Source organism: Phoenix dactylifera, chromosome 15 (genome assembly GCF_051530095.1).
Source record: "Phoenix dactylifera cultivar Ajwa chromosome 15, Ajwa_hap1_PhDact_Kaust_v1.1, whole genome shotgun sequence".
Classification (NCBI taxonomy): Eukaryota; Viridiplantae; Streptophyta; class Magnoliopsida; order Arecales; family Arecaceae; genus Phoenix; species Phoenix dactylifera.
In genome coordinates, this window is record NC_143204.1 from 12,120,872 (window position 1) to 12,192,960 (window position 72,089).

General features: G+C 39.8%; 2 protein-coding genes across 2 annotated transcripts; both read left to right on the plus strand.

Moving 5' to 3' along the window:
* The first annotated feature begins 6,287 nt into the window (after positions 1 to 6,287).
* Positions 6,288 to 7,289, plus strand: LOC103698238 (uncharacterized). Its single transcript, XM_008780228.3, has one exon. It carries the CDS (start codon positions 6,288 to 6,290, stop codon positions 7,287 to 7,289), a length of 1,002 nt encoding a protein of 333 aa, XP_008778450.3.
* Positions 7,290 to 18,690: 11,401 nt separating this feature from the next.
* On the plus strand, positions 18,691 to 50,978 carry LOC103713631 (alpha-1,6-mannosyl-glycoprotein 2-beta-N-acetylglucosaminyltransferase). The gene is made up of 16 exons (XM_008800632.5): positions 18,691 to 18,845; positions 23,298 to 23,512; positions 29,139 to 29,275; positions 29,494 to 29,604; positions 29,720 to 29,821; positions 29,991 to 30,099; positions 30,177 to 30,377; positions 31,301 to 31,469; positions 31,629 to 31,710; positions 31,802 to 31,895; positions 32,120 to 32,216; positions 38,557 to 38,650; positions 43,430 to 43,502; positions 48,767 to 48,940; positions 49,244 to 49,366; positions 50,553 to 50,978. The coding sequence occupies exons 1-16, from the start codon at positions 18,770 to 18,772 to the stop codon at positions 50,712 to 50,714; spliced, it is 2,019 nt and encodes a 672-aa protein (XP_008798854.1). The 5' UTR covers positions 18,691 to 18,769; the 3' UTR covers positions 50,715 to 50,978.
* Positions 50,979 to 72,089: the final 21,111 nt, after the last annotated feature.

Here is a 72,089-nt window from a genome sequence, read left to right on the forward strand (position 1 = left end):
TTTTTATCGACCGCCTTCTTTTTAATTTGCCTTGGGATTGAAAGTCACATTCTTGTATTTTTGCTTTAAATCCTATAGAGGCTTTAGAACAAATAAAGATAAAAGAATGACATCCAACTTGGTAAATACCACTAAGAACAGGAAAGAGGATCGCCACCATTACCATCATTAGGTGTCATCACCACGGACTGTCTGGAGGACACGGTCGTCCAACTCTTTCTCTTGCAGTCACAGCTCGGCCACTACCATCCCCAAATGTATCTCTGCTCCAACAGCCAAAATATCATAAGATATATTTAGAGGAGTGGCAGAAAATTCCTTAAACAAAACACTTGCATACATAAACAAATAAATAATAGCTTATGTAGTAGGCATAGGTAGGGTTAGAGAATAGTATTCTTAGAAGCTAAAACCTCATTCATCATTTTTCTTAGTGAAAGCCATGACAACCCACCATCCATTGCCTCTTTTGCTGCCTCAACCATTTCCTTCGCCTCTATGTTGCCTCTTGTCCCTTCTCCTTCGATAAAATTCTCTCACCTTCCTCTCTATATCCTCCGACATCACACGTCCATAATGCATGCTATCACTCGCTCAAATTCTTAGTCCAATCTTAAACTCGTTGGCTACCAACTTTGCATTGAGTATCTACTCAACCATCATCAACCATGCAAGGATTGGCACACCTGTGGACATTGCTTCCCATCATAGAGTCCATTCGTAGTGGATATAAATCCTTTCGAGACTCCCATGGTGAAGAATCACCATTTGGATGCCCACCCCCAAGAATCCACTCCCTTTGCTCGAACCAGTAAACCACTCATAAAAAAAGATTGCGAGGAAGCTAAGGAAGCACGAGAAGCTAGGGAACATGGGAGATTGGAGAAGAGGACATTTGAAAGGAAGAAGAAGAAAAAAATTGCTTTACTTAGGCCTTGGGTTTTCCATTTCATCAAAAAAAATATCAAACTAGACCATACCGGCCGATCTATCTGGTCCATCTAGTTCTTCCAAGTTTGACCAAGTTTTGAACATTTCTAAATATTCCTTTGAACCGAACCAGACAGGTGACCAGTTTCTAGTTCAACCAATCGAACCCGTCAGTTCTAGTCCAATTTTACAAATATTGTTCCTATGTCACATGGTGGCCCATAATTTCATGAGCCCTTTCCTGATTCCTAGACAAAGTCTCATGTAACGCAGAAAGTTCCATGCAATTATGGGCCACTACATGATACATGCATGTCTATGATTATAAGATTGGACCTCTCTAATCTACTCGCAAGTTAGAGAGGATTCCAAAACTTCTAATTTGGGGCTAGATTCTCACCCTAAGTGTGCAAACAATTTGAGTCAGCCGAACTGTTAGGATGTTCAAATTCTCTTCCTAGTTTGGATCTTGAGCTTAAGTGGAGTCTAATATTACTTGCTCAAGCTCGCCTCAGTTAAGTTTTAAGCTAAGTCTTGGTCTAGCTGAACCAATCTTTTACAATATTTGAGCACAACATAAACGTTCAAGGTTAACTTATCTGTGTGACAAGCTATGTAATATGTTTGAGCTTGGTTCACTCCTAGCTAGCTGAGTTCAAACGAGCCAAGCTATGCTCAAATGAGCTTTTAGCAAGTTAAGGCCAAGTTGCTCATGAGTAGCTCATTTTTTCTGCAAACCTCCTCTCCAATCTATGACTAGACTAGAGTGGTCTAGTCCCACATGAGCATTTTGTATCATGGGATAGTTTATGATTGTGTTGGCCCTACATTAATTGCCGAGCATAGTCCCAACTATAGTGACAACACCCACATGATTATAGCATTGAGTGATACATAAATACTCATAGTTGCAACATCATACCTCTCTAATCTACGTTATATGAAGGTAGCCTTGTAATATATTAATAAACTTCTTAGCGAGAACTTCCTTCCCTAGAAGAAGGGTTCTTCAATCCAGTTTGTTTTCCTTTGTGTGTTGATTTTAATTGTAACCCCAATAATCAAATCACCCTTCACCCTTCTCACTACATCAATGTCCAGTTCATCTTCTCTTGGCTCACTAAAGATAATAGAGGTATCACTTTCACTATCCATGATGCCGTTGCAGCTACCTTATATTTATTATTTTCAGATTTAGCAGGTCCCTTCCCTTTATTAGTGTTTGAATCTCCTTCAAAGGGTCTCTTTCCTTCAGCTGCAACCATTTTCTCAATAGTTTTCTTCCATTTCCTTTGCTTAATAACCCTAATGTCACTTCCTTCTCCAACCCCCTTATCAGTAGACAAATCAACTCTAATATTTACTAATATTAACTCTAGCTAGTTTGTATTGCATCCTTGAACACTAACATTAGTTGCCTTTTTTTTCTAGAGGTACATAATCATCACTAGTATTCTTGGTACCAATAGAAGTAGCTTCTTGTGAGAACTCAGTGTCATAACTCCTCTCCTCGGCATCAATGATTGTTGGCTAGGAAGATGATAGTAGAGTTACAATCTTCTGGCTCAAATTTGCTTCATCTATCTTATGTTCAATAGAAACTTCCCTAGGACCCTTTCCTTTGACTCTGTCCAATATTTCTAATACATCCTTGTCACAATTGAATGGTTTTAAGACGATCTCAAAGCTCTCCCCAGATACTTGGTAGTAGAATTGGGCACAATTCTTGTACTCTATTTGCTCCATCATGTCCTCCATCTTTGCAATATTTATCTTGGGGTTACACTTATTATAGCGGCTCACCGATCCTTCACTGTAGTGCATGTAAGAAAGAAACTTTATGGACCTACCATGGTGGAGCTTTATGGTGAAGAGATCATTATTCATCCTTGCAAGCAGTGACAAGGCAAACTAGATAAATGTCTTCAGCGCACAAGGTCCAAGACAATATTATAATATACGACCATACATATTTTAGACAAAATGTCTTGATCATGTTATAGGGACTGCAAAACAGATTAACATAGAAGAGGGACTACAATATCATTCCATTGCATGAAAGACATTATGCTAAAAAACAACTCTCAATTATTAGTTGTTTGTAGTCAAACTACAGGAATTAATCAACTAAAAGATTTGAATAAAGAATAACATAATGTTAAACTAGTGTGGCAATATCCTAGTACTTATAAACCACCTAGAGCTATTGTTTATTGCTTACAAAGATTTCCGTACTAAATTTATTTTATAGGCAAGGATAGTTTGGAAATCTCTAGTAAGGTCAAAGTGTTGATAATGGAGTTATCAAGACACCCATCATATAATACCTTTCCATAGGGTTGTGCACGGGTCAAGTTGGGTTGGCTCAAGGGTATTTTTGAAACCGAACCAACTTAAATCAGTTTTCTAAAACCAAAATAAAAACCGAACTGACAACATAGGAAAACCAATTTGAACCGACTTAAATTGATTTCCTAAAACTAAAATTGGAAATGAACCGACATGAAAAATTTGGTTTGGCTCAATTTTGGTGATTAGGTTGAACAACAGGCAACTACAACTTCAATACCTCAGTGAAGAGTTCTAGCAAGAATTCTTACAAATACTTGGAGATTAGTAGAAAATAAAACATAGAGGAAAAAAGTTTATGAAACAAATTCATAACATTCATACCCGCTTCATTCTGAGATAGACAAAGGCAGTCACCAAATCTTCATCAAAAAAAGACAAAGATAGTCACCAAAGTGTTCAATTTATGTATTAATTTCTTTGTTGAAAGTCAATAACTATTTCGAACAACTTAAAAGCCTTCACTTCCAACCATCTAAAGGGAACTAAAGTATCCCAACAACCAACAAATTTAGATTTATTGCTTACCAAAAGGAGAGATGCTGAGAGTCGAGCAACGAGGCCATCACCCAATGGTGGAGCTTTTCTTGTTGGCACTCTGGTCGAAGTGCACATTAAGTGAAGAGCCTTCCTTGTTTTAATATGTTGTCAAAGTGATGATGCAAGAACATGGGTGCTTGATTGGAAACAATACCATCAACTTATGGGGTTTTAAGTTTTGCTTAGAAAACAAGGATAAGGAGGGAGGGGAAGGAAAGAGATTTGTGATTGTGCACGCTAGTTGAGGAGTGGCGAAGAGTGGAGGGAAACCATTATGCATGAGAATCTGAGTACAGAGAGTGGGGGAGAGACAAGAGCATGGCATGAAGGGGGCAGCTAGGGTTGTTGAGGGTGACTAGTGTTGAAATGGGAACCACATCTTATATAATATATATTGAGTATAGTGATTGTTGGTTGTTGATATTCAATCAGAGAGACAAATGTAGAAGGATTGGAGGGCGTTGGTTCCATTTAGTCCCACATCAACTATTTATGTGAGACTTACTCACTTTTGCAGGAACTTCTTACTAAAGAGAGCAAGCCAAGTGGGTGCATGCACTTGCTCATGCTATTAGTTTAAGTTGGGTCAGTTTGTTAGTTTGGATGCGATTGGTGTATAGGTTTGGCTCATATTATTGGGTTGGGTAGTATACATGTAGTTCGGTTTAAGCCGAATTTTTAAAAACTTGAACCAAAGCCAACTCAACTTTTTCGGTTTCAAAAAATTTCAAACCAAAATTAGACCAAATGTGGAGAAACCAATCCAAACTGAACTGAAGAGACTAGTTTAGGTCCGGTTCACGGTTTGACTGGTTTTTTGCACATCTCTACCTTTCCATTTCTATATATCAAATTTTTCATGATTATCAGAGGACACAACTCTATAACTAGTATATTTTTATGGCGATTAGAAGATAGTATCCTGCTAATTGTCAAGGAGAAAAGTAGATCTCCATCATATGGTGTGGTAAAATTGAGGCATTGTTGGGAAGCCTAAGAGGTTTTATACTGATTTCTGTGAGCCTACTATCAGGGATGGTGGTTGACCATCTTTGCTCAAGTCTGCAAGGCTTGTCTATTTCATACTCTTTTGGCTTTTGATTATTAGTTAGGATGAATAATTATAACACAGTCTACTGGCCTTTTATCTCTTAGGTTGTAATAAAAAACTAGAATACTTCCTTGGGTACCCAAAAGTCCTAATGCTTTTCAACTACATTATACTAAAATAAAAAAAAGAGGAACCATAGAACCCTAACTATTAATTAACACTACATAAAAAAATATCTAAAAGCATTTACAACAGAGCAAAAGCATAGTGAAAACACTCACTTCTCGAATAGCATTACACGAGAGATTTTCAACTATATTATACCCAAATATTAGAAGAGGGATCACATAACTCAAAATCCTAGTGAACCATGCATAGAAAAGTATGTCAAAACATTAATAAAGGAGCACATATAAAAGTAGAGAAGAACATGCATATTAACTGAAAATCCTACACTATAGTTCACATTGGCCGATTGAGCTCGAAAAAATTTTAATACAATAACAAAGCATTGAATATACTCTAAAATTAGGATTTTAAGGAGAAAATTAGAGATAGAAAGCTTATCTTTTGAAGCAAGAGATGTTTTCTTTATGGCTCGAATAAGAAGATTAAATGGCCTCTCATGGTGGTTGGATGACTTGCTGAAAGACCGTTAGCAATGGCTGAATGTCTGGCTAGATGATTGCAAGTAAATACCAGATAATCACTAGAGAAGGGAAGATGTGAGCGGAAGATTGATTTAGAACGATGTAATTAAGAAGAAAAGGGAAGGACTTTGAAGAATGCTTGAGGAAGAGGCTATTTTTATCTTTTATGACAACAAACTGATACCATTAGATGTTGGATGAGCTGTCATGATGGTCCGTTTAGTAACTTGAAGGAACTAGTAAAAAATTTTCAACACCACAAGGTGTAAACGATATTGGTCAAAGTAGAAAGGTGTTTCTATAATTTCTTCTTATTTTTTTTCCATTTAAATCGTAGTTAATTATTCCATTTTATTGTAAATATTATTAGATCATAAAAATAATTTTCCTGCACAAGTAGTATGTGGTTGAGATTTCTTTAGACCGAAAATGGACGACTCATGTTTTCCTTTCTAAGGAGTCTGGATGCGGAAACCCCGATCAAGGAGTAGCCGAATACCACAATTGAGAGAGAAGAAAGCGAGAGAGGGAGGGGAGGAGCGAGAGAGAGGGGAGGAGCGAGAGAGAGAGTGACTCGGGATGTGCGCCTAGGAGCGCCAATTCTCCTGTGGTGGGTGGGGACTTCTCTCAAACGCATGGTGTGAGGGAAGGGGGGAGTCCACGTGGTCCAAGTTGGTGCTTTAGAAATTGTGCTACCGGTGGAGCATTTCACCAAACACGAGGTACTGTGGAGGATGGCAATGATGGGCCCTGCATAGCCGGAGAAGATGGAGGCGAGCTTGGGTGACAAAGGGAAGCGAAACCATCTGAAGGCGCCCGAGAAGGGTCGGACGTGGGCAAATGTGGTTAAGGGCTTGTCGAGGATGCCGACCTGGACCAATCACCAAATCACAACGGCGGAGCTGGAAGCTCCGAAATGGCGCTTCACGGATGTGGTGGAGATCTCGCCGGAGAAGATGGAGGTGGCCAGGGCGGCGTGGCGTGATACCGCGGTGATCATGCGAAGCCTGGGTCATCGCGTGCCAGTGGAATGGATTAACCGGGAGTTGCGGGTGGCCAGGAAACTCGACTACGACGTCGAGGAGTTCATGATGGCGGACGAGACCTCTACGTTTCGATTTCGGTGTGAGAAGGATCGGGAGGCTGCCATGGAAGGTGGGCCTTGGCTGGTGGCTGGTCAGCTCCTGACTATGGAGCGCTGGCGGCCAAACTTTGTTACGGAGACCAACCAGTTGTGTCGGACGGTAGTTTGGCTCCGGCTGCCAAGTTTGCCGATGGAGTACTGGACGAAGGAGCTGATCTGGGGTATCACAACGAAGGCCGGACGACCTTTGGCACTGGACAAGGTCACCGACCAGGGACGGAAACTTGGTTTCGCCCGTGTCAAGGTTGAGGTGGATGCGGGTGTGCCGATCCGGCCAGGGACTTTCATCCAGGTAGGATCCGACCTACATTGGCAGGCTTTCTGCTACGAAAACCTACTTGGTTTCTGCTACAAGTGTGCCCGGCTGGGGCACGGAGAGGGAGCTTGCCCTTTTCCTTCCACGGCTCCGGCGATGCCCGAAGATCTAGGAGATCAGTGCTCCCAGCAGATTGAGACGAAGGAGCCCCCCCAGGAGCCATCATCTGAGTTGAAGAAGGGGGATGGTATGGGGAGTCGGCTTCCCTTTAGCCCGTGGCTGACAACAACCAAGGTATGGCAGCCGAAGGCGAACAAGCCGAAGAAGAAGGCCACCGTGACGAAGGTCGTCCAAACAACGCCAGTGTAGGATCATTAATGAGAGCACGAAAGTGCAATCGTCAGACCATCTTAATTAATATTTTAGCTAATCATTAATAATAAAATTAACTAATTAATATTTTATTTGTGCAAGTAGCCCAATCAGCTCGTTCCCCGCACTTCAAACGATCAGCCCCCATCGTATCACCTAATCAAGCCATCGCATCCATGCATGCAAAGCCCACGTCCGGGTCAATCCAAGCCAACTCTTCCCAGCATCCCAGCTTGTTCCGCGATGCGCCCAGCCGCTTCAGCGCATCCACATCGACAACCGGTGCCAGCAACGCCCAAGTCCCAGACTTCCCATGAATCAAGATCCACCGCATCCGTGATCAAGCCACTTCCTTCCGTGATCCACCCAACCATCAACAGCCACCGTGCTAGGCCGTCCATCTTCCAGATCAAATCCCAGCCTGTGCGGAAACAAGGGAGAAGAGAGGATCACGCGTCCGTTTCTCCTCCAGCCGCATCCAAACCATGATCTTCAGCCGCTCCAGCCCGTGATTCCAGTGATCAAGCTCCAAGCCGTGATCTGCTCCTTCCAGCGCTCAGATCCACGTTCTCCTCCTCTTCCAAAGCTTTCGGATTAGCACCCCATTCCAACCGTAGCTAGCTCCATCGATCCAGCCGGCATTCTTGTTTCCGGATCAGCGCCTGCATCCCGTGATCCAGCCACATCCGCACCAGATTTCTTCCATGAACGGCTCCTCCCAGCGATCCCACGGCGTCCTCCCATTGATCCCGCGGCCAGCCCCTCTTCCCAGCCTTCCATTTCTTCTTCAGCCAGCGAATCCAATCTGCAGCGTCGCTTCCGCCCGTGATCTTCATCTTCTGCACATCCCAGCGCATTCTCAGCAGCAAGATCAGCGGCCTCTTCTTCCGTATGCATTCACAATGCGAGCCATTCTGGACATCCCGCCACTAGCTCTAGTGATCCCGCAGCCATAGCAGCCGAAGCCATTGATCACGCATCCGGCGACCCCTCCTCCTTCCCGAATGAGCGTCCGTAACCCCTCCATCAGGGGATCCATCACCGGCTTCAAGAAGAATGGAGAGATCTATATAAAGAGAGGAGAAGCTCTCGGCTGAAAGGGGAGTGCTTGGTGGAGACCAAGAAACGGGGAGGACGGAGCTCGGTTGGGGCAAGAACAGGGGATGCTCTATTCTTGGAAAGGGAAAAAAATATTATTTTATGTTGTTGTTCCACTGTGGGAGAGAAAGGGAGAAGTTTTCTTTTTGATTTTTGTTATTTCTTTCCTTTATTTTATTTGCAGAAGAAAGGTAGCATCAAGCTACCAATCTTCATTTCTACCTTTGTAATTAATTTATTATTATCAAATTTATCATTTCTTTTTCATGCAATCCTTGTTCTGGGTTCAAGTTAATTTTTTTTTTATACAATCTTTTAATTCTTCTTTGATGCAATACATTAAATTTTCTTTTATGCAATTTATGTTTTAGGCTTTTGATCTTCTTAGCACTATTTTTCATCCATTTTAATTTATGCCAAAGCTTTTCTTTTCTATTAAATATATAAATGCTTTTCGAATTTAAGTAACTGTCTTTCCGTTAATTTCAAATAGAAAATATTCTCTAATAGACTAGAGGATCATTCCACATCCCCAACGTAATGTTTTTCTTTTATCATTCAAAAATCGATTTCAAATCTGAGTGAACGTTTTAATTTTTATCCAACTCCAATCGCCTCCCTGTGGATCGATCTCTTACAACCGCTATTCTTCGAGTAGAAAATGTAAGAGTACAATTAAATTAAACTTTGTTTGTCGGTTCTAACAACGATCTGTTTAGCATATTTTTTGGTAAACAGGAATCGGACAACAATCATCCCCCTAAGTCAGGGTCGAGGTCTCCTATTGCTGCGCCGAACCTATCTGTGTTGCCCACAGACACAGACGGATGGCAAAAGCCTACTAAGCTGGAAGGAGGAGGTCGCCGGAGACGAAGGAGATGGGAGCATCGGTGTTGGACACCGAGACGACTCAACTCGGTGCGGTGTGGGGGTCTGACCCGGAACTCGTCAAAGGGTCGGGCTTGACCACATGTTTGGGCCAGCAGGGCGGAAGCGAGTCGGGATGGGCCAAGCCAATCTCGGGCTTGCCTCTCTCTGACGGGCCGGGCCACGGGGTAAAGGGCCAAGTGGTTGATACTGGGCTGGCCCATGGACAGGGCCCAAGCCCATTGAAATGGGCCAGAAGCCCAGCTAAATTGGGAGCGGGTAGGACCGAGTTGGCTCAGCTGGCCCGATCGGCATCATCGTCTTCCCTCGAAGACCCACGCCTACGCCAGGAGGGAGGAAGGTCGGAGGCACTTCCGGAGTGCCTCCTTGCCGCCGGCGAGAGCCCCCAGCCGACCGTCGACGGGTGGCGGCCCTCCTATTGACGGAGCTGCTGGGACCCTGCGAGTGGAGGACGGAACACCTGTGGTGAGCGGGCGGTGGTAGGCGAAGCCCCATCTCCGCATGCGGCCGTGGCTGGCCGTGGCGGCAATTCTCTAGCCAAAGGGAAGGGCCAGAAGGAGGTGCCGATGGACCTGCACCAATGGAGGGAGATGATCGTGGTAAGGGTTTTACAGAGGGAGGCAGTTTCCTCGTTGTGTCAGAGTAACAAGGGGAAGCTTGAGACGGAGGATGTGGAGGGAGCTCTCAGACCTCTAGTAGCTCCGGTATGGGACTCCCTAGTTTCTTCTACGGTGGTGGTGATGAGAGGCACTCTAGGGGGTATGGGACAGTGCTCTACTTCTTCTATTCAGGATCATGGGAAGGTAGCGGATTTGTTGCGGGCTGCGATTCAGGGAGGTTGGGAGTCGGTGGAGGAGGATAGGCCTCATGCTCAGGGAGTGAGAAGCCTACGAAAACAGGGCCAATCTTCATCCCACAGTGTTAAATGAAGATTTTAGCTTGGAATTGTGGGGGGGCAGCCAAGCCTTCATTCTTGTCGTCTTTCAAGAGGTTAGTGCAGCTTCATTGCCCCGAGATTTGTTTTCTTTGTGAAACACAGGTGTCCGGAGAAGGGTTGCATTGGGTGCAGCGGCGCTTAGCACTTGATTGGGATTCCTTTGTAGTAGAATCTCAGGGCTTGTCTGGAGGTATTTTGATGTTGTGGAAGTGGGGGGTGGCTTCTGTAGATGTTTTTCGCAACTGTTCTCAGCAGGTTGTGATGGTCATCTCGGAACCAAATGAACCTCCGTGGGTCCTGTGTGGGGTCTATGCTAGCACTGATTACCGGACGAGGAGAGTCTTTTGGGGCGAACTGACCTATTTGTTGAATCAGGGAGTCCCGACTATGGTGGTGGGTGATTTTAATTGCATCCTTAGCCCCAATGAGAAACGAGGTGGTAGGGCCTACTCTGATTCAGTGGATAGGAGGGAGTTTCGGGAGTTTTTAAATGAGACCGGCCTTGTGGACCTTGGTTTCTCTAGGCCGCGATTTACTTGGTGTAACAACTAGTTGGAACAAGCGAGAGTATGGGAGCGGCTTGATAGGGATTTTGCATCTTCGGACTGGATTTAGCGATTCCCATCATACCAGGTTAGTCACCTTGCTCGGATTGCCTCAGATCATTGTCCTCTCTTGATTTCTACAGCTTCGAGCTCCAGCCACCATAGCCCATTCCAATTTGAGAAGCTGTGGTTGTCATACCCCCAGTCTTGGGAAGTAGTTAGGGGGGCCTGGGCATGCCAGTGAAGGGAGATACCATGCAAAGGGTGTCACGCAGATTGGAGCTCACTAAACGACGCCTTCACAGATGGAGCCGGGAGGTTGTAGGCAACATCTTCCGGAGACTAGAGGAGGTAGACGGGTTGATTGCGGATCTCTAGGGGAGGGAGGATCGAGATGGGGAGCTTGAGGAGGTTGAGAGGGTAGACATGCGACGTTACTTGTCCTCTCATCACTCGTTGCTGCATCATGATGAGAGTACAAAAGTGAAATTTTCATACTATCATAATTAATATTAGAGCTAATCTTTATTAATAAAATTGATTAATTAATGTTTTATTTGTGTTTGAGTGCAAGTAATTCAAAAGATCCAATAATGCTGGGTTTGAGCCCAATGCTTGGTGTTCCGAGCTCAACAAATCCTTAGCGTCTCAACTGAGCCTCACACCGCCCGTCATCTGGATACAGTGAAATCCAGATCACGGTGGAGACAGGAGGACACGGAGCAAGGGAGAGGAGACCACGGTGGAGGCAGACGGAAGAGAGGAGGCCTTTCATTTTTTTCTCTCCAACCGACTACATTCCCCTGGGAGTTGGCACGGAGGAGGAGAGGCCACGGAAGGAAAGTCAGCCGGGCGAGAGGAGGAGGAGACGCGAGAGAGAAGAGAAAACAGAGCACTCTGTTTTCTCAACCAAAGGAAACCAAAAAAAAAAAAAGAGATTTATGCTTATTTTATTTATTCTATGCTAATCCCTTTTATAAAAATGTTTGCATCTCATATGGATAGGCTAGGCTTGGGCATCGGGCCGTGCCGGGCCAGCCCGGCCCAGGCCCACCGGGCCAGAGGGCTAAACGGGCCGTGCCTGGCCCGGCCCGCTCAGCAGAGAACGGAAGCCCGGCCCGGCCCCAGGCCCGTCTATTGGCGGGCCGGGCCAGGCACGGCACGAGACGGGCCGTGCCTCGGGCGCAAACGGGCCATGCCTGGCACGGCCCGTCTGGAGAGGGGGGGGAGAAAAATAGCCGTTTCCAACGGCTATTTTGGGAAATTTCCAAAAATGCCCCTCCCAACAGTCCAAAAACGGCTAAATTGAGGGGTATTTTGGGGGAAAAAAATTTGGACTTCTATAAATAGCCCTTTCCTCCCTCATTCTCACCACACCAAACCAACTATTCTCTCCTTCTCTACTACTATTATTTCTCTCTTCTAAAATGCTCTTCTAGCAATTTAATTTTTAGTTTGCATTTAGCAAGTGTTCAAGTGCTACACAAGAGGAGGTTCCTGTTGAGAAGAGAAGGTCACTCCTGTTGAGAGCACAAGAGGAAGCTCAGAATCTCGGCTCTGCCTCTGCCCTCCGACCCTCTACTCAATTCCTCCTTGTGGTTAGTTTTTATTTTTTGAATTCATCAATTTAGATAAATCATCTTTTGAGGAAAGTCATTTTGGCATTCCTCCTGTTTCTGAGGGAGAAGAAACTAATCCCCAACCCCATGTTCCTAGTTCCTCTAGAACTAGTGAACCGAGTGAAGATCAAACCTCTTCTCGTAAGAGGACTAGTGCTGTATGGAATGAATTTGATAGAGTTATGGTTGATGGAGTCTGGAAAGCTAAATGTAAAAAATGTGCCAAACTTTATAGTTGTAGTAGTAGTGGGGGAACAGGGCATTTAAAAAGACATCAAGAGAGTCATAGGATGCATGATTCTCATGCTCAAACTCAAAGTACCCTTAATATACAAGGGGGATTACTTGTAGGTAATTTTGCATATAATCAAGAAAATCAAAGAAAAGCACTTGTAAAATGGATAGTTAAAGATGAATTACCTTTTAGTTTATGTGAATCTTTTAATTTTGAAGAATATATTCAATTAAACCTACAACCTGCTTACAAAAGAACTAGTAGGCGTACATTTAGAAGAGTAGCTATGACTAACTTTTTAGCAATGAGACAAAGTTTAATTGAAACACTTTCTACTTTAAATGTAAAAATTTCATTAACTTCTGATATTTGGTCAGCATCTGTAGGTAGTAATTATTTTATTGCCATTACTGCTCATTATATTGATAATGATTGGCAATTAAATAAACGTATTCTTGCTTTTCGTGCTTTTGATTTTCCACATTCTGGACAACAAATTTCAAATGTCATTTATCAAACTGCATGTTCATATAATATTAATGATAAAATTATGTCTATTACTTTTGATAATGCATCTAATAATAATTCTGCTGTTACATTATTAAAAGACTCATTGCATCCCATGTTAGATGGAAATTTATTGCATATTAGATGTGCATGTCATATCTTAAATCTTTCTGTTCAAGCTGGCATGGGCATGATTCAAGATGTGATTTCAAAAATTAGAAATGCAGTTTCTTTTATTCATCCTTCAAGATCAAGACTTCAAGAATTTAAGGAACTATGTATAAATCATGGTAAACGTTTTAAAAAATTTAAACTTGATGTAATTACTCGTTGGAACTCAACATATAGCATGATACATGATGCATACCCATATAAAAACTTATTAAGTGCATATATTAATGATCGTGGATTAGGCTTTACATTGACTGAAACTGATTGGAATAAAGAAAAAATTTTGGATGATTTTTTGCTTAGTTTTTATAATGCTACCAATGTTCTTTCTGGTATTTATTATCCAACTTCATGTTCATTTTTACAACAAGCATATATAATTAGTCAAAAATTTGCAGAACATAGATATGATGATGTTTTAATGCCTATTATTGACCAAATGGAATCTAAATGGAATGAGTATTGGGACAAGATATGTCCTATGCATAACTTAGCTGTTGTATTTGATCCAAGAGTTAAATTGAATGGCGTGCTAATTTTACTTGATGCATATTGTGAAAATATGATTAAAGATCTTGAACGTGCTAAAAATAAGGTAAAACAACTTCTTTATGATATTTATGCTATATATGATGAAAAAATTCGTGGATCTAGATTTTCCGTACAAAGCTCTATTTCTTCTTCTTGTAGTTCTCGTTCGTCATCTATTTTTTCATTCATTGCACAGAGAAAACACACACATGCTTCAAGTTTATCTTCATCTTCTTCATCTTTATGTAGTGAACTAGATTTTTATTTACGAAATGATCTTCAGTCTGCATATGATGAAAATCAAATAGAGAATCTAGATGTATTATCTTGGTGGAAGAGTGTTAAAAATCAATATCCTGTTATGTCTGCAATTGCACGCGATATTTTAGCTGTGCCGATGTCCACGGTAGTATCGGAATCCGCTTTTAGTGCAGGTCGGCGTGTTCTTGACGAAAAGAGAAGTAGGATGACGGGCGAAACGGTTGAGATGCTTCTCTGCTTCAAAGATTGGTTGGATGCTGAGGCAAGACTTCAAGATAAAGGTGGACATAATACAACATCCTCTGATGATGATGATACAAACACTACTGAAGAGTGAATACTAATTCACTGAATCACTGATGATTAGTAAGATTTCTTAATTTTTTATAATTGTACATTTTTATTTTTTTAATTGTTAAAGTGAGTCATCTCTATTTTTTCTCCTTTCTTATTGTATTCTGGAGGTCAGACCAAGGTCCAAACCTCCCTTCATGTACCATTTTGATTTAAATTAATAAACTGGTAGGGGTCTATGCCAAACCCCCCACCATTAAGGTGGCTTTATATTAATAAATCCTTAGTTTTCAATATTTATTAATTTATTAAAAAAAATTTATGAAGCATTAATGTTTATGGAGACGGGCCAGGCCCGGACCGGGCCAGGCCTGCGGGCCAAGAGCGGGCCGTGCCGGGCTCGGCCCGCGGGCCAGAAACCCGTGACCCAGCATGGCCCCCTTGAATGGGCCGTGCCAGGCACGACCCGGTACTGTAGCTAGCGGGCCGTGCCTGGCCCGCTTCGTGCCGGGCCGTGCCGGGCCGTGGGCGGCCCGGCCCAGTGCCCAAGTTTATGGATAGCTAAATCTTTTTTAGCTAAGGCTAGGGAAAAGCCTAGCATTTTCTTCATGTATTTTCTTTAATCATCAATGGAATTTTAATGTTTTAGATTTGATTTATGGTGCAGTAGATTGATAGAAATTATTTCAAACTTATATATTTCCTTTGATTTGTTATTTCCCTCGGGTATAACAGATGCTTAGAAATCCCTGTAGTTTAAAATAGAATTACTGTAATGCTGCCCATAGGACTAAATCTATTTTATTATGATTAATAGATGATTTTAAGAAAAGCATGATTAAGTGCTAGGCTGAATCCTAATGCCTTAGTTATATTTTTGTCAAACCGAATATTATTTAGCCTTTAGTTTTTGTTCACTGTCAAATCCCTGTGGATTCGATCTTGGACTCACCGAGAATATTACTTTGCTACACCCTATACTTGGGGTATTCTACATTTAATTTTCCTTTTAAAAAAGAGCAAGATTAAAATCATAGCACATCAGCAGGAGATTTTTTGGAGGTAGAAGTCAAGGGCACAGTGGGTCAAGGAGGGGGACCGTAATACCAATTTCTTTCATCGATCGACGATCCTCGGGAGGCAAAGGAACATGATACGATCGCTGAGAGTTGGGGTGAGCTAGCGGGTGGAGGAGGACTCGGTAGTGAGATAGGTGATGTTTGATTTCTTCAGATCCAGATGGACGGAGGTAGGGGGCCCTATGTGCTTGGTCAGCTCCCCAGGCCGGCAACCAGAGTTGAGGAGGCTGATAATGAAGCATTGATTCAGCCAGCGTCAGATGCAGAAGTGTAGGACGCGGTATGGGCCTTAGCAGGGGACAAGGCTCCAGGACCGGACGGATTTCCATCCTTTTTCTTTCGGAGATATTGGAGCATTATTCGGAGGTCAGTGGTGGAGGTAGTGCAGCTATACTTCAGTAGGGCGGTGATGGCAGATGACTGGCAGGTTACTTATATCACTTTGGTCTCGAAGCGTCAGGATGCGTTGGAGCCGAGCCACTACAGGCCTATTAGTTTGTGTACTACATTGTACAAGATAGTGGCGAGGCTTATGGTTGGGAGGATGAAGACTTTGTTGCCTAGCATTATCAGTCAGGAGTAGGGTGCGTTTCTGGGTGGGAGGAGTATTTCGGATAATATTTTGCTAGCTCAGGAGATGATGGGAGATTTATAGCGAGCTTCGACGAGGCGATGTTTGATGATAGTAAAGTTGGATATGGAGCGTGCTTATGACCGGATCCGATGGGATTTTCTTAGACAGGCATTGGAGAGTTTTGGCTTCCATCAGATCTGGATTGATTGGGTTTTCGACTACGTGTAGGGGCCTAGCTTCTCTATTTTGGTCAATGGTATGCCTTCGCCGTTCTTTCGAGCTACATTGGGGCTTCGTCAGGGATGTCCTCTGTCCCCATACTTGTTCATCATCTGCTCTGATGCACTATCCCGTGCTTTACATATAGCATGCGAGAACCGGGAGTTGGCTGCTTACAGTCCAACCCCGGGTGCTCGCCCTATTTCTCACTTACTTTTTGCAGATGATTGCCTGCTACTGTCTAGGGCGAGGGTAAGGGACGTGCGAGCCTCCAGAGGGTATTGATGGAGTATTGTATGGCGTCCGGGTAGAGAATCAATCGTTAGAAGTCATTCATACACTTTAGTCCGAGCATGGAGCAGAGGGTCAGACGGGAGATTAGGGCGATACTGGAGATGCGGAGCAGGAGGGGGCACTGGACGACCTTGGAGTCCCCATCACAGGGAGAAGGTTGCGGATGGCGGAGTGCTCCACTTTGGTGCAGAGGATACAGGGCAGGCTCGAGGGTTGGAGAGCCTCGTCGCTCTCTATGATGGGCAGGTTGACGTTGGTCAGGTCCGTTCTCTGCTCCATGCTTGTTTACATTATGGCCCATACTATTGTGCCGAAGACGATGCTGGTGGGGATAAAGCGGCTTATGCGTCGTTTCCTGTGGGGCTCCTTTCGGAGGGGCCATGGGGTACATTTGGTGGCCTGGGAGAGAGTTTGTCCGCCTTTGAGTGAGGATGATTTGGGGGTGCAGTCACTGCTGGCGAGGCGGGAGACACTTCTGGCGCGACGAGCAGTACAGATTATTTTGGAGCCACATGGATTTTGGAGTCAGGTCATGATAGCGAGATATGGTCGGGTAGGCTCAACTGGCAGGTGGTGGGCGGCTGGAGGACATCTTTTAGTTGGCGGGAGGTTGGGAGGTATATGCCTATAGCTCTGGCACATACTAGGTGGTTGATTAGCGACTGACGGAGTATTGATGTGATGGAGGACCCTTGGGTGGATGCACTTCCACTGAGGCTGTGGCCGACGATGATCAGTGGTGAGGGGACTACGGGGCTCCGAGTGCACGACCTCTTCATGCCTGGGGAGGCAGGATGGGATGACGACAGGCTAGGCTAGTTATTTGGAGAGCACTTAGCATAGTGGGTACAGGCCCTCCCTATCCCGGGATCAGCAGGTTTAGATGTTAGGGTATGGAACACCACTTGTAGGACCAGAGTCAGTGTTGGTGATGTTTCTCGGGTTCTTCAGCAGGAGTCGGAGCTGGGTAGGGATTGTGGCTGGATATGGAGGTTTGGGCTACACCAGAGGGTTGCATTATTCCTCTGGAAGGTAGTGTGAGACCGTCTGCCGACGAGCTTGACATTGAGCCGATGTGGAGTTAGCATTCCTCCTTTGTGCCAGTACTGTGAGGTAGACGAGTCAGTGGATCATGCACTATACCAGTGTGTCTGGGCCAGGGGGCTTGGAGGCTGTCCGAGATTCCGAAGGTAGTTTGGAGCCGGAGGGATTATTTTCTGGAGGAGGTCCGGCATTGGTCCATCTCCCTCCAGATGAGTTCTGTGGCTATTAGGGCGTCCTGCATAGCTTACCAGGTATGGATGGCCAGGAACGCCCGAGTTTTCGGCGAGCCTAGCCTGTCCCCACGATTCGTGATGGAGCAGGCTCGGCACAGGCAGTAGAGTTCCTTCATGTAGATCTGGATCATAGACCTTTGACAGTTTGGGACACCTGGGGCCCCCATACTGCTTCGGCAGCTTCTCAGACGATATTTTTTTCACCTGGGAGCCCCCACCTCCAAGCTTCTTCAAGGTCAATTTTGATGGCTCAGTACTGGACAGAGGCAGGAGGGAAGGAGCAGGTTTTGTTATCAGGGGTTCGAGCTCCAGCATGGTGGTAGCAGGAGGTTGTCAGATCTTCGACACCTCGGTCCCAGGGGCAGAGCTGCGGGCGGCTTGGATGGGATTACAATATGCACGACATATACTTCAGGCGAGCTCCATCCTCCTAGAGGGTGACTCAGCCACGGTTATCAGCTGGGTCTGGAAGGGCCCTTACAGTGATGGATGAGTTCATCCTTTGCTCCGTGATATATGGTTTATGGTGAGGGAGGGGTTTATTTTTCAGGCTATGCATGTATATCGTGAGCCAAACGGGGCGGCAGACTGGGTGGCGGCGTATGTTGCGAGCCACTCAGGAGGCACCTATGGGTTGGTGAGGATGACGTGCCCGGTGCATTTCGGGATCTTTTATTTGCAGATTTCGCTGGATGTATTCGTATCCGTATAGCATGAATTGCCCTTTTAGGAGGGAAAAAAAAGAAAAAAAAAGAAAAAGAAAAAAAACGGAGTCTGGATGCCATTCTTTGCTCCCCGAGTAATCTAAAATAGCCATGTTGGCCCGACAGGTCTCATCGGGCTCGGATCACCAGAACTCTAAAATCTCCGGTTCAGATGAACTTCTTTGGCCCTGCATAGAATCCGAACCGTCTTCATGTTCCTTTATAAAGAGTACCGAGACGCGATATGAGACGCCCGAACCGACCTCTAGACACTGTTGCTTCGCGATCGCCGGATCGAAGAGGAATGATGGAGAACGCGGGTACGACCTACGATTTCGCGACCCTCTTCTTTCTTTCTATTCTATGTATCTTTTTGGATCCCTTGTTCGGCCCTTCTTGTGCTTTGCTTTAGGGTTTCTGCATCAGTTAGATGAGTATCACTTTATGGAAGGATTGTTTCGTGAATTGTTTGGAAAGATCTGTGAACTAAATTTCATTGATTGATTGATTGATTGATTGTTGGTTTTCAAGAGAAAAATCGCAATGTTTATGGGATTGAAGGATATGATTCCTGCAGTAAGATTGCTGGTTATTGTTCTTTTTCTGTTGCTATATTGGTTAATTATAGTATTTTTTTAATCTCAGTTCAGCCTTTTGGAGCTTTTTGGACGTTTCTTTGATCTATGAAATTTGGTTTTACCTATTGAGACGGTTAGTTCTGGTTATTGGCTTGGCTGGGAGTTGTTTCTTTGGAAAAGATGATGTGCTTTATCTGAAGCAAAATCACTTATTGAATAGTTGTGTGGTTGAGGTTGGTGTAATCAAATCCTAGTTCCTATTCCTTGCCCATAAAGGATGACATGTTTTACTGTTATCACTTTTTCCAATTAGTTTTTCACGATTTTCATCCATTTTATCTGAGAACCTCTCCCGGTTTTTCTTTAAAAGTTTAGGGCTTGTTTAGATGCCTTAGTAGGAAATGCCATAAGATCAAAAAACTTTAGTAATGAAATGATGCTCTAGTCCCTTAAAAAAATTGAAAGATATACTACAGGAAAATATCTACTCTGGTATTCGCTTTTTTGATGGTTGCAGGAAATGAGGCAAAAAAAAATTTCCATGAGTAGGCTAGCAATTTTGAATGTATGAAATGCTGTTATGGAGATTTTCAAAATATACTCATCGCAAACTGGCCTTTTTGTTTGCATATAGGAATTTGACAATCATCATGCATGTAATCTTGTATTATGCATTTTGTGATGAACACCTTGGAGTATCATAGTGGGTCAATAGATTTACAAGATTAGCCTTCTAGATGTCAGTTCAAGATGCTCTATTCTCAGTTTTTCCTTCCCTTCAGATACTAGGATTGTGATGCAATCTAGGCAGCTGTAAGTGTGGAGCTGAGATACCTTTTAAAATCCTAGGATCAAAGGCTCTTGGTAGCTAGGCAAGTGAATACATTATAAAATTTATATGCATATTACAACCACAGTCTTATATGTAGGTTCAAAGTTTCCAAACAATACAATCTGAAACTTCAACAAATAATATTTTTCTAAAACTCAAGATCACTATATAAACATTCCATGACCAGGTGCCTATAACATCAATTAATCCATGAAACATTCAGACGAAATATTGTATTTAATGGATGGAATGTGCATAAGATTGACTCAAAGAGAAATGAGTCTGCAATGAATGGTTGTTATGTGTTAAACCAGATAAGTATTATAAAAGAAATGACACACTGTATATGTACATTTCTTGCTGCTCAATTTAAAATATAATTTGGAAGATATTAAAAGGATGTGTTTGTGAAAGAAGAATAAATTTTACATACATTGATTGGTGCAAACTTTTAGAACTTTATTTCTAAACTACTGTTATATGTATGTGTGTAATATCTATGCATTTATATGCATATGTGTGGTTTATATGTATCTATATTTGTGTGTCTGCAGATACATTTCTGCACATGTTTGTTTGTACTTACGTCTTGTAACCCTTGTGTACTATTGGTAATGCTTAGCCTCATGCTATCCACATAATTATAGTGTTGGCCTTTCAAACCATGATTTGCAATCTTCAAATTGCCTAGAAACCAAAAATCTAGTATATGAGGTCTCTTACATATGTATCAAGTGGACAATAGCAATTGCAATATTATATAGGGAGCTAAACCACATTGGAGGCCATGTAATTTGAGAATCCAAATTGTTGATTTTAATCTACACACCTTAAAACCCATACAAACTAACATTGAATTGATTTTGATACTCCTAAACGATAAATCAAATCAAAGCATTGTATGATACCATTAAAACATCCATATTGTATCCACTTGATGCATATGTATATGGTAGGTGATCTCCAAAACAAATGATTTTTGGTTTGAATTTTTATTTTGGAAGGGCTACCATTGATCTCTCTCTCTCTCTCTCTCTGTGTATGTATCTATCTTGCTATCTATCTATCTTTCAAAGACATGTATAAGTCTATCTTTAAGTGGTGGGCTATAATCAAAGTGGCTAACTAAGCACTAGGTGGCCTTAGGTGCTCTCATGCATGTCTAGGTGCCAGCTTATGTGTTTGAGTGGCTGCCATGCCCCGGATGCAATAAAGCAGCAGTTACTTATGTTGTGGTGCTGTCCAAGTACCTTTTTGGGTACTACCTTTGACTACATTTTTTTTAGACCTATATCAATTGGAAAATTTCTCAACTTAGGGTTGGCGAAACCATCCCAAATCGTCCGGTTTGGGGCATCCCGGGCCATACCGGCGGCGGATCAAGATGGTTTCGGCAATGAAGCTGAGACATCATCACCGAAGGGGAAGAAGGAGAAGGAAAGAGAGAAAAAGAGAGTGAGCGGGGGAGGGAGGAAGGCCGGCGGAGGGCCGTTGACTTCACTTAAAAATCGTAAAATTTTTTTGCGGCCGGAGGAGGGCCACTAACTTCACTTAAAAATCGCAAAAATTTTTAGCAGTTGGACCCCTGTTTCAAATAAAATAGGAGAACAGCAGCAGCCTTCGCCTGCTGCCCGGGCACTGGCCTCTGATGGCCCTCCATCGGCCTCCGCCACCCTCCGTCGGTCTCCGCTACCCTCCCTTCTTCTCTCTCCCTTCTCTCTCTCTCTTTCTCTCTTTTGTTTGCCCTCTTTCCTGTCTCCTCTACTGTGTCGATACAGGCTTGGCCCGGCACGGCACGGGCCCGTATCGACTTGTGTTGCTGGACAATCGGTACCGAATACGGTACGGTACCCGGTATCGGCACAACAGACTATGTCTCAACCCTTTGAGAGAATAACACACTACAAGAATTTGAAACCAATGACTAATAAAGATAGTGCCAAAGGACACCAAAAATTTGAAATTGTGTTAAAGTGGGGACTCTTGAGTAAAACAATAAATTCAAGAAAGTGCTCTTGTAGGCGTTTATTCTATTACATGCTTTTTAGTTAAAGTTAGACTTCACGGCTATCTTATGATCAATTGGCTCTGAAATGATAAACTCAGAAAAATAAAATTCAGGTTTATTAATGTTTAAACTTCAAAGCATGTGCGTAGCATGTCTTTTCAATTGAAAACACATGTTGTCTGGTTAAACTGCTATTTTGCATAATTCTTTCATGTTTTTTTTCACCTCTTTTTCTAACCCTCAAAAAGTACTTTTGGATGAAATAGGAGTGTTTGGTAAAAATATTGGAAAGCTGTTTTAGCTTTGCCCGAAAGCTGAAAACGTCTACTTGGAAGAAGCTCTAAAATGGAGCTTCTTTGAAAAAGTACTTTTAGCATGTGTCGAGAAGCTATTTTAGATTTATGAATTTTTTTAGAACAAAATACTCATGATAAAATCATATAATTACGGGAAGTATCCTTTTATATCATAATGCATGAAGAAAGAAATCTGCAGAAACAAGAAAAACATTAGAAAGAAAAGAGTCATAAAATCGTACTTTTACAAGTATGATTGTGTGCCTCTAAATTTTTTTTCCAAAAATTAGTTTCTAAAAATAATTATATTAATAAAATATTAATATATATTGATAATAATTATAATATTTTATATCAAAATATTGTATTATACCATAAATATAATATAATATTATATTATATTATAATACATTGATATGTTATGTTATATAATATCAATTTATGTTATATTATTATGCTATAGTATACAATATTATATTAACTATATTAGAATAATATTATATTACATTATAGTAATATTATACTATATCATATATTTATGTATTAATATATATTCTACTATATCATATATTATTTATTCTTCTTTATTATATAATACTATGCAATGTCCTTTATGGCCATTTTGTCATACCAAAAGTACTTTCTCAGTTTGTTTGCCAACCACATATTAAAGTTTTACAGTACTTTAGAAATGTAGTTACTAAACAACAAATAACTTTTTATAAAAGCTCTACTTTTGAAAGCTATACTGTTAACAGTTCTACCAAACGGGGCCTAAGTCTAGTGTTCAAGATCTGTACACTTATTTTCAACATCTTATTTTTTTTTCACTTAAAGAAATAGGATCTCTATTTCAGATATAATTTGTATCTTTAGTTCTCTTCTCAATTTTGATAATGATGAATCCCCTCTTTCACTTAGATAAAGATTAGCATTTGTTTTCCTTGTATGTCAAGAGCAAACTTGTTTTACTTTGTCTTCAAGGAAGTTGTATAACTCCATTTTCTTTGTTTTTTTTTCAATAAAAGTTAAATGATCCTAAAACTTGTCCATTTCAGGTGGGAACTTGCAAAATTTTGTTGTGCCCCCAGTTGAAGGTGTTGCTGGAGGTGGAACCGGTTATGGTTGGAATGATGGTGGTGTGCAATGTTTGAATTCATTCACAGGAGCAGTTGATCCCACAAAAATCCCATCAGCAGATTTGTTGCATGTCTGGTGCATGCCAAGCACTGCAAATGTTGGGCAACAAGAAATGCCAAGACCTTTGGAGCCTGTAAGTTCTGCTATTTGTTGATATTCTTGTTTTGCATCCTCTCGTTGAATTTACATGTAAAATGTGAGTCTGGTTTATGTCAAAGCAAGTTTGCATGTGTATCCGAATACAATTTGGTTGTATATGTGGAGGAGTGGTGGTCCAGGTTTCATGCTGTTGCACTTTGGTGTGGGGTTAAGTTTCAATATACACTTTTTGTGTAATTACCTACTCTCATGCATTTCCCTTCACATGCAATTTTCATTCAGATTGGGAGATATACAGCTCTAGATATTTATATATTTGAATCAACACAACACAACAAGCTTTCTCTAGTTATGTAATGTTGGCTGCATGTTTTCTACCTTGTCTCTGGTTCTTATTTAACATTGAAACCCTCAAAATTGAACATGTTTATATTTTCTCAAAAAAAGAGAACATGTTTATATACCTTTTTGCCACTTACATTTTTTCCATTTTTAATTCTTCTGTTCAACCCTTGGCTTAAAGATCTCTTCCTTGCTGCTATTACCTTTGACCTATGCAGACTTATGACCAAATCATCTCCAGTGCTTCTTCCACAGCTGTCCTTCTATAGTACTGCACATTTGTTTCTTATCATACGCATTTCCAGACTTATGCATCATTCTTCTACAATTCACTCCCACCACACTGATATCATGATCATTTCCCACTTTATTACTGAATGTTATGATCAATAATATATAAAACCAGCTTTATAATGATAACCACCTACAATCTATTATAATCATGTAGTTGCCTATGTTACTGCAACATTATAAGTGCAGATCTCTACTTCATCCAACCTGATTCTCCATTATGTTTGAGACATACTTGCCATCACCCCTTTTTGCCCCTCATAACAAAACTAGGCTGCGAAGATGTAGCAAGCGAACTACATGTCCCTTGATTCGATGCCCTCTACATTACACAAACTCTCCATACAGTTGCATTCCATGTTCGCTGTTTTCTTCCAACTAAATTATGAACCTTTACTTTCTGCTGTGATTTTGATTTAACTTTTATCTCTTCTTCAATTTATCAGTGAAGACTAGATTTTTACATAAATTGCACCAAGGACACAATTTGACATAAATACCACACAAAGGACGCCCTCTTGAATGTAAATGGTTAATACCTTCATGAAATAAGTAAAGGGTAAGAGATTAAGGTTGGCATACTTTCAATTTGTCATTCACCACTTGAGCAATGTATAAACGAAGAATACTTCTTTCATGCATAATGTTCAATTGTTCATAAATGTGGCCCTTTCTCAAAATATGCATATATAGAAATTTAAGCTGGAAATGCTTCTTCCTTTTTTTTATCTTTCCTTCTTTCTCCGCATGGATGGCTTTTAGAGTGTCAACCCCATCCTGGTCCCGTTTTCCCATAAGAATGGGATGGGATGGCTAGGGCGCTCCCCGTCCTGCCAGGACTTAAAACCTTGGGCTGAGGTTTATAGCCACCGAGAACTCCAATACTGTGTAAGGGTAGATCTTATACTTTTAAATGCTTGGTCATATTTATCTTTAAAATAAACTATTCATGTCATTCATCAGTTTTTTCTTTTTTCAATGTAATTATATATTTATTTTATATAAAGTTTTTCCGCTTCAATATTGACAAATTTTGTATTAAAGAAGTCTAATTTCTTGATATTCCTCTCATCACTTCCAATTTATGTTCTAGTATTTTTGTTATCATGTTTTGTCTTTAATTTTATGCAATCTTGTAGGATGCCTTGGTTTCAACATTAATCTAAAGTTTTGAAGGGGTCAAATTGGTGTGTGCTTTGGTAATTTAGATTAATGTGCAAGTCTTGATATGAGAACAAGAAGCAATAGTAGCATGGAGGAAATAGATGTTCGAGTTGCTATCAGTGCTTTTAAAATTGGACTGGGCAGCAAACTGGCAAGTTGTTTGATTCCCACATCAATCAGTCTGACTGGAGACATCAGCAAGGCATTATAATTATATTTATATTTTTCAAAAAATTCTAAAAGTAGGAAAAGTCAGAAAAAAGCCTGATTGCTACCTGAAATGGCCGCTAGCAACCGCCAAAATGAGGACAGAAACAAGACAACCATGAGCCTCCCCAAGCCCCTCTGGGGGTGGGGGGTGCTCGTTGTGGGTCATGCCTACGTTCTCCGGCAGGCAATCGGCATCCATGAGTGGGAGCGTTGAGTCCTTATCGACCGGAGCGAGACGGTGGCGATGCCTGTGAGCGAGATCACCTTCGCGAGGCTGAACCACCTTGACATCCTTGGGGATGATGCCGGCTCCTCCCAAGGGGCCGTGAAGTGAGAGAGGGGTCAGGCAAGCCACAGCTAGAGAGGAGGACAAGGAGGGAGAGGGAGAGAGGAAAAAGAGAGAATTTTGAGTTCATAAAAAAGGTCAAACCTTTACTCCTCTCTCTTTGCTCTCTCTCACTCGCTTGCTTGCTTTTGTGGATCTAAAAAAGGGAGAGGATCCTGAGGCTGAGGTTGAGGCTGAAGATCTCCATGGTAGGGCATTGGTGGAGGGATTGTGGGCACTGGATCTCCAATTCGAGGGTTTTGGCGAGGGAAATTTTGGAGGTTTGTGGGAGGGACGGGGTAGGAGGGAGGGGAGGGCGGATCCTAGGGTTTCGTTGCTCATCGGGGTGGCATACAAGTCGATGTAAAAAAAGGGTCAAATTGGACTGGATGATCTGGTCTAACTGGATCATCCGGTACTCCCAAGTTGATCGAGTTTGACCATTTTTAAAATATTCTATGAACTGGACCGGAAAAGCGATCAATTCGTGGTTAAACCTGTCGAATTGGCCAGTCTGGTCCGGTTTTAAAAAGATTGGTTGCTATAGTGTAAAACCTCTTTATGTAGGAGTTTGGTTCAAAACAACTTGTGCTAGTGCAGAGATGGTATACACCTCTTTGAAAGAGCTCCTTATCTCTTACGCAAGAGTTGCAGTTGTTGCACTGCAGTCTTGTGGTTTTGGGAAGTTAAGGAGCCCATGACAAGTTAAGCATAGCCCTGTTTGCATGTGCTTTCTAGGTAAGAACAAAAGCTTTAATGGTTTAGGTTCATTGTTTAGATTAAAATTAATATTGATGAAAAGATCTTAGTGGTCTAAACCTTTTATTTGTTTATTTTTTTGAAGATTTCTGATAGTTGTATTTGGTAAAAGGGAGAAATATCTCTCTTAGTAGATTCCCATTACATTCTTTTAGGCCATCGGCATACTTATATAAATTTAAAAGAATTACTACACTAGTTATGTATACGGGCCTAAGATAGCTTAAAAGGAGATGCGTGTTGATTATGCCTATGTCTTTTATGTGCCCATGCAATGTGTACCTTGTCGCATCGACATTTGACATGCATTGACATAAAAATTGACATGCTAAGAAAATAGGAAAGCATTTCTCCCCCATCTAGGTTACTTTTAATTGTGTACAATGCGAAAAAAGGGAATTTTTTGAACACTGAAATTTATTCATTGTATAGTTATTTCAAAGAAAATATTTCTCAATTTCTAAAGTAAAAAAAGGTTTTCTGAGCTATATTATTATTTTTGGGGGTGGAGGGTTATATGGTCATAAAAGACAACTAATGAACAAATAATATAAAGCAAGCTGGGGGCACAATTTACCTTTCATTACCCATCAATCCTTTTCATAGTGTACTGTTTTGATGGATTGCAGTATATTGGTTAATATTGTATATATCAGTGCATGACACACCCATTGTATTGTGCTAGCTTTCTTTCCATGTGGTAATATATTATATGTCATGGTGCAGAATGAGTCAATTACTAAATTCTTCTTCTTGCTCCTCTTTTTTGATAAATATATACCTGAAACTTTTATACCCCTTGTTGTCAACGAAGACTGTACGTCTGAATTTACTCATGAGCATCGATGGTGGTATGAAGGCCACTATCTCCAAGGTGGAGAAAATGGATGGCTACACTCCTTAATAGGATAATATGTAGCATGGTTCGCCGTACCGTCCCAAATTGGGCAGTACAAAGCCTACTGTAGTGTACCGGTTCGCTACTGGTATACGATACAGGAGGTATATGAAATTTGGTATGCCGAAAAGACTCTGTACTGTACCATATCGACACAGTACTAGTGTGGCACCGGTACGAGGTCCGGTACCGAGACGACGAATCTTAGTTTGTAGTATCCCTTGGTTTTAGCAATATTACTAGCAAAGTCTGCTGAACCGGCCCATACCGGCCGGTTCGGAACGGTTCAAGGCCGGAACCGAGCGGGGAAGAAGAAAGAAGAGAAAGAGGAGAAGAGAAAGAAAGAGGAAGAAAGAAGAGGAAGAAAGAAGAAGAAGATGGTTCGACGTACCTCGGACCGAGCCCCTCCCGAACACCCCGACGGGCGCGCGGCCCTCCCAACGGTTCCTTCCTTGCTCGCGGGAGAAGGGGGGAAGAAAGAAGAGAAAGAGGAGAAGAAGAAGACGGTTCGACGTACCTCGGACCGACCCCCTCCCGAGCACCCTGACGCTCGCGCGGCCCTCCCAACGGTTCCTTCTTTGCTCGCGGAAGAAGGGGGGAAAGAGAGGAGAAGAGAGGAGGAGAGGGGGGAAGAAAGAAGAGGAGGAGAGGGTTCGAGGAGGAAAAAGAAGGGGAGGAAAAAAAAAGGAAAAAAAAATCTTTCCCTGCGCGCGGGGTAGCGCGCTCGCGAGCGGGGATTCGCTCGTCTCGTGCATGATTTCACGCGCAGGAAGCCTGATCTCGTGCGGTTCCCGTGCTCGCACGGTTTCCCCGCTCCCGCATGTGGGGACTCGTGCAAGGCAACGAGCCCACGCGGGGCCGCGTGGGGCATTTAATGCCACTCTGTGGCTAAAACGCGTCCGCGCGTGCGTCGCTTTTTTTTTCGGGTTCGGCACCGGTTCCAAGCGGTACCGAAACGGTACTAGAGCTCACCGGTACACCGGTTCGGTCGGCTCGGCGGACACTGGTTACTAGCATTAATATTTAATACCACATAGAATCGGGAACTAGTTTAGGAAGTGATCATCAATTTGGAGTTTTATCACACAAAATTGGCTTGATCAAGTATTGTTGTTTTTCTTTTCGAAGGGCATAGAACTACCAGTTGCATGAATAATGAATATATTATGGAACTCCGTATGGGCTTAATATCTTTTGCATGCATTGCTAAGAAATAGTTATTCAGGTCAGGGCTTGGCAACATTTTGTAACTGTTAAGGCATTTCAACTTGGAAAACCTGTTGGGCCCCTCCTTGTGATTCCATATGATCAACTGCCATATCAATGGTCAGTTTATCGTCGATCCTAGTACTCCTCTGAAGGGATATACATTGAGAAAGTGAGAGCATTAAATTTCTGAATTTTTTTAACAAATTCATTTCCAAGCTAGTGCTTGCTTTGTTTATACTTGTATTGGTTGTCTGGGAAGTTAAGAGCTCTTCATCCATAAAGAAGTAAGGAAAAATTTTTAAGCAGATGATATTTTAACTACTTTAATGTTATTTATACTATTGAACTTGCTGCATTTTCCCCTCATTTATTTGTGCTGACAGCTCATTCAGCATTATTGATTCTGTTTCTTTTGACTTGTCCATCATGTCATTCTTTCTATAAATGTGATTTGCATGAAAGATTTCTCTTTTGGCGGCAAGGAATGAAAGGGAAAGTGCTCAAATTGCTTTACGCCAAAAAGTTTCTTGGGGCAGTTCAGGCATTGCTGGAACTGTGCAAATTCAGTGTACTGATCTCTGCACCTCTTGTGGTGATAGGTAAACACTTCTTCTGTCTTCCTTTCTAAGTACTTCTGAAATTCTGGTATTATGTTTTTGTTTTTGTTTCTTTGTTTTTTTCTAAACTCCACATATAGAACATTGCTTATAATTCTGTGGTAGGTAGGTAGTTTCTAAATACTACTGAAAATCTGGTTTATGTTTTTGTTGTTTTTTTATACTCTACATATAGAACATTGCTTATAATTCTGTGGCAGATTGGTGATTGGGCAATCCATGACTCTGCGGCGTGTGCTACCGATCCTAGGTGTGCCTGATGCTCTTGTACCTCTTGATCTACCAGTCAGTCAGATAAACCTACTTCCTGGGTACTGTTTCACATAAATAAATTGGTTTCCTTAGAAGTATTGATGCGCAGGTGATATATTATTTCAAATTGTTTCTCTTTCTCCATTAGTAATGCTTCCACTTTTGTTGCTGCAGAGAAACAACATCTATCTGGCTCTCAGTTGATGTCCCTGCTGGACAACCACCTGGTCAATATGAAGGGCAAATTTTCATTACTGCTGTGAGGGCAGATGCAGAGTGAGTAGCTATCTATCCTCCTCACTTAGATATCTTCCTATTAAATGACAATTGCAATTTTTGTATGCCTTTCCAATGACTTTCTTTTTCAATCATGTGCAATAATCTTGATTATGCTGCTTATCATTGTACCAGTAACTGATTAAGTTGGATATCTTTTTCATTGCAGATCTTCGTCAAATTCTGTAGCTAAAGCTGAGAAGTATCAATTATACAGAGAACTTAAAAACTGCCTTGACATAATTGAAGCAATGAATGAAAAACCTTTCGAGGAAGTGGTAACTATCTGGACTTAATAATGTAATCTTCTACTTAGTAGTATCATACATCTTCATAACAAGTTTATCACATGTAGGTGGAAAGAGCAAGATCTGCTACTTCTACTTTGAGGAGAATTCTCCTATCACCAACATTCCAAGAGTATTATGAGGAAAATGGCTCAAGTGACATGATGGATGAAGATAATTTGACAAGCTTATCAATCCGTTTGAAACTTAGTGTCACAGTCTGGGATTTCACTCTTCCATCAACACCCTCACTTCCTGCTGTATTTGGTGTATCCTTCCAATTTTTCTCTTTCCTGTGCTCATAAGACTAAATATATCAGCTTCATAAGAAATTGTTTCAACATATTGCGTATCTGCTTATGATCTGGATTCCACTTCTGGCATTGATGATGGTTGTCAGATGCAAAGTATGTATGCTGTTATCATTTCTTTATTTTGAGGTATGAATGAGGTGAATTGGTTAGGATTTGTTGCCTTCTCTTGTCTATTTTAAAACATTTAAGTACCTGTTTTGGAAGATTCTGTGGGATCCGGCAGGATGAGAGCCGGGGGGGCACGCGGGAAGGGATGGAGCTGGAGAGGGAGAGGGAGAAAGCGAAGCGGTCGCAGGGCCCCATCTCCATGGGATTCCCAAACAGGCCCAAAATCTTGATTTTTAGCCTTGAAGACCATTTCATTTGCTGGATCCTTGAAATTCAGAGGGTTCTTATCAATTTAATTAAGTAAACCTGAATCCATTATCACTTAATTTGAAACAGAATTCTTGTATGTAGGCGAGACGTGCATGAATGTACTGTGTACTAGACCCTCTTTGAATCTGGATATCTTGCCATATCTTCTTAATGGACCTCAAATAGAAAAAGGGTGCATATATGATGCACAGCATCTGTAGGCTCTTCTCACCTACTTTCATGTCTCAAGCACCACTTCTTATAGACTTCTGAAATGGCAATCCATACCTTAACTGGACTTTAACTATTTTTGTTCATTATGAAATACTTTTTTTTTGTTTAATGTTCTCCAAATTCTTACTAACTAGCATTTTTGGGCTAGTAAAATATCTGATTTTTGTAAAATATTTACAGAATACAGAGATAGTGACGCCTATAGCTGACAATTTACATGATTTTTTATTTTCTTTTAATAACTTAAAAAATAGACAATGTTGGTCCAATTTTTGACTATAAAGTAGATATCTGAAACCGTGATTGAGGATCGCTTTGGTCTGGAACATGGGAGTGAAGACTGGTATAGTGCATTGGATCGGCACTTCAATTGGCTTCTTCAGTATAGAATCAGTCCGTATTTTTGCAGATGGGGTGATAGCATGCGAGTGTTAACTTATACTTGCCCCTGGCCAGGTAAATTGGCTATGTCAATAGAAACCTGGCTTTACGGTTAAGTTTGATTGCTTTTTTTCTTTTTTTAAAAAAAAGAAATACACCATGTTTTTTTTCCTTGCAAAGTGTAACAGTACTAGCATCTAATCTTCTTTTTCCTTTATTTCTCTTTCTTCACAGCTGATCATCCAAGATCTGAAGAATATTATTCAGATTCAAGATTAGCAGCATATGCTGTTCCTTATGCTCCCATTCTTACATGGTATGGCTTCAGTTAATTCACATGTAATAATAATTCATCATGTGCATTGGTTAGTTTGATAAGCTACCATTGGTCTGTTCGCTTGCAACAGTAGCGACACAACAAAAGATTCTTTGCGCAAAGAGGTGGAGATATTGAAGTCGAAGAGCCATTGGCGAAAAGCTTACTTCTACTTGTGGGATGAGGTATGAGTATGCTTTAGAAGATTGCCTTGATGAAGTTCATTTTAAATCCCATCCTAGAAGAATGCGTGTCATTTTATTTTATTTAGTTTTTCTTTTCAGCAAAGCTGATAGTTATAGGCATGCTGATCATTATCTTGATATTCCTTTTCCACATATGTTTTCTGCTTGTTTTAACCTGTCATGCTGTTCTTTCTGATGGGTAACACATATTCTTAACTTTTCAGCCTTTGAATTTGGAGCAGTATGATTTGATTCGCAGCATGTCCAGTGAGATACGAGCTTATGCACCCGATGCCCGTGTGCTAACCACTTACTATTGTGGTAAGAATTGAAATGCTTGTTTGCAACTAATTTGCAATTAGAATTGCAAAATTTGTGGTTAAGTAATGTGGTCTCTATCAAGGTCTGCTGTGTCGGAACCGGGGCCCGCACCGGTTGTCCGGCGGCATGGGTCGGTATGCCTCTATATCATTTTACGTTGGCACAGTAGAGGAGGCGGGGGAGAGGGCGAACAGGAGAGGAAAAGAGAGAGAGAAAGGGGAGAGAGGGAGGGAGAGAGAAGGGTGGCGGAGGCCTGCGGGGAACGACGATCCCTGCGGAGGAGACAGAATGAAACAGGGGATCCGGCCGTGAAGCCCTCCTTCGCCTCCTCCGCACGGCTCGCCGGCCTCCGTCGGCGCCGCACGCTCGCCGGCTGGCCTCCTTCTCCCTCTCTCTTCCTTCCTCTCCCTCTTCCTCCTTTCGCTCACTCTCTTTTTTTTTCCTCTCTTTCCTTTAACTTCTTTCCCTCTATCGTCTGATTTCATTTTTATTGCTGGAATTATCCCAGTCCGCTACTAGTACGGCTCGGTACGCCTCGAACCGCCCAGTTCAGGATGGTTCTGCCGACCATGGTATCTATATTCTTTGAAGTGGTAGGAGTATTCTGGTGTCTTAACTTTGATTGAGATGTCATCACTTCATGAAGCAGACTGATAACAGAAAATAAACCGATTCTACTTATGATAGAAGTTACTCCACTAAACAGTATATAAACAAGGATTTTTCAATAATTACAGCAAAGTATGGAGGCAGAACAAGTTCGAAACAATAAAGAAGAGAACTTTCCCACTAGTTATCACGATTAAATTTCAAATTAGAACACAAAGATCAAGTATTTCTTTGGATACAAGATCGTTCCTGAACTTCATAACTCAGAAAAGAATCAGAAAACAATGGTAGAATGCTGGCCTCTTGTGCGTGATGCAGATAGGGGATCGGCCGGTGCTGCAGGGCCGACTTCTCAAAACTCTTACTTCGAATGCTTGAAATTTCCTTTTCCTGTACGGATGGTAACAGTTCTTTTTGCAACCAAATGAAATATTTAGGAAATTGTTTCATGATTGTTTTTTAAGGGTCTGTCTCTTGAAGAGCTCTTTCAGCTGTACCCACATTGCCACTGGATTTCTTCTCATTGGTAATTGGATTTTTGATGTACATCTTGTTTCCACATTGCAAATGCTGTTTCAACTTTTCTTCCCTCTGTTGATTTCTACCAGGATGAGAAAATGTCATGTTTAGATATCAATTCATGGCCACTTGGCATTCATTGTTTTAAAGAAGTGTGAAATATCTAATTTTAGCTCCTCTTATGCAAGGGAATAGGTATGGTCTAGCTGGTGTTCATATCATTCTCGAGTCTCGACAAATTCTAAACCTGGAACCCTTAGGCTCAAGCTGAGTATCCATATGCAAAATCTCAATCTCTAGATTATTGCCTATTACTTTTTCTGACAAGTAATAATCTAACCTTTTTGTGTCGACTATTTTGTTTGTAGGTCAATCATTATATATATTTGACCTATGAGGTTCCTTTGTTGTCCTATATGTTTCTTTATCTCAAAAATGTCATAAATGAGAAGGATATCATATGACTTCCACTTGATGTGGTTTGCTGAATTAGTCTTTATTTGATCTGTCTTGTATTCAAACTTGGAGAGTTTTTGCTTGAGCAACGTAAATGTCTGTTTATAGCTTGTTGCAGCTTGATAGATTGTTGAGCTTTCCATCATCCTAGGTTCTTCAAAGCTGAGAGGTTATACTAAAATTGATGTGATCGGTATGACACGGCACCACAGTTTGGACAGGTATGATGGCTGTTCAAATCAAATTGCAGATCCAGTTATGAAGAAGAAACATATATTAAAAAAAAGAAACGTATCGGGTCACATAGTGAAAAAAGATAATGAACTCACTATTTAAGTTCCAGAAAGAGAAATGGAAGAATATTTATGAGTAAAAAGAAAATAACACACTGCTACAAAAACTAAAAACTGCATGTGCAATTAACATCTTTCCATCATGTGCTTTGAATAGTAAAAGATTGACTATAATATATGTTTAAACAGTAAATTGAAATGTTATATAATGAACCTTTGACCATTTGGAACAAATGTGGATGATTTGTGCATTCTTTTCCTTCTCTGTGTTCTTTATGCCACTGCCACTTGCCAGAATTGCTCCAGAGTCTGTCCTATGAATCAAGAAGCTTCCTGCATACAAAGACTATGATGCATGATTCAGTGGCCTTTGTTTAATTAAAACTGATATGGAGTTAAGTAGTCAAGTAGTTAACCGATTCCTATCTTGTCTTAAGATTATGAACATTACAAGTTATAAACTTGCAGCCTCACTGTATCTTTTCTAATATCCTACTCTTGATGAATAATAAATGAAAAAAAAAGAATGTTGTAAGTTGGTCATATCAGATGGTTGCTTCCACTAGTTTCATAATGGTGTTTTCGTAGTACACTCTTTAAAGTTTCATTAGAGACCCTTGCAATGATATAAAATACCAGAATTAATCAACAATAGATTTTTATTTTTGTTCATCATTAGGAATATGGTCTTGAACATAGTTGGTCTATACGCAAGGGTCAGCGAGCCAGGTTTTGGGTTGGGTTTGGCTGTATCCGTAGCCAAATCTGAAATATATTTATTAGATCCAAACCCAACCCCATTTGAAACTCTATACACATACCCAATACTGAATCCAACAATGGCCAGGTATCGAGTAGAATTAGGTAATCAACAAGTTATTTTGCTATACTTTGATTTTTTTTAAATTATTGAATGTACCCAAAATGCTATCTTATGAACTACAAAACCTAAAATACAAAAATATAAAAAATATAGCTAAGAGGGGGAATCTATTCAATTACTTTTGTTACCTAAGCATATATACCAAGGAATGCTGTATTGTCCTAAACCACTTGGTTCGGGTTGTACCAAGCAGTACCAGAGGCGGACTGACACAGTTTAGCCCCTCGGTTCGAGAAATCTAGCGAAACAAGGGAGAGGGAGGAGATAGAGGAAGAGAGAGAGAGAGAGAGGGATTGGAGGGAGAGGAAGGGAGGGAGAGAGAGGAAGAGGGAGGGGGAGGGGAGAGAGGCAGATGGAGGCCTGAAAGCCCTCGGTTCCCCTTTTTCTATTTTCTAGGTTCAAAATAAAGTCAGTATGTGCTGCCAGCTTCGCTTATTTTTTTATTTAACTTCACTTAAGTAAAGTCTGCAGCACTTGCTGACTTCATTTCAAACACAGAAAATAAAAAAGGGCCCTTGGCCCCTATTTCGTTCAGAACAGGAACTGAGGGCTTCTGACCTTTTGTTCCTCTCCTACTTTCTCCTCCTCTCTTCCCTCCCTTCCTCTCCTACTTCCTCCCTCCATCCCTCCCTCTTTTTTCCTTTCGACATCAGGAAAATGAAAAAAGGGGCTTCAACCCTTGTTTTGTTCGAAACAGAGGAATCGAGGGCTTCCGTACCTCCGCCCGCCTCTCTCCCCCTCCCTCTCCCTCTCCCTCTCCCTCTCGCTCCTTCCCTCTTTCTTTTCCTCTATCTCCTTCTCTCTCTCCTCCTCCCTTTCTAGCTCCCCCTTTATAGGTATGCTGTGGATCGGCACGACGCAATATGGTACCGTATCACCGGCCAACTAATACGGGTGTTGGTATCAATACTGCATACCTCGATCCATACAATCAATAGATATGAATAATGAAAAAGATCTTAGCAATCAAAATCGCCGCAAGTGTTAAATCACAATAAATATATTGCAAAAAGATTGCAACAAGTAACATGGATAAGAGTTTGGTGGAACAAGATGGGTTACAGTTGCACTTCTGTCTACCTTATTTTTTTCTTTATGATTAAAAATTTTTGATAAAAACACATATGTGCATACATGTATGTATGTTTTTATGTATTCATGTGAGTATGTATGTGTGTGTATATAAGTAGGTTGGGTTTTGGATATGGATCCCAAACCCAAACTAAGACTTTGCTTTTTAGTTTCGGAATTCAAACCTAACCCTAGCTTTTTGGGTTTATTTTTCATATCCAAACTCTATGTTTATGCTCGGTTTCAGATTGGGTTTGTGGGTTATCAGCCTCCATTGACACCCCTATTTATATACAAAGTTCACATATTATTTCCACATTAGTCGAATATTCATTTATCAGCTTTTTGGTGAAATTCATGAATTTTGAATTAATGTGAAATTACACGTAAAATGTTTTATACATTTTATTTGCATATAAAAATAGGATGAACATTGGAGGAGTGATTTGAAACCACAAGTTCATGGTTCCATTCCTTGGTACTAGTGTTGGAAATTGGAAGCCTCATGTTTTATTTATACATAAAATAAAATCACATAAAATAATAAAAAAAGACAAGTTTTAAAGTTTATTAGAAAACTTCTCTTTTGACTTTAGTAGAGATGTAAATTTATAAGCATGCGCTTCTCATTAATAAATAGACACTACTTATATGTTGTTAAGACATGTCAAGAGGCATTAAGTAGTACCGCATTTGCTAATGTAAGGAGTGCATTTATATGTTCTTACATGATGGCAGAACTCAAATATCACATTCTAATCATTTTTTTATCATTTTTAGAATTTTAAATAACGCCTAATGTTTCAGATTCCAAAATAAATAAATTGTCTCTATGGATATATATGTATATGTATGTGTGTATGTATATATGTATGTATATCTGTCTGTATGTATGTATATATGTACAAAATGCCTACCTGCCAAATTTTTGGTTGTTGTAACTTAAGAACCGTGGTGAATTTTAACTCAAATATACACGTATCTGAACGTTGGCTATACACTTTTTTTATGACCGAATTTTTATCCATACTATTTTATATTTAAACTTAATTATACCCTAACATTCACTTAACCATATTTTTGCCGTATGTTAGATGACTGTGGTCTGGAAGGAGAACTGACATTTTGATAGATTCAACAAAGAGCAGATCTGATAATTTCAGGCTACTAACACCTAAGATTGTGAATATTGATGTCTGAAAATTTTATGTGAGCTCACCAGATGATTATATTTTAAATTTTACTAACAATTATTTTGGTTTCTACCTTTTTTATAAGTTTATTCAAACTTCAAGTTGGCTGATGACTGATGAAATAGATATATCACTTTATTCCTATAAGAGATGAAGAACATGGAAAGCAAAGAGAAGAGAGGATAAATTTTGGCAAAATATTTATGATTAATTCAAAGGTCCGCCATATTGACCGTACCGTCGTACCGGTGGGCATCGGTACCGGTTCACTCTGTGGCATTAAATGGCCCACGCGGGCTGCCCGGTGCGGAGAACCGCCCGTGGGCATGGGGAACCGTGCGCGGGTGCGATTCCCTACTGGAGAATCGATCGTGGGCGCGGTTCCTTGCGTAGGGAATCTCGCGCCCGATTCCCCGCTCTCGCTCTTGCAGGCGCGCTACCCCGTGCGTGGGTGCGGTTCCCAGTGTGGAAAAACGCTCTTAGGGAACCGCGCATGAGCGCGGTTTCCAGCTCGTGCCTGCATAGGCACGCTGCCCTGCGTGCGCGGGCGTTGCGACCTGTGCGAACCGGTACCAGGCTTGTATCGGTGCGAACTGGACCGGTTCGCACCGGTACAAAGGTGGAACCGCTCGGAGCCGGAACCGTGTTTTAAGGCTATACCGGACTGGTCAGGGGCGGTACCGGTTCGGTACGGGTTGAACCTGCCGGTACGAGACGGTTCAGTAGATCATGATTTAACCTATGTCTATCATTCTCTATAAAAGAAGTACTGGAATCTGGAAGTTATTGCATGTAAGAAATTGTTCCTTCACACTTAAATTTATTTGTGTGCGTGTATTCTCTGTATATGAATCAACGGAACCGAGTAGTTACCGCACACAAGAGAAATAGTTTCTTGTACTTATATGTGTGTGTGTGTGGGCGCGCGCGCACATGCTTTGGTGTGTGTTGTAGCCTTCTTATATACTTTTTGCATTTGCTTTATTGGTTCCTATGATCAGTTTTCACTCCAATGATTTTTCTTGAGTTACGTCCCGTATCTGTTCCAACATTTCAGCAATTTCTCATAAATAATATATAATCTTTGTGATAATAAAAACATTGTAGAATTAAATGAGGTCAATAACTTAGGTTGCTCCTTTTCTTTTCTTTTTTTTAATGTCCTCAAATATTTTTTTTTGCATGTGCTTGTTGATGTTAATATAGTTTCTTAAAATGTTTATTCTCCCTAAAACTTGAGGATACTCTGTATCGTTCTTCATCAGAAAATACATCTTTGTGTTAATGTCATTTCTTTATGATTGCTTTTGATGTAGGCCCTAGTGATGCACATCTTGGTTCCAGTACTTTTGAAGCTTTTGTCAAAGTTCCAAACCTGTTACGTCCTCATACCCAAATATTTTGCACAAGGTATTTGTCTCGGCTCTCTTCTTTTTTTTCCTCTAAAGTTTGTAGTAATTTCATGAAAACCTTGTCTATGGCCATGTTAACATGTATCTTTTCTCATGATGCAATTAATGGCTTTTGGTGGAGTGTCTTACCCCTATTACTCATTAAACTTTTGGATTGATCAGATGGAACAACCACAATAAATTACCATAGCAATACCCTTCAACTACAAGGGAAAATACTTCTCTTCCTCCCAAAGATGATGGACCCTTCTCTATGTCTACTAATGATGCTTGAGCTCGATATAAATCTCTCATATAGTGATTGTCTATTGTTTTTGAACCTGACTTTCTAGATAGAATTTTTCCAAACTTCAGTCCACTAGGCACTAGCTATTCATAGAAGTGCAATGGACCGCCTGCTTTTTTTCCCATTCTGAACCATTATGGAAGCAAGATAAACTGACATTGCATGGCATACAACTTGGAGTGGTAAGTCCCAATCGATTTGCTAGAAGGCTTTTCAGATATGATATTTTGGGATAAAATGTTCAAGTTGACTAAACCATGCATCAAAGCTTTTGAAAAATCCAACTCTAGGCATGAACTATGACATGTTTCTGACGTTTAGTTATTTGCTTTAGTATTAAAAGATCTTGGTGCTTGTAAGTCACCTGCATATACAAGTAGATTAAGTTATGTTTAAAAAAAAAAACAACACTTGTCAGTAGCCCTTGCACTACAAGGAAAATAGTTGTCTTCGGAAAGCATATTCAGTTATATAGAACATGATTTACAACCTAGTTGCCATGCATTCTAGTTTGACTTGTTCAAGTATTTTATAATATTTTTTTTTCTCAAAGAAACCAATTATTGATGAGACAAGGTTTCTTTTTCATGCTTTGATATGTTTTTTAAGCGAATTCAATATCAAATTGCATACAAGCTTTAAATGAAATATTTAAACAATCCTAGCAGTATTGGTATCTATTTAAAAATAATTAACAAACATAAAAATAAAAAAAGTGAAATTTTATAGAATGCAAATTAAACATATTTGACATTAGTTTAGAACAGGAGTTGTTTTTAGGTTTGTGGTTTCAACATATTTAGATTAAAATTATTTAAAATTTTAGAAAGTTAATCAAAACCAAGCAGACTTTAAAAATAATAAAACATAATTTTAAAATATATTTATTTGATCTTAGATTATAAAATTATTGCTTGCTGGCAATCTAATGCATAAAATTATGAATGTAAGAGAGAGAGAGAGTAGCATGTATTTTGAGGTGTAATTGAAACTAACATTATAATTGAGGCGTCTTAGTACCAAGCCTATTATCCTGAGTGTCAACTCGAACAAGAACCAAATATAGTGCAAAGGTTGATTGTGGATAGCAGTGGATGAAAATGATTCTAAAAAGAATAGCTGAGGTTTTGATTTCCAAAATAAATTAAAAGCAATTCTTCATCAAAGTTGTTTATACTATTATACATAGGATATAGGTAATCATGTTGAAATTAATAAAATTGCATCCAATTCTCAATTTTATTAAAAAATATTGCTACAGGCCAACCTATCTCCCATAAGCAATATCATCCTCTCAACTTATGTAAATTAAGAAAATAATCCAACATAAAGCTAAGGGGTTTAGTGATTGATTTTATGCAAATTATTTTCATATAACTTGAATAATAACAAGTTTTTGGAGTGTTATCACTGAAACTTTTTATTTAGTTCCTTGCTTGTTGGCAGAAGGGTTTCAAGGGTTTGATAAAAAGACAACTATATATGGTTAAGATGGGTGAAGTGATGAAGCAGATAGAAGTAGAGTAGGTGGAGGTGGACGAAGCAAAGGGGTTGATGGAGGGAAAGGTAAGAGTGAAGGTGGTTTTTTTTTTTTTGGGGGGGGGGGGAGGAGGTAAATTAGAGGATGAAAGAAAGCGGAGAAAGAAAGCTGAGGCTGAAGGAGAGGAGAGATCGAGGAGGTGATGAAGATGAGATGGAAGCCTTTTTTCTTTCGAGTTAGGAGAGTGTTAGCAAAGGAAGGAGATTTGGTTCTAGGTTAGTTTTGAAATTTTATTAAAGAGTTTCTGGCATATCAGACCCAAGCTTACACTTCATTTTCATTTTAACCCAACCCAACAGAGATAAGTATACTTTGCTCCGACAACACTCTAGGTTAAGATTATCAATAGATCATTGAACAACTGTTATTGTAAGTGCTATAGTGGACTTGTTTTAAATATTATGGTGGAGAGCGCCCGAGCGCAGACAGCGGAAATTAGTGATATCTCATCCTTAGAAGGGCCTTTGATAGCTCGGGACATCTGAGGTTCCCATTCTTCTCGGGCAGTAACCCGTACGGTGTTCTTCACCTAGGAGCCCCCACCCTCGAGTTTTCTCAAGGTAACTTTTGATGGGTCTATCTTCGATAGAGGTATGAGGGGAGGTGTAGGTTTTGTTATCAGAGACCCGGACGCCAGGGTAGTGGCAGCAGGTGGTTGTCAGCTATTCGACATCTCCGTGCCTGGTGTGGAGCTAAGGGCTGTCTAGGCAGGCCTTCGACACGCTCGGCTTGAGTTACGAGCCAGCTCAGTCAGCCTAGAGGGTGACTCGGCCACGGTTATCAGTTGGATCCAGGAGGTTCGAGGGATACCGGCGGCAACCATCCGTTGCTTCGTGACATCTAGGTAATGACGAGGAATGGAGGGGCCTTCTAGGCCAAGCATGTATTTTGCGAAGCCAATGAGGCTATGGATTGGGTGGCTGCCTATGTGGCCAGCCATGCGGGTGGTACCCTATGGGCTGAGGATAGGAAGTTGCTCCGGGCACTCCGAGATATTCTTTTCTGATTTTATTGGGTGTATCTATACTCGTCAGGTATGAGTTACCCATCTTAGCAAAAAAAAATAAAAATAAAAATAAAAATAAAAATAAAACAAAGCGTCACTGCTATAGGGACCGCCCAACATTGTTGTTGCCTCCTCCCCACCATCCCCTTCTTCCTCCCTTCCTCCTTCTATGGCAAGTCAAGGATGTCCCACCACCATTGCCCTTGTCGTCGCCGCTATCCCCACCTCCCTACTCTGCCCTTCTTCCTCAACTTTTTTGTTAAGCTAGTTACATTCAACCACTTAGGAGCTGCCCCCACCATCACTGCTACTCCCTCCTCCATCCCTCTTTTGGTCTTCCTTCTCTTACTCTACCTTGATGACGCCCCACCACCATGGGGGCCGCTTCCACCATCATCATTGCCCCCTCCCCACCCTCTGCCAATTATTGTTCCTCCTCTTCCTGCTCTACATCTGATAAGCCGACAATGCCCTACCACCATGGGGACTTTCCTCACCATCATTGTTGCCCCCTCCATGCTGTCCTCTTCCCCCTTCCATTGTTTCTCCTCTTCCTCCATGATCAGCTGACAATGCCCCACCACTGCAGGGGCCACCTCTAGCATCGTCATCGCCCCTCCTTCCTGCCCTTCTCCCCCTCCACTTCCTACCTCCACAACGAGTTGACGATGCCCATAATTGCTGTGGCCCTTTCCTCACTACCCCTTCAACCTTCTTTCGATTCTTTTTCCTCTACCTTTCCGACAAGCTGATGACACCCGCCATTATTGTAGAGGCTGCCCCACCATTGCAGCCTCCCTGTCCTGTCTTCTTCCTCCCCATCCCCGCCTTCCTCCTATTCACCCGTCTATCTTTGAGGAAGGTAACCAGAGGATAGAAAGTCATTTTTCTCCTAGTTACTTTGACCATGATTAATTAATGGAGCAGAACAACAAAGGGTATTGTCGGTGATATAAAGCATAAGCTTATTTGGGTTAATTTGTCAAGATTTTTAAGAGGGGATTTAATATGTAATAAAGTATAAGGTGGCATGTAATATGCAAAAAATCCTTCAGTAAATTGATTTTGAATAAAACATGAGTCCCATATAGGTCATGTTATATAATGTACGTTCTATGACTACTTGGTTTATCTGAACATGGTTTGACATCTTATGAAACATGAGTTAACACAACATAATAAAATCCCGTTTTACAAAATCATCTTGTTTAGTTAGATGTGCAATCGATGGTTCTGAACCAGATTTCTCAACAATCCAATTTCCTTCCACAATATGATATGGGCAATTGTTGATTGACAGTAGTATCCATTGATTCATTTGTAAAAGCAGCTCTTTCAAAAGCAAGAATAGGAATATTGGTTGTCACAATCCTCTCGTTAGTAATCAGCTACAAAGCTGGCAACTCACAAGCGAGCAAGTCAACCTCTGTCAGACATTCGGCACAGTTTATTAACGAAACTTAATCCATTTCCTTCTTTGATGACTGAAATCATCAAAATTCACCTGTTCTGCCTAAATCCAATTGAAATCCTAAGCTTGGGTTGTTTGGGGGATCAAAATCAGCCAAAGCATGTTGGTCAATATTCTTTGTAACTTCAAACCTTAGTATTAGGACACTAGCACTTGAAGTCTGTAAATTGGAACTCTTAGTAGCAGAACAACACTAAGGGTGATGCACCTGCTTTGGCATCTTGTTGGAAACTTGTCTGTGCACCTGCTTCCAAAGCTTTTCATTCATTTTTTTTAACTAACCTGCTTACCTGTATCTGCACCAAATCCTCTCCAACACCTACACCTACTTCAGATAAATAAGTTGAAACCACGATTTGGTTGATGCATGATGAAATTTTGCATGTTGTAGTAAGATCCAAGGCACACCTGCTCAGGTAAGTAACATTGATTTGTTTACAATAACACAATGAATTTGTTACTAACTTTTTGCAGTGAGTGGGTTCTTAGCAATCGAGAGGACTTGGTAAAGGATATTGTTGCTGAATTACAGCCAGACAATGGTGAGGTGAGGATATATGCAATTTGGTCTTCATTGTTGCCATGCTTGATTATCATATATTAGGTTTGGTCTTATGACCTGGAACATTGTTTTATTTTTGTTTAATTAGGTTCCAGACTTTCTTGTATGTTTTCTTTTGTTGTTGCTGGTTTGACCAACGTTAAATCTTGATGCTATAGAGGTATTAACGTCCATTATGTTGAGTTCCTCTTTCATACTTGGAGCATCTTTCCTTATGGTATGTAATCTTTTTATCACAATTTGTTTGAATGAAGAAACAAGGAGGTCAAAGAAAATGTGTTGATTAAAAAAATATATAGTTATTGAGATTTGTTAAGTTGGTTGGTGGTTATTACACTTGAGATATATGATATTTAACAAAATGAATTCCGAACAAAGTTTTAGCCATGGTATCTACACCTAGATGTTTATCTTAGGGATTTGCTAATCAAACCCTAAAGGGTAGATAAATAAATAAAAGGGCAAAGAATCATTTAAATAAATGATTTATAGGTCAGAAGTCCAACAAAAATCAGAATGAGAGAAAGTCTGATGCGATGCTTTGAGAACTATTTAAGGTTATTAAGATTTCATTTCCTTTTTTCAATATGTCACTAACCCAAGGAACTTTCTAAGAAAAAATCATGAATTATCTGAATTTCAGGCCACATGATGCATGTGTCTAGGTTGGCTTCAGAAAGTGTGGATGTTAAGCAATTAAAATGTTGACACTTTTTGAAATGGTCACTGTATTTCTTCCATTCATCCTAAGATATTTGTTTTTTTTCCCTCTAAGTTTTGTTGAGGATATCAAGAAATAATTATGAAGGTTGATGGATGTGGACTTCGAGGTTACTGTTTATGTATGCTTGATACAGTAGATTATAGATGTACCAGACGATCATGATTAATATTTAGTATTGAAGATGTGCACTAGTCAAATTAATTTATTTGACCAACATGCATATTGTTATAATTAGATATAGGTAGATAATAAAGATAACTGTTTTTCCCCACCTTTTCTATCTCTCCGACATTAATAGAGTAGACATCCAAGAATGTTGAAGATGACACTGAAGACCACTGGATCTGTTCAGTTTTAGTTAACCATTAGGAATGTCTCACAGTTGGAACCCGAGATGAAAAAAGTGTCCCTCAACTTTTCCCCCTATGTTTTCCAACCTTTGCTTAAGAGAGAAAACAGCTGAAGAAACAGAAAGTCCAGCTGTAACTTGTCTGTAATGCATGAGTGAGAGATCTATCATGCAGTCCTATGTTCCACTTCCATTCTGATGAAATGTATATCACTTACAGCTCTCAGCCACTTCATTGCACATAAAACCTAAGAATTGGTGGGCTATGACCTTTCATAGTTGACATCTTCTTGCTCTTTACATGATGCTGCATGAGTAGCTCCTGGGCATGCTACATCATTACCTCATACTTGCACCCTTTCGTTCCGACAACAGATTCTGTTTGTAATGACAGAAAATATACATGGATAAATCAATAAAAGTATGTATCTGGATCTGAAAATAGTCTTATATTATTACTCATAACATGTGCTATTATTACTCATAATATGTGCCATGTTTCCGGCTTGGCTGCAGTATTATATTGGTTCTTGAATTTAAGCCGCAAATCACACCATTTAGGTGATTGTGCTAACTGAATTTTATATTCAAAAAACAGTTTAAAATATAAGTTGCCATGAATTTTATCATGTTGAGGTTCTCAAGCATCAGATCATGGAATGCCGTACCGGTCCGGTCCTAGACCGGTACCGGAACCACAAGAAAACCGGTATTTTTTGGTTTTTTAGCCAAACCGGCCGATACGGAGCCTGTACCGGTCGGAACCGGCCGATACCGCTTGGTACCGGCCTCGTACTGGTGCGAACCGGCCAGTTCGCACCGGTACGATTTTTTTTTTAGAACCACAGCGCCTCGTGTTGTGGTTTTTGAAACCACCGCGTACCGGCCGGTACGGTACCGGTACCGGCCGGTATGTACCGAACCGGACCGGTACCGTACCGGTACCGGCCGGTATGTACCGAACCGGACCGGTACCGTACCGGTCCGACCGGTACCGGTACGGCGGACCTTGCATCAGATATTTGTTTTCCGGAAGGGGCTGTCCTTTTTTTTTATTTATTCTGTGAGCTTTTTTGAGCTATTATAGATTGCACAGTCAAGTCAGAGTAATGGGGACTGAATTAATAGCTCAGACTTTAAACACCAGTTTGTTGATAAATGAAGTGAGCGCATATATTTTAAGGTCTTTGTTTGTTTTGACACGAAGTTGCTCCTAGGCAACTAAACAGAAATACTGTCCAATCAAAACTAGTTGTGTCATCTCTTGGTATTCATAAAAGGGTTTCATCTTGTCTTCTATCAAGAGCTTGATGCAATAGCACCACCAAGATGATAGGTGTGAAAGTCATAAGACTCAAGCTAAGGGAGTCATACTTTTGGAGCAGGGAAGAACTTTGATAAAGGACACCCTTAATTGAAATCTAGTATTATTATTTACAAATCCTCTATGCCGGATTGAACAACTAGTACTTTTTGAGCATTGATGTTAATTACTTAACCATCTAAAAACATGCCCACAAAAACCATCCTCTTTTCCGAAGTATTTTAGTTAAGCTACTTATGCACAAGAGCTACATTATCTTGCCATTTCCACATCCAATTAGGATCCACCTGGGTTAGTGAGTGGTCTTAGGTTGCTGCTTGCTGTCAATGTTCCCATTTGCTTTAGGTCATTATCTAGTTCGTAAGACAGCAAGAAAATTTTGGAAGTTGTGAAGTTTCCTGTCCCTTGCCTTATATTTTACCCTTTTTTCATGTTCTCTTATTTCCTCTTTATGTCCTTTTAAGGAACCAAGGTTCCACTCCTCGATGCTGCATGTTTATTCCCTTAGTTTCCCGTTGGGCATGATTAATGACATCTTGATTCTTCATTCCCAATTATAGGCATTAAAAAGACATGAAGAGTTAAGTTGATGTCCTAGAATGATCTAGACATAGCAAGGATCCATTAATTATGACAAAGATGTAAAAATGAAGATATTATAGAACAGTTTGCTTTCTAGAATTCTCATCTTGTCTTCAATGTCAATAAAATAAATGTATCTAATAACCAATATAAATTCATATATTTTTACTTCTTCTAGAATTATTTATACTTCATAAGCTATGCAGTATATAATGAGAATACATGCTTTGAAAATCATAACACGATTAAATAAACGCATTCTGTCCTTAAAAGTCATTGTAAAAGCAATCATGATTAGCAGAACACACACAATGTACCAGGTAAACTTGTCCCATGAAAATGGAAATGAAAATGATGATCGGTCAAAATTGATGGCAAAGAGATCGGTGTGGTAAATTTCATAATCTTGGATTCTTTCACAAGAGAATTCATAAAATATGAAAACTGGTCCAATAAAATTATGCTACATGGATGGAGGGCTTCAAGGGTGTCATGAAACCAACACATCCCTTGGTGACTTTAATGGGATAAAATAATAGAGTTAAAAATTGACTAAGTGTATTGTTTAAATGGAGTACAAAAAATGTCCAATAAAGCAAGACAAATATGGAAGAAACAAGGATGCAAATTTGAAAATGTGTTGTAAAACTAGGAATAATAGGGTGAGGGTGCCTAAATCAAGAAGCCTTGCAGATGCATCAACTGTGGATATAGTAATTGAGAATGGGTTCAGTTTGGGTGCTTCGCTCAGGAAGAATGCTTGAATTTCTTCCTACAATAAAAAGCAAATGAAGAACGAAGTTATCAGGAATTGAAGTTACAGGCAAGAAGTTTGATAATCTTGCGCTAATATCAAAGTTAACATTTAATAAGAAATTAATGTGTAAGAGATCATAAAGCTGACTTTGAGCAGTCAGGGAAAGGCTTGGTGATTTTTGTCATGTTAGTGTTTGGCATGTGCAATGTACATGAACAATAGAAAGTTGTAGAGTATTTGATGGATGGTTATGATTCTAACAACATCATTTTGCTTATGAGGGTTGTTAAATGAACTTCCACTTGCACTTCTCCATGTTATTGAATTTTTGTCCAAAACTTGAAACATCTGGCCTTTCAAAAGCATTTTGTTAAGACTAAAACATGTATGCATTCAATTTTTTTTTGAGAACAATGGAAGCTATTGGGAATTCAGTTCCAGCAAATTCAAGATAGAATTAAGAAAATGGAGGGGAAAAAAGAAAATTAGATATTTTATATTAAATAGTTAAATTGGTATCCAAGATTAAATATTATATTTGTACTTTAAACTGATGTGTAACGCGAGTCTTTAACAGTTTTATAGGCTTGTAGTATGATTTTTTTTAATATAAAAAAAGTCTTATCCTTTCAGTAGAAAATGCCTAAACCACAAATCCTATAATTCTAAATAAAACAAAATATTTTATTAAATAGGTAACCTAACCTAACCTACAATAGGTTGAATCAAGTTAAATGTCTTAAACAGGTTGAGCATTGCGACCCCCCCCCCCCCCCCCCCCAAAAAAAAAAAAAAAAAAAAAAACCCACCAAAACACACACATACGCAAAGAAAAAACTGAAAATAAGTACATAGAGCTTGAAAACTATTGTAACTTTCTCTCATTGGTTTCATATCATGTAGCCGGGATAAAGAAAAGAGTTTCTGGAGCACGCATAGTGCTCACAATGTGTATTATACTTGTTGTGTAGGGATAGGTGATTCTTCCCCCTTCTCATTGGTAAGTAGGGACCATCTTAGTCTCAAGATGTATATAGCATTTGTAACCTATGAATCTATGATTTCTTACTTAACTCTAGTGATTGTGTTCTGCATTTTTTTCTTGTACTTGTACAATCAACATTGACTAACAAATTGTCAGTTCATATGATTTACTCTACACTCCATTATTTTTTAACGAGTTATACAGCCGAGTGGTGACTATGAATGATTGCTCACATGTTGTTCGTGTGATAAGTTCTGTCATTGTCCTGTATACAGCTCTCATGAGTACTATCCATCTGCATTCTAGTACTTGATACTGAAGTTTGGATAGATCTTGAATTATGCATGGTTAACTAAAGTGCTGATGTGTCACGTAAGACCATCTTTTTGTTTTTGCTGTGTTAGTTTCATAGGAAATCTTTGGCTTGTACACTAATATAGTAGCTACCATCCATGGGATTGTACACATCTTTGATATTTCTATAATAATCTGTATGTATCCATAGTTGAATCACCATTCTCCATGCAGGAGTGGTGGACTTATGTGTGCATGGGGCCTTCCGATCCCCACCCAAACTGGCATCTTGGCATGCGAGGCACCCAACACCGTGCAGTGATGTGGAGAGTCTGGAAAGAGGGCAGCACAGGGTTCTTATATTGGGGTGCCAACTGTTATGAGAAGTCGACGGTGGCTAGTGCTGAGGTAAGTTTTCGATATTTTAAACCAAATACACCATTAGTTTATTTGGTTGTAATTTTTCTTGAATTGCTTCTGTAAACATTTCATCTTGCTACTTATTTTGCTTTCATCTTATCATCTTCAATCTTCGTGCTCTTGTTTGTGATAAATCTGTTTCTCTCCCTATCCCTTTTACATTCTTTGAGAAAGTCGTATATAGTCTCCTTGCATTGCTGTTATCTTCTCATTTACTTGCCGTTTGAACATTGAGAAAGGGTCAAATATGGTAGCATTTATTAACAGATTTTAATGCAACTAATGATGCAGATAAGATTTCGACGTGGCCTTCCCCCAGGTGATGGAGTTTTATTTTATCCTGGTGAAGTGTTTTCTTCATCACCAGAACCAGTTGCGTCAGCCAGGCTAGAGCGAATTCTCAGTGGCATGCAGGTATCAGTCATGGGACAGGCTAGTTGGTTTTTTTTTCCAAGCAAATAATTTATTTGTTGTGTATATTATGTTCTGTATCATGATTTCATTCTTGTTATCATTCAATAGAGAAGGATATTCTATACTAGAATATCATGCTATGACATTGTTTTGGCTTTAGCCTAAGGTTATCTTAAATGTTATTCACTCATGTACAGGACTGGGCCTTAGTGAAAGTAAACTTATACAAGTCCCTGTTTCTACTCTAAATATGGTGTACCAGTGAGGGAAAAGTGTTTCATTCATTTGTCACCTGGTTAACATTCTTGGGTTGCCATTCTCTAATCATAATTGATATGCCAATCCAGATAGGTAAATTTTTGGACTAACCATGCTCGTATTTTCCTCTGGTTTGGACATCTCAGAATTTTTCTGATTCCATCTTGCAACTCTTGTTCCAGGTCCATTATATGTACTTTAACCAGCAATTTTCCTGTATCAAGGCATTTGTTTGAACTTTTTCATTTAAGATAACAAGAAGTTTTTCTCAAGAGAGCTTCATGCTTATAGTTGAATATGCCCTCTTCGCTGAAGTTCAAGCTTTTGAACTTCCTTGACATTTGGGTCCTTCATATATTCTTTCCATATACTTTTAGCACTAAACCTTCACGGTTAAACAAAGAGGGAGTTGAATTGAAGCTTTTTTTATCTACAAGTAGTCTTCATCTTTTGCTCGATGTGCTTCTCCCTTGAGATCTGCATATCTTTTGATGTTTGGAATTAGTTCCATCCACCACCAGGAGGCCTGTTTTTTCTTGATACTGGTCAGCGCATTTGGAGGGTACATATTGCATGCTCTCATGTCCATGTAGCTCACACTTGATGAAAAATGGTTTTGGTTTTGTTGCTTGGGTGGGCTGGTCGGTGAGTTCGTGTTTACATTTGCATGCATGTCAGCATCTTCTTGAGTGTGCTTGTGTACTTGTGCATGTTGTAGACCTTAAGCCAAATTAGACATTATTCCAAATAAGCTTCTATCCATGTCAACTTTGTTTATGCAATGATTGTTGAATACTCACATTAAAAATGAACAATTATGATCCTTTCAAACAAATATAGTACATAAGTAGGCATTTTAGAAATATTTTGCAGATTGTGATAGTCTTTCCATGTCCTTCAGCCACAATTGTTATTTTCGACCATGCAGGACATCGAGTACTTGAAGCTCTATTCTTCAAGATATGGCAGGGAAGAGGCTTTGACTCTTCTGGAAAAGACAGGCGTCTATCTCGGCCCCGAGCGTTACACACTTGATCACACACCAATTGATGTAATGCGAGCTGAGATCTTCCGCACTTGTAGATCCTAAAGGAGCATCCGAATTCTCCTCATCCTTGCTGCTTGTGGGCTTTTAGGAGAATTCTGTGTGGGCAGGAATTCCTGCATAAAAGCTGGTTTGTTGAAGCAGGAATTCTCTTAATTTTTCTTAATGATTGGTTGTCCAGTAGCAGGGATCCAGAACTTTTTTGCTAAATTTGAATGTTGTATATATGGACGCTGTTCTGATTGTGTAGGAAAGCATGAATCATTAATTTTCATATAAACCTTGCGACTCATCAGTTTTTTGAAGAAATCTAGCTCACCTGGCTTGTCAGAGAAGTGCACGTTGAGATATAAATTACTATTTGATCACAGCTTGTAGTCCTGCAGCAAATTTTATGACCAAACATCACATTGTCATAGGTCTTATTAACAGTGGAACAGCTAACAATGCTAAAGAATGGCAGATAATGAAAGTAATTTCACATCATGTGGGAATGATGTTTGGTCTGTCTCAACTGGTGAGTTTGATGTTTGCATCATATTACCCCACAAGTTTATGTTCTCTATGGTTACAAGCACAGGGTCCCAATGTGTCAGGTTTCTTAGGAAATGTAGGTTCCTTCAAGCACGGTTATTTTCTATCAAATCCACACTACCCATGTATGAAACCACATCCCTCAAATACTCGTTGCATCTGCTGCCACTTCACAGCCTTTCATCGACATTGGTGTACTGCCCATTTCGACCTGCACCGGTGAATAGGTGTGGCTTTGGGTCTTATCCAAAGTGAAAATTTTGGTCATCTTATGAATGGTTGAAAGGAATGGAAGGTGAATGAATTGCTGAGGTGCTACATTTTTTTTTTCCCTTTTGTTGGTATGGAGATGTTACATGTTTTGGAGTTGGAGAACCAAAGGCATGCTACCTTTGTTTGTTGAAATTGTCACTTAGTTTGGCAAAGTCTAGCAGGATTAGGCTCCCTAAAGTGTGTGCTGCTTCAAGGTCCTAATTGAAAGTTGTACACTGTTTGATAAAAATGGTGAGAAAGTATAATGTCATGTTATTTAAATAGGAAGAAGGTGAAATAACAAAAAGTAGTGGTCCTTAGTATAAATCAGGGAAATATTAATTGACCGGAAAAGGAGATAATGTGTGACTTTTATGGTAAAAGAACATAAATTTGAAAGCAAGCAGCAAAGATTATAGGGCCATGAAGCATATATTACGAGAATGTAATGAAGTAAAACTCATTATACTTATTGTGACTAAAGAAGATAAAGCATTTATTGTTTATATTGGCATAGTTCTCTTAGATTGAATACCTCACTGGTCTTTTGAAAATGATATATTGTTTCACCTAGCAAGCAAATTACACATCGAGCTACAGTTTACTCATTTTGATGGTTAAGGATAAAGATCAAATGATTTTCCCAAAAAAAGAGTACAACAATTTAGAGGGTAATGCACCTAATAATTTTTATTTATGATTATAACAAGTGAACTTGACCAACATCAATTTTTCATTTTGAGACCGGTGAGGTATTCAATCTAAGAGCTCTATGCTAATATGAACAATAAAATGCTTTATCTTCTTTATTCACAATAAATATAATGACCAACATCAAAATTTCTAAAATGCGAGGGACTTCTAATTGGTCTTTAGTCTAATGGATAAGTTGTTTGATTTTTTTTTTCATTTATATATATTTATAGAAAAAGGAGCATTAGAAGTTCCATGGCTCTGTCAAATTTACCTACCTATAGAATATTAATTAATTTATACAAAAAAATTTATCATATAACAATTATTAGTATGGTTTATTTTAAAGAAAAATGTGCACACAAATAATCCCCATTTCTTGCTTTCAAATCCTATATCCAATGAGATCTCTCCAACTGTTGCCCAGAAGACAACCCAAGAGGGGAGGGGGGAGGGGTGAATTGGGTTCTAATTAAAACCGGATTCTTCAAATTTTATCTAATGTGATTAATGAAAGTTTTCTTGATTTTAAGCAAATGTAATTGAGTAATCTATAAGAAAGCAGTAAAGAAGTAAAGCATGATAGATCACCACACAAACACAAGGTTTTTATAGTGGTTCAGAGCCAACTCTTACTCCTACATCCACTCCCCAAGCTTCTCTTGGGAGTTCACTATAATCTCAAGATTACAGCCCAGTTGTTTTAGAAGCTCACAACCCAACTTGTTGTTTTCGCAAGATCACAACGAACCTAGTTGATTTTTCCTGGCTCACCGACTAAAACCTCTTCGTTTGATTTCTCGGGCTCATAAACAATCCCGTTGGTTTTACGGGCTCACCAACAAACCTTAACCCTTTGATTTAATCTCTTGATTGAATCAAGTAAAAAATAATTAGAGAAATAACGTTTAAAGATTACAAGCTTCTAGATAAGCAGATATAGCAATATAAGCAGAATGTAAAGAAAGGAGCCTTCAAACAGATTTTGCCGGTGGAAGACTTTGCTTCTCCTTTGCTGGATCCTATCTTGAATGCGCTTGTAGTTGAGGATCACTTCAATGAGCCTTTAATGTGAGGAGTGCTCTGAAATCGCTTGGGATGCAATAACTCTTCTTTTTCGCTTTGAATGGCTCTAACTCTTCTTTGGTGGTTGATTGACTTGGATGCTCTCAATGGATCTTCTCTCTCTGTTTGGTTAATACTTAGAACATCCTTTTATAACTTATCTCCTCGAAAACTAGCCGTTAGAGAGAAAAAAAGAGTCGTTCTGACAAAACTACGCGTCCTGACAAAGTATCCGTTGCGATCGGAGTCAACTCGTCCGTCTTGGAGTCGGCTTGGCTGAAACAAGAGACGTCTCATAAAACTCTGGAGTCGACTTAAAATCGGATTCTTACAAATAGGCTCTTTGTCGATCCTGTAAGAGTCGGCTCGAAGAAATCGAGAGTCGGCTCGCCCATGGCATTTTCAAATATAAACTACCAGCTATTCTCCAGGAGACGGCTTGAGCAATTTCGGAGTCGGCTCACGTTTTGGTTTGTGCAAAATTGTTCTCGGCCTTTTTCTGTAGGAGTCGACTCATGAATAGTTAGAGTCGACTCGGCCACTGTGCCGAAGAAATTACTTTGCAGCTTCAATTTGCGGGAGACGGCTCAAAACTTCTAGGAGTCGACTCATGCACTGTAGCTTGAAAATTCGTTCTCTATTTTTTCTGTAAGAGTCGGCTCGTGAATAGTTGGAGTCGACTCGAGCACCATGCTTTGAAAACTTGCTCTCTGATTTTCTTGTAAGAGTTGGCTCTCGAAGAATTGGAGTCGAATCGAGTACTGTGCCTTAAAAATCACCTCTCTGTCTTTCCTGTAAGAGTCGATTCGTGAACAGTTGGAGTGGACTCGCGCTCTACACTTGAAAAAAAAAACTACTCTCTGTCTTTACTGTAAGAGTCGACTCGCCTCATTTGGAAGTCGGCTTAAGGAAGTGCCAGAAGGTAATCATGTGCCAAAGTCAACTCGAGTGCAAGGCAAATACTTTAATGGTTCCAAAACATGAGTAAAGTTCAACTTGAATTCCCTGAACCATTTTCTAAGACATTTTTATAAGTTTAAAAATAATTTACCTAAAACACTCACCTGAATTCATTAGTACAATATGAAATATACTCAAGTGTTTTGGGCTCATCAAAAGTAGATAGGAGATCAACAATCACTCAGCAATCTCTCACTTTTTGATGATGATAAAACATTGAGTATATGCAAGTGAATTAACATATACTAAGTATTGAGTCAAATTGATCAAAAAGAGTATAATATTTGAATTTAGTTTATTCAAGATATGAAAGGTATGAACAATTGACTTGTAAACTTAAGGCTCCCCCATTCATTTGGAATTATATATACATTTAATTATGCTTATTTTCTTCTTTGTTTTTATAATGCTTCAGTTCTTCAATTCTGCTTGTTTTTCTTTTTGGCACTTTTCCAATAATTCTTTTCATTTTTTTTTATTTTTCTTTCCCTCAATCAGTACATTCTTATACTAATTCTTCTCATGCTTTCCCATGCTTTTATATTTATTTTTCTCTCCCTCAATCAATACATTCTTATACTAATTCTTCCCCCCTTTTTTGTCATCAGATTAGTTATTCATCCATATGGGCAGTAATTTTCATTCAATTCAAGCATATGTAAAACGAATATACACAATTTGCAGAAAAAGAGAAATGCAATCATTTCATTTCATCAAAAAGTTGATTACATTTGTGATGTAAGAGTGAGTACAAAATGTTCAGTATAATTTCAGTGAAAGTCCTAGAGGATCTATACATGAGAATTCAATTAAAATCAAGGAGCAATAGATCTTGATGAGGAGGGTCCCAGCTGGCTCCCCAAGAGCTCCTGATCTCCATTGCTGAAGTCACAAAGATCCCGAATGATTTCAGAGGATGTCTCTTGATAGGTCTTACTCAATTGATTTATCCTCTAACTAATTTTGTGAAGTTCTTCAAGTAGGTGGTTGGCAAAAATTTCAGTTTTTTCATTTTGCTTGTCTAGATTCCTTCTTACAGAATCTTGCAGCATTTTTGTATCCTCTTCTATATCTACGGATCTTCGATATTGTCCTTGAAGAAGACACCTAAGACTGAACAACTCTGCTCTCATGTCAGCTACCATCTGAGTGAGAGCTGCAGTGGAGGGTAGGATGTTTGTGGAAGGTGCTCCACCTAATGAGCCTCGAGAGGCTATTTCATCAACTACGAAGGATGCAATACTTCGCAACTGATCCTCACTTAGTGCAGGTGGAGAGTGTATAGAAGATGACTATGGAGGTAAAGTAGTGGGAGCTTGGATAGGAGAAGAGGGTGAGGCTCTGGAGGTTGAGGTCTCCTCTCCATGAGTAGGCTTCCTAACCCAAGTGCCTTCTATTTTTAAGAAACCCATCCTTTGGAGAGTTTTCTCACCTACAAAGTCGGTGTGATGCAGTAGACAAGAGGGCTCCCTCTCGGGAATAGGGACTCTAAACTCCCTAAAGATCAAGATGAAAACTATGCTCTAGGGTAAACTCGATTTAGGTTTGGTGGCGGCCTCTCTAATGTACAGATACACAATTTTAGAAAAGTTCAAGGGGAGTTCTTTAACGATGTAGTACATTACTACTAAGTCCCTCTCAAATTAAATCAAATCTTCCCGTCTTTGGGAAGAGGACTCTACCTATCATACTAAGAAGCAATCGCATTTCAGCTGAAAGCTGATTAGCAAACACTTCCTCCATTGGATCTATAGGTTCTCTGCACAAAATGATTCTTAGGGCTTCTTCCCCGTCAGAGTGAGAAGAGGGAGAGGGTTCTACATTTGGAAGATTCAAGAACCTTGAGAGTAGGTTTTCTGTGACTATAACCTTAACATTTTTCACCCATCCTACAAGACCACCGTCACCTCTACTGATGGTGCTGAAAAATTTCCTAACAAGTCCGGGATATGTGGGAGTATTGAGGGAACACAAGTATTCTAGACCTGGAGCCTTAAGATGATCCCCTAGGGCCAAACCCTCCTGGGAGAGGAAGTCGAAATCTACCTTTCTACCGGTGGTTACGGCCCTACCTTCACATGAACGCGGAGCGTCCGGTCTAGGGGAGGAAGGAGCCGAAGACTTGGAGTGAGTCGGCTCATTCCTAGCCTTAGACCGCCTTTCCGTTCTGCTTGCCATAAAGGGACGTTTTCCGCATGAACTGGATGCCCTCTTGGGTGCCATTGGAACAACCTAAAGGGGAAATAGCAAGGAATCCTAGGAACTAAGGGCAACCGAACGGCTCTAAGGACAGAGATGAACGGAGGGCGTTCGGAGATGAAAAAAAGGGAAAATAAGAATGGAGATGCTTTGGCTAGGTTAAAAATCCGTCGGTCCGTCCTTGAGACGACTCGCGCATGAGCTCAAGTCGACTCGAGCACGAGTCGACTCAGGGTTTACTTCGAGTCGGCTCGAGCCTATTCTGTCCAAATATATTCAATAGTCTTGGGTTCAAAACAATTCTAGATTGAGTTCAAATGATTCCAATAAACTTATATGACAAAGATAGGCTTAGATCAGATTGAAATATCAGATGAAAAGATTAAAATCAATAGGAGTATAGAATAGATCATTGAAATGGGTCAATCACTCCTAATCTTCTTCTAAGAGTACAAAATCTATCTTTACTCAAGGGTTTTGTGAAGATATCAGCAAGTTGATCATCAATACACACAAATTCAAGCAATACATCACCATTCAAAACATGATCTCTTATGTAATGGTGTCTTATCTCAATGTGCTTAGTTCTTGAGTATTGAATAAGATTATTTGTTAAGTTTATGACATTAGTATTATCACAGTTTATGGGTATTTTAGATTGCTTAATGTCATAATCTTTTAGTTGTTACTTAATCCATAAAATTTGTGCAAAACAACTTCCGGCTGCAATATATTCGGCTTCCGCTGTAGATAGTGCAGCTGAATTTTGTTTCTTGCTAAATCATGATATTATGTTTTTACCATGGAATTGGCATGTACCACTTGTGCTTTTTCTATCTAATTTATATCCAACAAAATCAGCATCAGTGTATTCTATTAAGTTTATATTCGAATCTTTAGACTACCACAATTCTATATTCGTTGTTTCAATTAAATATTTAAATATTCTTTCGACAGCAAGTAAATATGATTCTTTTGGATTAGACTGAAATCTTGCACACATGCAAACACTAAATATTATATCAGGCCTACTAATTGTAAGATATAAAAGTGAACCAATCATACCTCCATACAGCTTTTGATCAACATTTTTACCTGATTCACTTTGTCTAATTTGTATGTAGGGCTCATGGGTGTGCCAATTGATTTGTTCATCTTCATATCAAACTTCTTAAGCATTTCTTTGATATACTTTGATTGATTGATGAGGATTCCTTTCTTTAATTGTTTGATTTGCAGTCCAAGAAAGTAGTTCAGCTCACCCATTATGCTCATTTCAAATTCATCTTGTATTAGCTCAGCAAATTCTGGACAAAGACTATTCTTACTATTACCGAAGATAATATTATCAACATAGATTTGTACTACTAATATGTCTTTATTTTTCTTTCAGAAATAATGTAGTGTTAACATGTCCTTTAGAAAAATCATGGTCTAAAAGAAATTTGCTTAATCTCTCATACCAAGCCCTTGCGGCTTGTTTTAATCTATAAAGTACTTTGTTTAATTTAAAGACATGATTTGGATAATTATGATTTTCAAAATCGGAAAGTTGTTCCACATAAACCTCTTCAGTTATATACCCATTAAAAAATGCACTTTTAACATCTATTTGAAATAATTTGAAATTCATATGATAAGCAAATGCAAGTAAAAGTCTAATTGCTTCAAGTCTAGCTATAGGAGCAAAAGTTTCATCAAAATCTATGTCTTCTCCTTGATTATATCCTTTTGCTATAAGTCTAGCCTTGTTTCTTATTATAATTTTATTTTCATCAAGTTTGTTTCTAAAAACCTGTTTAGTTCCTATTACAGAAATTTCATTGGGTCTTTCAACTAAATTCCAAACATTATTTCTAGTAAATTGATTTAGTTCTTCTTGCATTGTATTTATCCAATTAGTATCATTTTCAGCTTCTTCTAAAGTTTTAGGTTCAACTTGTGAAACAAAAGCTAAGTGATTATTTACATTTCTAAGAGATGCTCTTGTTCTTATTTGTTGAGATAGATCACCAATGATTAACTCTTTAGGATGACTATTTACATATTTCCATTCTTTGGGTAAATCATAATTTTGTTGTTTAATAGTTTTATTTTCAATTTGTTTGGTATCTTCTTCATTATTGTGGCTTTAAGATTCATTGATTGTTATTTTGTCAATTTCATTTTCTAAGATTCCTGCTTCAATTTTAAAGTCTTTCTCTCTTGAGGGATGACTAAAAGTTTCATCAAATACAACATGAATAGAATCTTCAACCACAAGTATTTTTTTGTTGAGGGCTCTATATGCTTTACTAGTTAAGGAATATTCTAAGAAAATTCTTTTATCTGATTTAGACTCAAATTTTCTTAGGTTGTCTTTATCATTATTATGTATGAAACACCTACATCCAAACTCATAAAAATAGCTAATACTTGATTTTCTGCCTTTCCAAAGTTTATAAGGTGTTTTTCTTAAGATTGGTCTGATTGAAACTCTATTTAAAATAAAGCATGCTGTGTTTATGGCTTTAGCCCATAAATATCTTGGGAGATTTCCCTCACATAGCATGGTAAGTGCCATATCAACCAATGTTTTGTTCCTTCTTTCCACTACCCCATTTTATTGAGGTGTCCTAGGTGCTGAAAAATTATGAGTTGTTCTATTTTCATCATAAAAATTTTCAAAATATTGATTTTCAAATTTAGTGCCATGATCACTTCTAATTAAAATAATAGTTGTGTCTTTCTCATTCAAAACTTTCTTATAGAATTTTTGGAAAGTAAAAAATGTTTCATCTTTATGTGCCAACAATAGTACCCATGTGTATCTCGAAAAGTCATCCACTATTACAAATCCGTACTTCTTTCCTCCTAGACTAGTAGATCTAGTAGGACCAAAAAGATCCATATGAAGTAATTCTAGTAGTCTAGAGGTTGACACTATATTTTTAGATTTAAAAGAATTTTTTATTTGTTTACTTAATTAACATGCTTTACATATTCTATCTTTTTCAAATTTTAACTTAGGAATTTCTTCAACTAGTTCCTCTTTGATTAACTTTGATATTAGATCTATACTAGCATGACCTAACCTACGATGTCATATCCAACTAGCTTCATTAACTCTAGTATCCGTGGCAACTAGGCAATGACTACTTTGTTGGGAACCCGCCCATGCCGCTGATATTTCAAAAATAAATCAGATGGCAGCGGAAAGGGGGCATGTGCGGGATCGACGTTCATCGCATGAACGTTGTTTCGAGACCTTTCGTAATTAGGTAAGAATTAAAACTTTTAAAACTATTAGGAAGATCAAATCTTCACCTTGCGCGGGTAGATGATCACCGCAAATCTGAATTCGTGGTTTTGGAAGAGGGTTCGCTTGAAGCCGTTCAAACGTCCGGCCTCTACGGGTATCCACACGAAGCAGGATCCGATCCAAGCTTTCTATCTCACCGGGGTGCTAGCTTCCTTGCAGAGATAGCTTTGATGGCTGATCTCCTCTCTTTCAATCAACCCTTGATTGTGCTTGAGTGGAGGAGGAAGAAGAAGGGATCTTGAAGAAGAACAAGAAGGCTAGATGCAACCTTTGCTTTCCCTTGCGTCGAATCCCAAACGAAGGAGGAAGAAGAGGACCGCCAAGAGATCTTTCTTGCTCCCTTGCTTTCGGTTGAAGACCAAGGAGGAAGAGGAGGAGGCCACGGCTGCAAGGAGAGGGATTCAATTGCTTAGGGCGCCGGCCCCTAGTCCTCCTTATAAAGGGATTGGAGCTCCTAACTTTTAGGAGTTCCAATGACAACTTGCCTAAGAAGGGGGGGCGCCGGCCCTAGCTTCTTCATGTCGCCCTAGCCAAGTGAGAGGGGCTGATGTCCCTCTTACTTGGTTAACCTAATCCTTTTCCAAAGAGGATTAGGTGCCTCTCTCATGGTTTAATCCCAATCCAATTAGGATTAGCCAAATTTGGTTCAATCTACGCTAGTCCTAATCCAATTAGGACTTGAATGAATCATGACTCAATTGAACTCTTCAATCCTAATCCTATTAGGAGTCATGTTGATTCATTAGATTTAATTAATTTAGACTTAAAGAATCCTAATCTAATTAGGATGTATTTAATTTTAGTCCTAATCCAATTAGGACTCTTATTTGAATCCGAAGTCCTAATCCAATTAGGATTTCTAGGAATCCTACTCCAAGTAGGAATCCAATTTTAATTCAAAATTCCTAATCTCATTAGGATTGTAGGAATCCTATTCTAAGTAGGAATTCCAGTCCTACTCCAACTAGGATTCCCAGCCCTAATCCAATTAGGACTCTAGGAATCCTACCCGAAGTAGGATTTGTGTTTAAGTCTAATTAATTAATTCCCTATGTTCACTTCTTCAACTTCTATCAATCAAATTGATTTCTTTGTGATTCCTAATCATGATTTCAACCATCGGATCGGTCAATACTTCTAGTGTGTGTGACCCCATAGGTTCTATTCTGACTGGTAGTGAGATATATTGTGATCTCTATCACTATATCATTGAAAACTCCTTTCAATGGGTTGGAACGATTCCAACTCAACTCATTAGGGTTTATCGATCATCAAGATAATCCCTATGAGTCCCACCATCCACCAGTGACACCTAGCAGCATGTAGTGGCTACCCAGCAGAATGGAATGATGAACCTCTAGGTGCAGTTAACATGTGATACAGTCCTACTATCGTGGATCCCTACAGGACGGAGGTCATGGACAACTCGTCAAACCCCATCGTCTGTCATATGTCAAGATTTATTCGACTTGAGTTCGCTAATGGAAAACTCTTTTTCCACTTTATATTACTGCCCTGGCCAAGGTCTTAGAACTCAGTCTAACAAATCACATAGGATCACTCCTCTTCTATCAAGGTCGATAGATTCCTTATAGGTGCATACCCTACTCCTACAGTGAACTTACTGCAGCCAATCTACACTGCATGGACCCATATGGCTAGAGACCATGTATGTGTGCAGTCAAACTACAATAACCTCACTGTGAGTAGCCGAAGCACCGCAGGTCAAAGGACCAGTCACACTACTGCAACATCAAGCAAGTCACTGACGAGTGGATAGACATCCAAGTGACTTCTTGTCTTGGTCACGCTCAGTACCCTTGTTCTCTAACAAGCACCTGCACTATCACTTCAGTGTCCCTACACTGTGGACTCAAGTCTCGTCCATCCAGAAGGAAGGTGATGTGTGCACTGATCGGATCGATCACCGTCCTCGTGATGATCCATTGATCAGGAGCATTTAGAAATTAATCACCAATGATACATGGCTCAAATTCTCAACTCTTGAGAATATGTATCATCATCTTATTAATTTCTTGGACGATTCATAGACACATAAACAATATGAATGAAAAGATGCCTTTTATTTATTCAATAATAAATAGTCAAGTACAAAATTATGTCCCTAGAATCAACAATGTGTCAGCCAAATTGGCTTCTAGGGCATACATCTAACAATCTCCCACTTGCACTAAAGCCAATTGGTCATATATCTTAGGCCCATCTTCTCAAGGTGGGCTTCAGTCTTTTGCTGACTCAGCTGCTTAGTGAACGGGTCTGCCACGTTATCCGCGGAGTCTACTCTCTGCACCTCTACATCATAGTCGCGTATGAAATGGAAGCGCCGCTCTATGTGCTTGGACTTCTGATGAGACCATGGCTCCATAGCTAGTGCTATGGTACCAATGTTATCGCAGTAAAGTGTTATGGCATCTAATGACATTACACCTAACTCTGCAATTAACTTTTAATCAGAAGGTTTCCACTGCACCCTTAGATACGGCTTAACATTCAGCTTCTAAGGTAGAATCTATAATGATCGGTTGTTTGGAACTCTTCCAATTTACTGAACCATCATTGCACATATTCTGATGTAGACTTTCTATCATCAATATGTGTGCATCCTTCTACCTTCAACTCTGATCTTCTCCCAAAGACCAAGAATAAATCTTCAGTTCTTCTCAAGTACTTAAAAATATTCTTCACAGCTGTCCAGTGTTCTTCACCTGGATTCGACTGATATCTGCTTGTGACACTCACAGCAAGAGCTATATCAGGTCGTGTACATAGCGTGGCATACATGAGGCTTCCTATTGTCGATGCATAGGGAATCTTGCTCATGCGTTGAATCTCTTCAGATGTGTTGGGGCACATCTTCTTGGAGAGATGAATTCCATGCCTAAGGGGTAAGAAACCCCTCTTGGAGTTTTCCATGCTGAACTTCTTCAGCACCCCCTCTATGTACATCTTCTGTGAAAGGCCAAGCATCCTTTTAGATCTATCTCTATAGACCTTTATTCCCAAAATATAGGATGCTTCCCCAAGGTCTTTCATGGAGAATTCTTTTGACAACCAGACCTTGACCGAGGTTAGCACGGGAATATCATTCCCAATCAGGAGAATGTCATCTACGTACAGTATGAGAAAAACGACAGCACTCCCACTAATCTTTTTGTAAACACACGGTTCCTCTTCGTTTTTGATGAAATCAAACGTTTTGATTGCATCATCGAAACGAGTGTTTCAACTCCGAGATGCTTGCTTTAGTCCATAGATGGACCTTTGCAGCTTGCAGACCTTGTGATCTCCATCACTGGAAGTGAAACCCAAAGGCTGTTCCATATAGATATCTTCATCAAGATATCCATTCAGGAAAGCAGTTTTCACATCCATCTGCCAGATTTCATAATCATGAAATGCTGCAATGGCAAGCAATGTTCGGATGGATTTTAGCATGGCTACAGGTGAAAAGGTCTCCTGATAGTCAATGCCTTCGCGCTGACTATACCCTTTCGCCACAAGCCTTGCCTTATAGGTCTCTACCTCTCCATCCGAACCTATCTTCCTTTTGTAGATCCATTTGCATCCAATAGGTACAATACCTTCTGGTGGATCTACTAAGGTCCAGACTTGGTTGGAATGCATGGAGTCTAACTTTGACTTCATAGCTTCCAGCCATTTCTCGGAATCGATATCAGATATCACCTCGTTGTAGGTTTTGGGATCCTGTATGTGATCCCTATCTCCCACTAGGAACATTTCCTCGGTATCCTCTGCTAGTATACCTAAGTATCTATCGGGAGGATGGGAGACCCTACTAGATCTACGAGGTGGTTGAGGGACATCGTGTACTGGCTCTTTATGAATGGGTTCTATAGGATCCATGACTCGTTGCTTTTCAGAGACTTTCTCTTCAAGCTCAATTTTTCTCCCACTGCCTCTATCAAGGATAAACTTATTTTCCAAGAAGATGGCATGACGGCTCACAAACACATTGTGATCCTCTGAGATGTAGAAATTGTATCCTAATGACTCTTTAGGATATCCTATAAAACGAGCACTTATGGTCCTAGCCTCTAACTTGTCCGCCTGTAGTCGCTTGACGTGGGCCGGACATCCCCAAATCTTGAGATGACCCAGACTTGGTTTCTTACCATGCCATATCTCATACGGTGTGGTAGGAACGGATTTAGAGGGAACTCTATTCAATAAATAAATCGCTGTGAGTAAGGCATCTCCCCAAAGGAACATAGGTAAATCAGTGAAGCTCATCATGGACCTGACCATATCCAATAGGGTCCGATTCCTCCTTTCTGACACCCCGTTGAGTTGAGGTGTACCCGGAGGTGTCCATTGTGAGACTATACCGTTTTCTTTGAGATAGTCCCGGAATTCCCCACTAAGGTATTCTCCTCCTCGATCTGATCGAAGAGCCTTAAGAGGTTTTCCAGTTTGTTTTTCTACTTCATTCTTGAACTCTTTGAACTTTTCAAAAGATTCAGACTTGTGTCTCATAAGATACATATACCCATACCGTGAATAATCATCGGTAAAGGTAATGAAGTAAGAATAACGTCCCCTGGCAAGCACATCGAATGGGCCACATACATCTGTATGTACTAGGGTAAGTATTTCAGTGGTCCTCTCCTCATGTCCTACAAAGGGCAGTCTAGCCATTTTTTCTTGAAGGCAGGACTCGCAAACTGGATATGACTCGGAAGTCAATGAGCCTAAAAGCCCATCTTTATCCATTTTGTTCATTCTGTCCTCTCCAATATGGCCAAGCCTGAGGTGCCACAAATATCTTTGGTTTATCTCATCTCTGGATCTTTTGGATCCTTTGGCACTCACTTCTTGCTCGGTAACATTCACAGATACATCCATATGTAAATGATAGAGACTGTCAATCATAAAACCACGTGCGACTATTTTATTTCTCAAATAAATAGAACAGCAGTCTTTGTCAAATGTAAAAACATGACCTTCCTGTGCTAGACAAGAGACAGAAATCAAATTTCTGCTAGCAGCAGGTACATAATAGCAGTCTCTAAGTAATAAACTAAATCCAGACGGTAGTCGCAGATGGTAGGTGCCTACAGCCACAGCAGCAACTTTTGCCCCGTTGCCAACCCGAAGGGTTACCGCACCTTCCGCCAGCCTTCTACTTTCCTTTAGACCCTGCATGGTAGTGCACAAATGAGCACTAGAACCAGAATCTATAACCCAACTAGAAGTAGAAGAAACCGTTAGATTAGTTTCAAATATGAGCAAGTCTATACCTTCTGAAGGTATGTCACCTTTCTTGTTCTTCAGGCTCTCGAGGTATGAAGGACAGTTTCTCTTCCAGTGGCCTTCGACATTGCAGTGGAAACATTTTCCTTTGTCGTTAGCCTTTTTCTTTTGAACTTCCTTCTTTGGCTTCTTGTCTTTCTTCTGCTTCTTTGCAGGCTTCTTTTTCTTCCAAGTAGACTTTCTCTTGGAACCAGAAGTCAACTCAGCAGCAAGGACTTTGCCCCTTGAACCTTTCAAGGCTCCCTCAGCAGTTACCAACATGTTTATGAGTTCAGTCTTAGTGCATTCAATCTTATTCATGTGGTAGTTTACTATAAACTGACCAAATGAATCAGGAAGTGACTGTAGGATCAAATCCACTTGTAATTCCTTGTGCATGTCCATACCGAGCTTCTCAAGCTCCTCTAGGTCCTTGATCATGGTCAGACCGTGATCATGGACAGACTGCCCCTCGCGCATCTTTGCTTTGAAAAGCCTCTTGGACACTTTAAAACGAGCTGTGCGACTCTGCTCACCATACAACTCTTGCAGGTGTGCCAGTATGTCCCTAGCAGTCTTTATATTTTCATGCTAGCATTGGAGTTCATTAGACATGGATGCCATCATATAGCATTTCACTCTAATGTCATCATCCAACCACTTTTTATGCATCTCACGCTGAACATCAGTAGGACGTGTTGGTAGTGTGGGGATATCTGAATCGAGTATATAGCCTATTTTCTCACAGTCCAAAATAATTTTGAGATTTCTAAGCCAGTCCTTGTAATTGGTTCCGGTCAGTCGGTTGGTCTCAAGAATATGGGTCAAAGGGTTTGAAGCTGACATTGTATCTGCAGAGAGTAAAGATTCTAGTTAGATTTTTGTACTTGATCCTAATATGTTCTAAGGTCTTTTAGAACAAATGCAACTCCCACTATTTTCTCGAATCCCTCACACTCCCCTGGTAGGGAAACGGAAATCCTACGCGACTAGGGTTTCTAGTGGGTACTGCGGTCCCACCGATTTACATGCCACCTCACCTAACAGTTATTGGTGACACATAGATGGATGAGTGTACAACTCTTGTACAATGCTTCTCAGGCATGTTGCAGTGTAACTTGGTCTCTAAGCCATGAAGACCTCACCTAACAGTTATTGGCCCCATCGCTTAGTTAAGTCAGACCCACCGTATAACCGTAGGAATAAAGTCGTCATTGGGTCCTCACCTAACAGTTATTGGTGCCCAACCCCACCTTTACCCTACAACATCTCATGTCTATAGAGAGGTCCAGCCCCCCGATACAACTTGACCACTGTGTCCAGCCGAGACAAATCAACATCAGAAAGGCCTTAGCAGCTCTACTACAGTGGAAGACCTATTGACTTAATATTGGTTAATCGGGTCTTAGTGTTTGCAACTTGAGCCCTTCATAAGAGGGAATCGAACAATTGGCCAGGTAAGCAGGTGGGAGGCTCCCCTTACTCAGAGAGTAAGGTCCTAATTAAGTAACCACCTTTCATGCTTTCCTAGACACCAATTAGATCAATTAATCTAATATGACTTGCTCATGTCGGTTCACTCTCGACTTGATTGAGGAGGTTTTGATTTAGGTCTCAATTGGGTTTGCTACATCACATGTAAACCTATCTACCCGACTCGCATTCACATCTCATGCAAACGGTACATCACAGGCAGTTATAATCGCAGCATCAAATAAAGTTAAACTTTAAATAGGTGATGATCATGGATTCTAATTAGGTCGTATTACAAGCACATGCACATCAATCGATCAAGTGGTCTTCAACTCTTGAATTGGTTCCAAGCCTCCTTGATTCGATCCTTGATCAACTCTTGATCCCATCGCCATCAACCGCTTAGATCACCTTTCATCTCATGCCTTTGCTTCAACTTGACCGTTGATGTACATCACATCACAGAAATACAACCAGATGTAAAATAAAAATAAAAATAAATTACATCTCCTTTTAGGAGGCACGCAGGCCTCTCAAAACATCAAATAAGATGTATGCAAGCATCTGAAAAATTACATGACATCGCAGATCACATCGCAGGTCATTACATTTGATACCAAAAGGGTTTGAATCCTATGATCATCACCGTATGCAACAATTATAATTTTTAGATCTGAAAACTAACTGATTGTATCATGACATAGGTCGTTGATCATGCTAATCATGATTCTAAACTTTGTAATCCCATTAACAATGCAATTAGAATCATCTTTTTATCACATAAAAATCAGCATGCAAAAAATCAGCACCCCTGAAAAATCTGCATGCAGAATTTTTCAGCATGCATGATCATTCAATTTTCAGATCTAATATGCCTTTAGATATTTAATTCTTACCTTAATCTACGAAGCCTAGGCTCTGATACCACTGTTGGGAACCCGCCCATGCCGCTGATATTTCAAAAATAAATCAGATGGCAGCGGAAAGGGGGCATGTGCGGGATCGACGTTCATCGCATGAACGTTGTTTCGAGACCTTTCGTAATTAGGTAAGAATTAAAACTTTTAAAACTATTAGGAAGATCAAATCTTCACCTTGCGCGGGTAGATGATCACCGCAAATCTGAATTCGTGGTTTTGGAAGAGGGTTCGCTTGAAGCCGTTCAAACGTCCGGCCTCTACGGGTATCCACACGAAGCAGGATCCGATCCAAGCTTTCTATCTCACCGGGGTGCTAGCTTCCTTGCAGAGATAGCTTTGATGGCTGATCTCCTCTCTTTCAATCAACCCTTGATTGTGCTTGAGTGGAGGAGGAAGAAGAAGGGATCTTGAAGAAGAACAAGAAGGCTAGATGCAACCTTTGCTTTCCCTTGCGTCGAATCCCAAACGAAGGAGGAAGAAGAGGACCGCCAAGAGATCTTTCTTGCTCCCTTGCTTTCGGTTGAAGACCAAGGAGGAAGAGGAGGAGGCCACGGCTGCAAGGAGAGGGATTCAATTGCTTAGGGCGCCGGCCCCTAGTCCTCCTTATAAAGGGATTGGAGCTCCTAACTTTTAGGAGTTCCAATGACAACTTGCCTAAGAAGGGGGGGCGCCGGCCCTAGCTTCTTCATGTCGCCCTAGCCAAGTGAGAGGGGCTGATGTCCCTCTTACTTGGTTAACCTAATCCTCTTCCAAAGAGGATTAGGTGCCTCTCTCATGGTTTAATCCCAATCCAATTAGGATTAGCCAAATTTGGTTCAATCTACGCTAGTCCTAATCCAATTAGGACTTGAATGAATCATGACTCAATTGAACTCTTCAATCCTAATCCTATTAGGAGTCATGTTGATTCATTAGATTAATAATTAATTTAGACTTAAAGAATCCTAATCTAATTAGGATGTATTTAATTTTAGTCCTAATCCAATTAGGACTCTTATTTGAATCCGAAGTCCTAATCCAATTAGGATTTCTAGGAATCCTACTCCAAGTAGGAATCCAATTTTAATTCAAAATTCCTAATCTCATTAGGATTGTAGGAATCCTATTCTAAGTAGGAATTCCAGTCCTACTCCAACTAGGATTCCCAGCCCTAATCCAATTAGGACTCTAGGAATCCTACCCGAAGTAGGATTTGTGTTTAAGTCTAATTAATTAATTTCCTTTGTTCACTTCTTCAACTTCTATCAATCAAATTGATTTCTTTGTGATTCCTAATCACGATTTCAACCATCGGATCGGTCAATACTTCTAATGTGTGTGACCCCATAGGTTCTATTCTGACTGGTAGTGAGATATATTGTGATCTCTATCACTATATCATTGAAAACTCCTTTCAATGGGTTGGAACGATTCCAACTCAACTCATTAGGGTTTATCGATCATCAAGATAATCCCTATGAGTCCCACCATCCACCAGTGACACCTAGCAGCATGTAGTGGCTACCCAGCAGAATGGAATGATGAACCTCTAGGTGCAGTTAACATGTGATACAGTCCTACTATCGTGGATCCCTACAGGACGGAGGTCATGGACAACTCGTCAAACCCCATCGTCTGTCATATGTCAAGATTTATTCGACTTGAGTTCGCTAATGGAAAACTCTTTTTCCACTTTATATTACTGCCCTGGCCAAGGTCTTAGAACTCAGTCTAACAAATCACATAGGATCACTCCTCTTCTATCAAGGTCGATAGATTCTTTATAGGTGCATACCCTACTCCTACAGTGAACTTACTGCAGCCAATCTACACTGCATGGACCCATATGGCTAGAGACCATGTATGTGTGCAGTTAAACTACAATAACCTCACTGTGAGTAGCCGAAGCACCGCAGGTCAAAGGACCAGTCACACTACTGCAACATCAAGCAAGTCACTGACGAGTGGATAGACATCCAAGTGACTTCTTGTCTTGGTCACGCTCAGTACCCTTGTTCTTTAACAAGCACCTGCACTATCACTTCAGTGTCTCTACACTGTGGACTCAAGTCTCGTCCATCCAGAAGGAAGGTGATCTGTGCACTGATCGGATCGATCACCGTCCTCGTGATGATCCATTGATCAGGAGCATTTAGAAATTAATCACCAATGATACATGGCTCAAATTCTCAACTCTTGAGAATATGTATCATCATCTTATTAATTTCTTGGACGATTCATAGACACATAAACAATATGAATGAAAAGATGCCTTTTATTTATTCAATAATAAATAGTCAAGTACAAAATTATGTCCCTAGAATCAACAATGTGTCAGCCAAATTGGCTTCTAGGGCATACATCTAACATACTTATAGTAAGATCATCTAGATTTATCATGTATATGTTGCCATGTCTATGTCCCATGAAGATGATGTCATTATCTATGGGGTTAGCTACAATGCATAGAGATGCTTCAAAAGTAACCCTAAATCCTTTGTCACACAATTGACTAATACTAATAAGATTGTATTTTAAATCATTAACATATAATATATTATCTATAAAGATAAAAGATGTGATTTGTATTTTACTAATACCAACAATGCGCCCTTGACCATTATCACAAAAAGTCACCACTCCTCCTTTCTTTGCTTTAAGGGTGAAGAATTGATCTTTGTCATCCATCATATATCTTGAGTAGCCACTATCAAGATATTAACTTATTTTGCTATGCTTGGCTGCAAGACATTTCTAGAAGCAACAATCAAATAGAATTAGATACCCAAGCCTTCTTGGATCCTTCATGGTTAGTATAAGTGGTTCCTTTTGGAACCCAAATTCTTTTTATTTTCTTCTATTTTTCTGAAATTACATATTTTTGCTTTGTGATCTACTTTACCATAGCAGAAGCAAGTTACACTTTCAGTTTTAGTCTCTTTTGCTTTAACAAAGAAGTTTTTAAGAAACTTATGTTTGTTATTTCATTTATAACCTAAACCAGCTTCGTTAAAAACAGCTCTTTGATTGTTCAAAATCATTTCTAATTTTTCTGAATAATAAGTGAACTTTTCTACAATAGATTTGTATTTATCTACTTTTTTCTTTAGCTTTTGGTTTTTATTAATTAAATATTTTTTATCAAGTATTTTTGAATAATCAACAAGAGTTTGATTTTCAGCTTTCAGTTCTTTGTTTTTCATTTCAAGCTTTCTATATTCATCAATTAGTTCATGAAAAGCATCATGTAATTCTTCAAAAGTAAAGTTCAATAGAGGTTCGGATGTTACCTTATTTTCTAAGGCCATGAGACAAGGGTTAGTTACTTCTTGTGGTTCTTCTTCGGATGATGTCTCATCACTATCATCCCACATGGCTACAAATGCCTTCTTTTTATTCTTAAAAGTCTTCTTGAATAAAGGACACTCATGTCTGAAATGTCCAGATTTCTTACACTCGTAGCATACCATGGGTTCTTCCTTTTTTCTTTTTCTGGTTCTCCTCTAACTAAGGAATTTCTCTTGAAGTGTGTCTTCTTTCTCCTTATAAATTTATTGAATTTCTTTGCTAGGAGTGCCACATCATCGTCTTCTTCTTCTTCATCCTCACTGCTGTCTTTATATTCCTTTTGAGCAGTGGCCTTAAAAGCTATCCCCTTCTTTCTCTGGGTCTCATCCTCATTGTGTTGATTTATTGTCAGCTTATGTGTCATTAGGGATCCAAGGAGTTCTTCTAGCAGAAGTATGTTGAGGTCTTTAGCTTCTTGGATGGCTGCCACTTTAGTTTTCCATGTGCGAGGCAAAGAATGAAGGACTTTCCTGACAAGATTACTGTTAGAATAAGTTTTTCCAAGGATTTTTAAGCCATTAATGATATCAGTAAATCTTATGAACATGCATGTGATGGTTTCAGATGGTTCCATTTTGAACAATTCATATTTATGTACAAATATGTTGATTTTAGACTCCTTTACTTGGTTGGTACCCTCATGGGTAATCTCAAGTCTATTCCATATTTCCTTCGTAGAAATACAGGTGGAAATCCTATTGAATTCATTTGCATCTAAGGCACAATAAAATACATTCATTGCCTGAGCATTAAGTTGGGCCCTTTTTTATCGTTATCATCTCAATCTTTTTCAAGCTTGGGAACAACAATATTATCTACAATCTATGTGGGAATGTATGGTCCATTTATTATTATGCTCCAAACATCATAATCTTGATCTTGTATGAATATCCTCATTATAGCCTTCCAATATATGTAGTTTGTTCCATCGAACAAAAGGTGGCCTATTGGTAGACTGCCTTTCACTTAAAATTGACTTAAATTGAGTTGCCATTTAATCTTTTGCTCAAATAGATTGGATCAACAATCAATATTAGAGCTTCTACTCTGATACCACTTGTTGCCCAGAAGACAAGCTAAGAGGGAGGGGGGGGAGGGTGAATTGGGTTCTAATTAAAACCGGATTCTTCAAACTTTATCTAATGTGATTAATAAAAGCTTTCTTGATTTTAAGCAAATATAATTGAGTAATCTATAAGAAAGCAGTAAAGAAGTAAAGCAAGATAACACAAACACAAGATTTTTATAATGGTTCGGAGCCAACTCTTACTCCTACGTCCACTTCCCAAGCTTTTCTTAGGACTTTACTATAATCTCAAGATTACAACCCGATTGTTTTATAAGCTCATAACCCAACTTGTTGTTTTCGCAGGATCACCATGAACCTGGTCGATTTTCCCTGGCTCATCAACTAAAATCTCTCCG

What these genes read in the sequence shown, in the direction of transcription:
- LOC103698238 (XM_008780228.3), top strand. Translation starts at nt 6,288, where the DNA reads ATGGAGGCGAGCTTGGGTGACAAAGGGAAGCGAAACCATCTGAAGGCG.
- LOC103713631 (XM_008800632.5), top strand. Translation starts at nt 18,770, where the DNA reads ATGAGACGCCCGAACCGACCTCTAGACACTGTTGCTTCGCGATCGCCG. An exon ending in ACTTCTACTTGTGGGATGAG is followed by an intron (nt 31,896 to 32,119) that starts GTATGAGTATGC and finishes TTAACTTTTCAG; the next exon opens with CCTTTGAATTTGGAGCAGTA. An exon ending in CGACGGTGGCTAGTGCTGAG is followed by an intron (nt 48,941 to 49,243) that starts GTAAGTTTTCGA and finishes CTAATGATGCAG; the next exon opens with ATAAGATTTCGACGTGGCCT.